General features: G+C 38.9%; 2 long non-coding RNA genes across 2 annotated transcripts; both read left to right on the top strand.

The window, feature by feature from the left end:
• The first annotated feature begins 23,783 nt into the window (after positions 1-23,783).
• On the top strand, positions 23,784-49,443 carry LOC143651671 (uncharacterized). Its single transcript, XR_013160123.1, has 3 exons — positions 23,784-23,882; positions 44,575-44,635; positions 49,088-49,443. It is a non-coding gene; the product is annotated as an uncharacterized LOC143651671 (long non-coding RNA).
• A 1,834-nt stretch (positions 49,444-51,277) lies between these two features.
• Positions 51,278-67,390, top strand: LOC143651670 (uncharacterized). Its single transcript, XR_013160122.1, has 3 exons — positions 51,278-51,608; positions 65,726-65,821; positions 67,252-67,390. It is a non-coding gene; the product is annotated as an uncharacterized LOC143651670 (long non-coding RNA).
• Positions 67,391-72,089: the final 4,699 nt, after the last annotated feature.

The following is a 72,089-nucleotide window of genomic DNA, read 5'->3' as shown; positions in this document are numbered from 1 at the left end:
AAGAGACTGTTCTGTCCCAGGTGAGTTGGCTTGACTGCCTTATCGAAGATCAAATGTCCATAGATGAGAGGGTCTATATCTGAGCACTCTATTCGATTCCATTGGTCGATATATCTATCTTTATGCCAGTACCATGCTGTTTTGATCACTGTGGCTTCATAATATGCCTTAAAGTCTGGCAGCGTGAGACCTCCAGCTTCGTTTTTTTTTCCTCAAGATACTTTTAGCAATTCGGGGTACCCTGCCCTTCCAGATAAATTTGCTTATTGGCTTTTCTGTTTCCGAAAAATAAGTTGTTGGGATTTTGATTGGTATTGTATTGAATCTGTAAATCAATTTAGGTAGGATTGACATCTTAACTATATTTAGTCTTCCAATCCATGAACACGGTATGCCCTTCCATCTATTTAGGTCTTCTGTGATTTCTTTTAACAGTTTTTTGTAGTTTTCTTTGTATAGGTCTTTTGTCTCTTTAGTTAAATTTATTCCTAAGTATTTTATTCTTTTAATTGCAATTGTAAATGGGATTCGTTTCTTGATTTCCCCCTCAGCTTGTTCATTGCTAGTGTATAGAAACACTACAGATTTTTGAATGTTGATCTTGTAACCTGCTACTTTGCTGTACTCATTTATTAGCTCTAGTAGTTTTGTTGTGGATTTTTCCGGGTTTTCGATGTATAGTATCATATCATCTGCAAACAGTGATAGTTTTACTTCTTCCTTTCCAATATTGATGCCTTGTATTTCTTTTTCTTGTCTAATTGCTCTGGCTAGAACCTCCAACACGATGTTGAATAATAGTGGTGATAATGGACATCCTTGTCTTGTTCCTGATCTTAGGGGGAAAGTTTTCAATTTTTCCCCATTGAGGATGATATTAGCTGTGGGTTTTTCATATATTCCCTCTATCATTTTAAGGAGGTTCCCTTGTATTCCTATCTTTTGAAGTGTTTTCAACAGGAAAGGATGTTGAATCTTGTCAAATGCCTTCTCTGCATCAATTGAGATGATCATGTGATTATTCTGCTTTGATTTGTTGATATGGTGTATTACATTAATTGATTTTCTTATGTTGAACCATCCTTGCATACCTGGGATGAATCCTACTTGATCATGATGTATAATTCTTTTAATGTGTTGCTGGATTCGATTTGCTAGAATTTTGTTGAGGATTTTTGCATCTATATTCATTAGAGAGATTGGTCTGTAGTTTTCTTTTTTTGTAATATCTTTGCCTGATTTTGGTATGAGGGTGATGTTGGCTTCATAGAATGAATTAGGTAGCTTTCCCTCCACTTCGATTTTTTTGAAGAGTTTGAGCAGAGTTGGTACTAATTCTTTCTGGAATGTTTGGTAGAATTCACATGTGAAGCCGTCTGGTCCTGGACTTTTCTTTTTAGGAAGCTTTTGAATGACTGATTCAATAACTTTACTTGTGATTGGTTTGTTGAGGTCGTCTGTTTCTTCTTGAGTCAAAGTTGGTTGTTCATGCCTTTCTAGGAACTTGTCCATTTCATCTACATTGTTGTATTTATTAGCGTAAAGTTGTTCATAGTATCCTGTTATTACCTCCTTTATTTCTGTGAGGTCAGTGGTTATGTCTCCTCTTCCATTTCTGATCTTATTTATTTGCATCCTCTCTGTTCTTCTTTTTGTCAATCTTGCTAAGGGCCCATCAATCTTGTTGATTTTCTCATAGAACCAACTTCTGGTCTTATTGATTTTCTCTGTTGTTTTCATGTTCTCAATTTCATTTATTTCTGCTCTAATCTTTGTTATTTCTTTCCTTTTGCTTGCTTTGGGGTTAGTTTGCTGTTCTTTCTCCAGTTCTTCCAAGTGGACAGTTAATTCCCGAATTTTTGCCTTTTCTTCTTTTCTGATATAGGCATTTAGGACAATAAATTTCCCTCTTAGCACTGCCTTTGCTGCGTCCCATAGGTTTTGATATGTTTTGTTTTCATTTTCATTCGCCTCAAGATATTTACTGATTTCTCTTGTAATTTCTTCCTTGACCCACTGGTTGTTTAAGAGTGTGTTGTTGAGCCTCCACGTACTTGTGAATTTTCTGGCACTCTGCCTGTTATTGATTTCCAACTTCATTCCTTTATGATCTGAGAAAGTGTTGTGTATGATTTCAATCTTTTTAAATTTGTTGAGATTTGCTTTGTGACCCAGCATATGGTCTATCTTTGAGAATGATCCATGAGCACTTGAGAAAAAGGTGTATCTTGCTGTTGTAGGGTGTAATGTCCTATAAATGTTTGTTAAGTCTAGCTCATTTATTATAATATTCAAATTCTCTGTTTCTTTATTGATCCTCTGTCTAGATGTTCTGTCCTTTGATGAGAGTGGGGAATTGAAGTCTCCAACTATTATGGTAGATGTGTCTATTTCCCTTTTCAGTAATTGCAGTGTATTCCTCACGTATTTTGGGGCATTCTGATTTGGTGCGTAAATATTTATGATTGTATGTCTTCTTGTTGAATTGTTCCTTTTATTAGTAGATAGTATCCTTCTTTGTCTCTTTTAACTGTTTTACATTTGAAGTCTAATTTGTTGGATATTAGTATAGCCACTCCTGCTCTTTTCTGGTTGTTATTTGCATGAAATATCTTTTCCCAACCTTTCACTTTCAACCTATGTTTATCTTTGGGTTTAAGATGTGTTTCCTGTAGACAGCATATAGAAGGATCCTGTTTTTTAATCCATTCTGCCAGTCTATGTCTTTTGATTGGGGAATCCAGTCCATTAACATTTAGTGTTATTACTGTTTGGGTAATACTTTCCCCTACCATTTTGCCTTTTGTATTATATATATCATATCTGATTTTCCTACTTTCTACACTCTTCTCCATATCTCTCTCTACTGTCTTTTCATATCTGACTCTAGTGCTCCCTTTAGTATTTCTTGCAGAGCTGGTCTCTTGGTCACAAATTCTCTCAGTGACTTTTTGTCTGAAAATGTTTTAATTTCTCCCTTATTTTTTTTTTATTTTTTTTTATTAATTAAAAACATAATTAACAAAACAATTAGAAATCATTCCAATCTACATGTACAATCAGTAATTCTTAATAACATCACATAGTTGCATATTCATCATTTCTTAGTACATTTGCATCGATTTAGAAAAAGAAATAAAAAGACAACAGAATAAGAATTAAAACAATAATAGAAAGAAAAAAAAACAAAAAAAACAAAAACAAAAAACCTATACCTCACATGCAGCTTCATTCAGTGTTTTAACATAATTGCATTACAATTGGGTAGTATTGTGCTGTCCATTTCTGAGTTTTTATATCCAGTCCCGTTGTACAGTCTGTATCCCTTCATCTCCAATTATCCCTTCTCTTTTTTTTTTTTGTAATTAACGGAAAAAAAGAAATTAACCCAACATTTAGAGATCATACCATTCTACACATGCAATCATTAATTCTTAACATCATCACATAGATGCATGATCATCATTTCTTAGTACATTTGCATTGGTTTAGAAGAACTAGCAACATAACTGAAAAAGATATAGAATGTTAATATAGAGAAAAAAATAAAAGTAATAATAGTAAAATCAAAACAAAACAAAACAAAACAAAACAAAAACCTATAGCTCAGATGCAGCTTCATTCAGTGTTTTAACATGATTACTTTACAATTAGGTATTATTGTGCTGTCCATTTTTGAGTTTTTGTATCTAGTCCTGTTGCACAGTCTGTATCCCTTCAGCTTCAATTACCCATTGTCTTACCCTGTTTCTAACTCCTGCTGAACTCTGTTACCAATGACATATTTCAAGTTTATTCTCGAATGTCCGTTCACATCAGTGGGACCATACAGTATTTGTCCTTTAGTTTTTGGCTGGATTCACTCAGCATAATATTCTCTAGGTCCATCCATGTTATTACATGGTTCATAAGTTTATCTTGTCTTAAAGCTGCATAATATTCCATCATATGTATATACCACAGTTTGTTTAGCCACTCTTCTGTTGATGGAGATTTTGGCTGTTTCCATCTCTTTGCAATTGTAAATAATGCTGCTATAAACATTGGTGTGCAAATGTCCGTTTGTGTCTTTGCCCTTAAGTCCTTTGAGTAGATACCTAGCAATGGTATTGCTGGGTCGTATGGCAATTCTGTATTCAGCTTTTTGAGGAACCGCCAAACTGCCTTCCACAGTGGTTGCACCCTTTGACATTCCCACCAACAGTGGATAAGTGTGCCTCTTTCTCCGCATCCTCTCCAGCACTTGTCATTTTCCGTTTTGTTGATAATGGCCATTCTGGTGGGTGTGAGATGATATCTCATTGTGGTTTTGATTTGCATTTCTCTAATGGCCAGGGACATTGAGCATCTCTTCATGTGCCTCTTGGCCATCCGTATTTCCTCTTCTGAGAGGTGTCTGTTCAAGTCTTTTTCCCATTTTGTAATTGGGTTGGCTGTCTTTTTGTTGTTGAGATGAACAATCTCTTTATAAATTCTGGATACTAGACCTTTATCTGATATATCATTTCCAAATATTGTCTCCCATTGTGAAGGCTGTCTTTCTACTTTCTTGATGAAGTTCTTTGATGCACAAAAGTGTTTAATTTTGAGGAGTTCCCATTTATTTATTTCCTTCTTCAGTGTTCTTGCTTTAGGTTTAAGGTCCATAAAACCGCCTCCAGTTGTAAGATCCATAAGATATCTCCCAACATTTTCCTCTAACTGTTTTATGGTCTTAGACCTAATGTTTAGATCTTTGATCCATTTTGAGTTAACTTTTGTATAGGGTGTGAGAGATGGGTCTTCTTTCATTCTTTTGCATATGGATATCCAGTTCTCTTGGCACCATTTATTGAAGAGACTGCTCTGTCCCAGGTGAGTTGGCTTGACTGCCTTATCAAAGATCAAATGTCCATAGATGAGAGGGTCTATATCTGAGCACTCTATTCGATTCCATTGGTCGATATATCTATCTTTATGCCAATACCATGCTGTTTTGACCACTGTGGCTTCATAATATGCCTTAAAGTCAGGCAGCGCGAGACCTCCAGCTTCGTTTTTTTTCCTCAAGATGTTTTTAGCAATTCGGGGCACCCTGCCCTTCCAGATAAATTTGCTTATTGGTTTTTCTATTTCTGAAAAATAAGTTGTTGGGATTTTGATTGGTATTGCATTGAATCTGTAAATCAATTTAGGTAGGATTGACATCTTAACTATATTTAGTCTTCCAATCCATGAACACGGTATGCCCTTCCATCTATTTAGGTCTTCTGTGATTTCTTTTAGCAGTTTTTTGTAGTTTTCTTTATATAGGTTTTTTGTCTCTTTAGTTAAATTTATTCCTAGGTATTTTATTCTTTTAGTTGCAATTGTAAATGGGATTCGTTTCTTGATTTCCCCCTCAGCTTGTTCATTACTAGTGTATAGAAACACTACAGATTTTTGAATGTTGATCTTGTAACCTGCTACTTTGCTGTACTCATTTATTAGCTCTAGTAGTTTTGTTGTGGATTTTTCCGGGTTTTCGACGTATAGTATCATATCGTCTGCAAACAGTGATAGTTTTACTTCTTCCTTTCCAATTTTGATGCCTTGTATTTCTTTTTCTTGTCTAATTGCTCTGGCTAGAACCTCCAACACAATGTTGAATAATAGTGGTGATAGTGGACATCCTTGTCTTGTTCCTGATCTTAGGGGGAAAGTTTTCAATTTTTCCCCATTGAGGATGATATTAGCTGTGGGTTTTTCATATATTCCCTCTATCATTTTAAGGAAGTTCCCTTGTATTCCTATCTTTTGAAGTGTTTTCAACAGGAAAGGATGTTGAATCTTGTCGAATGCCTTCTCTGCATCAATTGAGATGATCATGTGATTTTTCTGCTTTGATTTGTTGATATGGTGTATTACATTAATTGATTTTCTTATGTTGAACCATCCTTGCATACCTGGGATGAATCCTACTTGGTCATGATGTATAATTCTTTTAATGTGTTGTTGGATACGATTTGCTAGAATTTTATTGAGGATTTTTGCATCTGTATTCGTTAGAGAGATTGGTCTGTAGTTTTCTTTTTTTGTAATATCTTTGCCTGATTTTGGTATGAGGGTGATGTTGGCTTCATAGAATGAATTAGGTAGCTTTCCCTCCACTTCGATTTTTTTGAAGAGTTTGAAGAGAATTGGTACTAATTCTTTCTGGAACGTTTGGTAGAATTCACATGTGAAGCCGTCTGGTCCTGGACTTTTCTTTTTAGGAAGCTTTTGAATGACTAATTCAATTTCTTTACTTGTGATTGGTTTGTTGAGGTCATCTATGTCTTCTTGAGTCAAAGTTGGTTGTTCATGTCTTTCCAGGAACCCGTCCATTTCCTCTAAATTGTTGTATTTATTAGCGTAAAGTTGTTCATAGTATCCTGTTATTACCTCCTTTATTTCTGTGAGGTCAGTAGTTATGTCTCCTCTTCCATTTCTGATCTTATTTATTTGCATCCTCTCTCTTCTTCTTTTTGTCAATCTTGCTAAGGGCCCATCAATCTTATTGATTTTCTCATAGAACCAACTTCTGGCCTTATTGATTTTCTCTATTGTTTTCATGTTTTCAATTTCATTTATTTGTGCTCTAATCTTTGTTATTTCTTTCCTTTTGCTTGCTTTGGGGTTAGCTTACTGTTCTTTCTCCAGTTCTTCCAAATGGATAGTTAATTCCTGAATTTTTGCCTTTTCTTCTTTTCTGATATAGGCATTTAGAGCAATAAATTTCCCTCTTAGCACTGCCTTTGCTGCGTCCCATAAGTTTTGATATGTTTTGTTTTCATTTTCATTCGCCTCGAGGTATTTGCTAATTTCTCTTGCAATTTCTTCTTTGACCCAGTCGTTGTTTAGGAGTGTGTTGTTGAGCCTCCACGTATTTGTGAATTTTCTGGCACTCTGCCTATTATTGATTTCCAACATCATTCCTTTATGGTCCGAGAAAGTGTTGTGTAAGATTTCAATCTTTTTAAATTTGTTAAGACTTGCTTTGTGACCCAGCATATGGTCTATCTTTGAGAATGATCCATGAGCACTTGAGAAAAAGGTGTATCCTGCTGTTGTGGGATGTAATGTCCTATAAATGTCTATTAAGTCTAGTTCATTTATAGTAATATTCAGATTCTCTATTTCTTTGTTGATCCTCTGTCTAGATGTTCTGTCCCTTGATGAGAGTGGTGAGTTGAAGTCTCCAACTATTATGGTATATGAGTCTATTTCCCTTTTCAGTGTTTGCAGTATATTCCTCACGTATTTTGGGGCATTCTGATTCGGTGCATAAATATTTATGATTGTTATGTCTTCTTGTTTAATTGTTCCTTTTATTAGTAGATAGTGTCCTTCTTTGTCTCTTTTAACTGTTTTACATTTGAAGTCTAATTTGTTGGATATTAGTATAGCCACTCCTGCTCTTTTCTGGTTGTTATTTGCATGAAATATCTTTTCCCAACCTTTCACTTTCAACCTATGTTTATCTTTGGGTCTAAGATGTGTTTCCTGTAGACAGCATATAGAAGGATCCTGTTTTTTAATCCATTCTGCCAATCTATGTCTTTTGATTGGGGAATTCAGTCCATTGACATTTAGTGTTATTACTGTTTGGATAATATTTTCCTCTAACATTTTGCCTTTTGTATTATATATATCATATCTGATTTTCCTTCTTTCTACACTCTTTTCCATATCTCTCTCTTCTGTCTTTTTGTATCTGACTCTAGTGCTCCCTTTAGTATTTCTTGCAGAGCTGGTCTCTTGGTCACAAATTCTTTCAGTGACTTTTTGTCTGAGAATGTTTTAATTTCTCCCTCATTTATGAAGGATAATTTTGCTGGATATAGGAGTCTTGGTTGGCAGTTTTTCTCTTTTAGTATTTTAAATATATCATCCCACTGTCTTCTAGCTTCCATGGTTTCTGCTGAGAAATCTACACAAAGTCTTATTGGGTTTCCCTTGTATGTAATGGATTGTTTTTCTTTTGCTGCTTTCAAGATCTTCTCTTTCTCTTTGACCTCTGACATTCTAACTAGTAAGTGTCTTGGAGAACGCCTATTTGTGTCTAATCTCTTTGGGGTGTGCTGCACTTCTTGGATCTGTAATTTTAGGTCTTTCATAAGAGTTGGGAAATTTTCAGTGATAATTTCTTCCATTAGTTTTTCTCCTCCTTTTCCCTTCTCTTCTCCTTCTGGGACACCCACAACACGTATATTTGTGCGGTTCATATTGTCCTTGAGTTCCCTGATACCCTGTTCAAATTTTTCCATTCTTTTCCCTATAGTTTCTGTTTCTTTTTGGAATTCAGATGTTCCATCCTCCAAATCACTAATTCTATCTTCTGTCTCTTTAAATCTATCATTGTAGCTATCCATTATTTTTTCTATGTTTGCTACTTTATCCTTCACTTCCATAAGTTCTGCGATTTGTTTTTTCAGTTTTTCTATTTCTTCTTTATGTTCAGCCCATGTCCTCTTCATGTCCTCCCTCAATTTATCGATTTCATTTTTGAAGAGGTTTTCCATTTCTGTTCGTATATTCAGCATTAGTTGTCTCAGCTCTTGTGTCTCATTTGAGCTATTGGTTTGTTCCTTTGACTGAGCCATATTCTCAATCTTTTGAGCGTGGACAGTTATCTTCTGCTGCTGGCGTCTGGGCATTTATTCAGATTTCTCTTGGTGTTGGACCCAGCAAGGTTGTAATATTTTTCTGTGAAATCTCTGGGTTCTGCTTTTCTTATCCTGCCCAGTAGGTGGCGCTCGTGGCACACGTTTGTCTGCGGGTCCCACCAGTAAAAGGTGCTGTGGGACCTTAAACTTTGGAAAACTCTCGCCGTCCTGGGGGTTCGCTATCCGAAGCGGCTTGAGCCGGCCTGGGGTCCGAACGCAGGGAGGGTTGCTGGTCGCCGCAGCCAGGGAAAGAGCCCGTCCGAATTTCCTAGTCGGCCCTGGGCAACAAGCGTGGCGGGAGGGCGCCAGCGGCAGCGGCCCGCCCGAGAGAGTGCACGTTCCCCGGGAGTCACGGGGTCACCGTTCTCCGCGGCCTGGGGGTTTCCGATCCAATTCTCTCAGTTGGTCCGGGGGCTGCGCGTGGTGTGGGCGCCAGTCGCCTTGGTTTCAGGGGACCACCTCTCCAATTCTCCCAGCCGGCCCGGGAAGGGGGAAGGGAGTAACTCCGGCTGCTTGCCACCCCGCCCGGTAAGGCCCGCGCGCCTCGGCGATCTCACCCGAGCTGCTTCTCTCAGCCAGCCAGCCGTTCCAGGATGGGGTACGCTGTCTTTTTTATCTCTGTTGTGGCTTTGGGCGCTTTCTGTATCGTTTCTACTCCCCTAGTAGGTGTCCTGGAGAAGAAACTAAGATCCGCGCGTCTTACTAAGCCGCCATCTTCCAGGAAGTCCCTCCCTTATTTTTGAAAGACAGTTTTGCTGGATATAGTATTCTTGGTTGGCAGTTTTTCTCTTTTAGTAATTTAAATATATCATCCCACTGTCTTCTTGCCTCCATGGTTTCTGCTGAGAAATCTACACATAGTCTTATTGGGTTTCCCTTGTATGTGATGGATTGTTTTTCTCTTGCTGCTTTCAAGATCCTCTCTTTCTCTTTGACCTCTGACATTCTAACTAGTAAGTGTCTTGGGGAACGCCTATTTGGGTCTAATCTCTTTGGGGTGTGCTGCACTTCTTGGATCTGTAATTTTAGGTCTTTCATAAGAGTTGGGAAATTTTCAGTGATAATCTCTTCCATTAGTTTTTCTCCTCCTTTTCCCGTCTCTTCTCCTTCTGGGACACCCACAACATGTATATTTGTGCGCTTCATATTATCATTCAATTCCCTGAGCCCCTGCTCAAATTTTTGCATTCTTTTCCCTATAGTTTCTCTTTCTTTTTGGATTTCAGATGTTCCATCCTCCAGTTCACTAATTCTAACCTCTGTCTCTTGAAATCTACCATTGTAGGTTTCCATTGTTTTTTTCATCTCTTCTACTGTATCTTTCATTCCCATAAGTTCTGTGATTTATTTTTTCAGACTTTCCATTTCTTCTTTTTGTTCATCCCATGCCTTCTTCATGTCCTCCCTCAATTTATTGATTTGGTTTTTTGAAGAGGTTTTCCATTTCTGTTCGTATATTCAGAATTAGTTGTCTCAGCTCCTGTATCTCATTTGAGCTATTGATTTGTTCCTTTGACTGGGCCATATTTTCAATTTTCCTGGTGTGATCTGTTATTTTTTGTTGGCGTCTGGGCATTTAATCAGATTTCCGTGAGTTGAAAGACTTTCCTGTGAAGTCTCTGGGCTCTGTTTTTCTTATCCTGCCCAGTATGTGGTGCTTGTCTGTCTGCGGGTCCCACCAACAAAAGATGTTGTGGCTCCTTTAACTTTGGAGGACTCTCACTGCTGGGTGTGTGGTGGAGACAGAGGAAAGGTTGTAGGTTGGTTTTAATGGCTTCAAATTGTGAAGTCCTGGGATCTGAATTCCTTGAGAGAGGGATTCCACCTGAGTTGCGTTTCACCCCTCCCGCGGGGAGGGTTCAGGTGGTAGAGAGCCCTGAAAGCAGCCTGTTTCTGCGTTCGGGGCAGTTGCAACCTGTGTAATCCCAGCGCTGAGCCCAGAGGCAACCAAGCCTCCGTAGAAACAGCCACAGAAGGCTCTGTTTTGCTCCCTTTCCTCTTTTTCAGTTAGCCCAATAGGCGACTTCCGCCTTGATCAGTTTCGCCTGAGCTGAGGGCCTATTTTTAGTAGTCAGAAGTTGTTCATTAATGCCACTATTGGTGTTAGGTTGGGCTCAGTCTCTACTACTGTTGAAGACTCTTTCCTTTCCCTCCGGGAAGCCATGTGTGTGGAAGGGGCTCTGGTCGCCGGCCACTGCGGCTTGGGGAACCGCCGATCTGAGGCTCCCAGCTGGCCTGGGAAGCTGCACATGGGGGAGGGGCGCCGGCCGCCGCGGCTTGGGGAACCGCCGATTCGAGGCTCCCAGCTGGCCCGGGAAGGAGGGAGGGAGGGGCTCCGGCCACCACCCGCCACCGCCCGGGGAAGCACACGCCTCTTGGGGACCTCACTGCAGCGGAGTCTCTTAGCCGGTCCAGCCGGTCCAGAATGGGGTACACTGTGTGTCTGGTCTCTGTCGTGGCTCCGGGAGCTGTTCTGTACTGTTTCTAGTTCTTTATTAGTTGTTCTGGAGGAGGAACTAAGACCCGCATGCCTTACTAAGCAGCCATCTTCTCCGAAAGTCAGCAAATACTTTCTTAAATGAATAGTTGAATAAATGAATAACAGAAAAAAAAGTAGCTAATTAAGTCATATTTTATTTGGCAAAATAGTTCTCAGTAAATTTAATGGTTTCTGTTTGTGTTATCTAGATGTAATATAGACACATGCACACACATCTGTGCATATACATTATATACATGTATATTATATATGCTTGTTTTTTTCTAGAAAGCATAGTTTAAAAAAAAGTGTTTGCCTTTTAACAAATGTGCCACACTATTGCTAGGTGTTAAAGCTGGGGTTGGGGGATATGGGTATATTTTCTGCATGATTTTTCTGTGAACCTATCACTTCTCTAAGCCAAAAAATTTTCCTGACAGTATGAAAGTGCATGAATTCCATGTGCCTTAAACAGCAGGGGGGACATTGTGGTTTTTCTTTTTTTTTTTTTGACATTGTGATTTTGACTGCCAAACTGGAGATGACTCAAGTTGGATCCCAGGATCAAAGCTTTTATGGAACATTCTCCTTTGACCAATTCCTGGTTGTCTTTTGGGCCCCAGCTTGGTTCCCCTCCCTTGCCCCAATGTGGAGGTGCCTCTCCTGTGTGCCCCGTAGTGGCGGTCACTGCAGAGGGTTTAATGTGCTTGTTTATTTGTCTGAATATGTTAGTGTCTGTGCATTCAGAACTGGGGCTCATCCCCGCATCTCCTAGCGCTGGACCTGGCACACAGTGGGAGCTCAGCGGGAGCTCAGCAGAATGCACTTGGGCACAAGTGATAGCGGGAGGAGGGGTTCCAGGGACCCACGCCTGGGCTCGGACCCTAGTTCCTCAGTTAGTGCCCTGCCACCCTGGGCCGAGCCTCAGTTACCTGATCTGCAAAATAAAGGAGAGCAGTATCTGTCTCTAAGAGCTGTGGGGAAGGTTGCACCAGGAAGTACTTTGTAAAGCTATGTTAGTTTTTAAAATTTTAATTATATTGGTATCCCTTAATATTGTTTCAAAGCAGAACCCTGGCATTCAATTTTATCCCGTAGGGACTCATCAGGAAGCACAGCTGTGCCCATTTTCTGAGTCTGTTGAGCAGTAAGCAGGGCTCTGAACTGGTGCAGATTCCGTGAGCGCCCAGTGCCCTTCCAGATCCATGGTTCTGGGAGACGCAGAGGATGGCATAGCATCTGTGACAAGTAGACAGAGAAACACACGCTGGGCTTTTAGGTCACCTTTCTTCTCTGGTCATTTAACTTTACAACATGCAGAGGGAAGGTGTGAATCTGAATATTAAATGTGGGGGACTGACAGTGGCTTCTTGAATAAACAATTTTCAATCTGATTCTTAATGCCATGGAATTTACCAGTGATGCCTCGTTGCCTGATTGATGAGGTTTTCTCCAAGGCTTTCATTTTTTAGTCTTTGAAATTCTTAGGTTGCTTACAACCTGGGGCTCAGATACAGACAGTTTCTACTCTCTTCTAGGAAATTAGATCTCTCTGAGTGAAATGAATTTGTTTCTGAAGACTCATTTTGATTGTCTTTCTCTAATCCTCTCCTTCCCCCTCTCTCTGTGATTTCTAAGATGAGGCAAGGAGGCTGCAAGAAAATATCTCCCCTACTTCCAATTTGGATGAAAGGAAAATGACATTGCATTCAGAAAATTACATGGCAAAATTCAGGCTGGATGGAATTTAGTATCTGTGGAATAACCAAAAGAATGATCTGCCTGTAAATATTTGAGCAAAGAGTTGGGGACACTGCAAACTTTAACCAAGTGGGAAAAATTGATTTACAATATTGATTCCACTACTGATCACTGGGGTGATCTTGGGCAAATTTCTTAAATTCTCTAAATCTTAGTTTTCATGTTTGTAGATTATGGGTTAAAATATATATACCAGGAAATTTATTGTAATAGTTAAATGACATATTATATCCAAAGCACCTTGGAGAAGTGTCTGGTACACAAGTATTCAGTAAAAGGCTATTATCAGGGCTTTTATCAGGGTTATCAGGGCATAGCTCAGGGAGGTGAGATGTGGTTGCAATTTTGAAAAATAATTGTCAACATTTACATAAGCACTTAAAATAAATAGTCTTCTATATATTATAGACTGGACTAAATGCTGTTCTGTATATAGCTCAGCAATACTGTGAGATAGGTGCATCATTATCACCATTTTATAGATGAGAAAACTAGAGTATGGAGACAAAGTCACACAGTTAAACAGCAGTGGCCATGGAAAGCCAACTCAGGGGATCTAGAGCCAGAGCTTGAACCCTGAGCCACTGACCATGTTTGCCTAATTCCAAGGCAAAAATCCAATCAGTTGTTGGCTCTGTTACTAAGAAAGACTGATGAAGAAAAGGAAATGGTGAACTTAGAGAGTACTTCTCAAATCACCCCTAAAAGTTCAGAAGAAAGGTTTTCATACTGGTTTAGGTGTAGAGGGACAACTGGGAGCCACTCTCTGCAATCAAACATTTTCTTTTTGGCTCAGTGTTTTATCAGAAATATGTGTAGGTGTTTCAGCCCAGCTCTTGAAGAGCTCAGGTTGACACAGCCTTAAGATCAAAGAGCATGCTAGGCAGAGCGTTAGACATGGATTGTATTGGGACTTAGGAACAGGAGAAGAATCTTCCCAGTGGTGGTTGGTTGGGAAATGTAAGTTAATGCTCCACAAAGGGGGATGGGGAGTGCAAGGGCTCATAAGGGTATGAGATAGGGATGTGAGAACAATGTTTCATCAGGATCTCCTGACACAGGAATTTGAAGGTTTGCTATCAACAGTGATGAAGTAGGGGAGCATTAATGCTTTACTTATGATACCATCTGTACCTTCTCTACCATCTCCCCACCCCCTCCTCAAGGAGATGGGATGACCTTTACTTCTGTTCTGGTCATTGCAGGCAGCTACATGCAGTAACTTATTCTCAGGATGGAAGGAGGCCTGGGCCCTGGGTCTCCACAATCCACCTGCAGGTAGCGGGCTACATTGACAATAGGACAGACATTGCATCCATGTTGTGCAATAGCAGTGTAAGAGACTATGGGACACTAGGAGTTCCCCACATAGAGATAACAACCCCACAAAGAGATGCCACCAAGCCCAAGAGTGGAATTCAACCATTTAGACAAGGGATTTAAGAGTCTTTTCCAGATTTTCCAATTCACTGAATTCTGCCAGACCAGCAGGGTATTCTACACAGTCCGATTCTCAGGGGTCACAGTCCAAGGAAGGCTGGTAGTGCCTGAAGATGGCAAGTCCATGCAAATCCAACATTGGATTCAATTGTGGACATGAGTTACCACTGAAGCCCATTTTGTTTACTAGGGCCCTATGAGCAAAAAGAAAGATGTTTACGGGGAACAATATGAGGTCTAACAATGTACATGCTAGAGTTCCATTAGCTGAAAACACGGTACCAGGTAGAGGAACATTAAGGTCGGGGGCGGGGGGTGGGTTAAGTACCAGATATTCCCCTTTGCAAATCTTGAGAACCCTTCACCATGACATCAGCCGTTAGGCTGGGTATAAGAAGGTTCCATATGGTATTGCATAAGGTTCCTGTGGGAAAAGGAGGCCATGGATTGGTGATAAAAATTTTAACAGGCATTTTTTGTGTCAGATTACAATATTTTTTCATGACTCCTGTTCCTCATGGGCCTAAGATTCCCAGCAAGCATGGTTGCCTGGACCAGGACGAAGGCCAGGGGACCCATTTTCCTGTTTGTATGGCCTGAGGCACATGCAACAACAAGTTATTATCATTTCTGCTTTTAAGGCAGTTGGCCCTTTAATTTGTGTTCTCAGAGTCTGCATCAGTCCTTCCATTAGCATTTCAATAGGAGCTGGGGCTGCTGTCCCAGAGTCACATTTAAGTGAGTTAAGGCCCCATAAAGTTTCCTAGTACACTGTTGCAAGGACCTCTTACATCTTTTAGCTGTTGCTTTGACAAACCATTCGTTCTTTCAATAAGGCCTGCACCTGTGGAACTGTAGGGCAGATGGAATGTCCACATGATATCCTGATCCATGGCCTAGGATTGGATTCTTGGCCAGTGAAAGGGTCCCCTGATCACTGTCTATCTGTATAGGCACTCCATGTAGAGTGCTCACTTTCTCAAACATTGGATGGTGGCCCGTTGGTTCACCTTCCCCACTGGGAAATCTCACAACAGCCCTGTAGCTGTATCCATGGTGGTAAGAGCATACCCTACCCACTCTGAGAGCAGAAGGGGACCGATGTGATCTGCTTGCCACTGGGTCACTGGGTTTGTGACCAGCCAATGTGTTTCATCTGGTGTGGTGGTTTATGTGGTTGATGAGTGAACATGAAGGGCACTCTCTGGTGATGTCGACTGACTGATGGTGCATGATTGGCAGCTGGAACTGCTGGGCCAGATGCCACAGGGTTTGATACCCTTGGTGTCTGCATTTCAGATGAAGCCATTTTGCTGCTTCCTTGGTTTCAGCTGTGCTGCTCTGAACCCACGCAAATGCATTTGCTACCACATTCCTGAGTAATGTCTTGGGAGTGTGGGCAGGGACACTATAGTTACTTTTTGTTGTTGGCAGGTGTCCCAGATGTCTTTCCACAATTCTCTCTGCAGAGGGGGTGACCTATGACTGTCCATTGTACCTACTTCCAAGTTCCATCCCCATTGTAAGACCTTTGTAAACAGCCCAGCTGTTGGTACAGATAGTTAGCATGTCTCCTGGTTTATGCACTGTTATTATTCATACTGCTCTTAACTTAGCCACTGACTGCTCCAGTCTCCTACCATATAGTGTCAGTACTGGGCTGTACTGCCATAGCTCACCATGTGGGAGGTTGCCTGCTAATGGATCCTTCAGTGTACCAAGCTCAGGAATGGTATCTGTTCCTTCTACAGTGGGCATTTCAGCAGCTATTTCAGGTGCAGAGACTTTAGCCATTCATTCTTCTAAATAGGACACTGGTCTGAGAATCTTGTGCATTTGTGCTTACAGGGCTGGTATTGAAAATGCTGTGCTGTAGCAGATAGGGTTTCCATTTGGTTAGTGTGCTCAGTTGGGTACTGCCAGAGTATGGTTTAGAAACCAAGTTCGTTATGCACCCCTGAATAGAGATGGCCATTTTCAAGGTGACTGGGATCTTTCTGTCAGTTCCTCTACTTGCAATAAATGCATTATATGCCTAGAGTGTACAATGATAGTGACTAAATGTACAAATTAAAAAATGTTTTTTGCATGAGGAGGAAAAAAAATAAAGGCATTATATGCAACACACAATTTATTTTCCAGGAAATTGTAACTCAGTTCTGTCTCTTTCCATAATTGTGATCAGAAGCCAAGGGCCATTTGTTTAGAATGTTGCCTCTGCCACAGACCCCACCAAAAGCCAAGATCAGTTCCAATTCACATCCAATTCACAGGGAGGTCTGGCTCTATGCCACCCAGTGCTTGTGCCTGTGCTATTGCCCTTTTTGCTTTTTCAAAAGCAGACTGCTGGAGGTCCTCCCATTCCCAAGTACAGCCTTTTCTAATCAGCATATACAAAGCTTTGAACACTTGGGCTAATTGAGGAGCAATGTTTCCAAAACCCAAACCCCAATAAAGCCATTAGTTGTTTTGATGCATGTGGCATAGAAAACACAGTAACTTATCAACTATTGCAGAAGGAATAATTTTAATCTTACCCAACTATACAACACCTAGGAATTTGACAGGGCAGTCAAGACATTGCAGTTTGTCATGATTGCCCATCTCCAACTCTCAAGGTAAGATAATAATGAGCTCGAGGTTTCTTTTAGTTCTGAAATGAGTTACTAGTTAATATCAGTATAGTGAAATAGAGTTATGCTTGCAGGACTCTTCCACTTAGCCAAATCCTTTGCCATGAGATTGTGGCAGATGGTTGGGCTACATAATCAGTCTTGTGGGAGCACAGGTGGAGGCAAAAACAGATTGACTGGCCTTATTTAAGATAATATTAAAGAAAACATTAGTTAGATCTAAAACAAAGTGATAAGAACATAATTAAGTGCTAATTCTTTGTAGTAAAGAGACAACCTTTTGAATCACTGCATACACAGGTGGCATTACTTAATTCTCCTCTAAACAGCATGCAATAGCTTTCACTGCTTGTTCTGCCTTGGTAGTCATCTGAAAGGCTCCTAACAGGGTCCATGCCATGGCTGCTGCTATTTGGCAGTCTCCTTTGTTCTTACTCAAATGTAGTTGTACTTTTGTCCATTGAAAAACAGTTAGCAAGTCATCCAGAATTTTCAGGGTGTCTTCATACTCTCATAAGGGTTCCCATTCATGTAGGAGGGTTCCCCACATAGATGATAGAAGCCAATTTGGAATTTCCCCCATGGATAGTTGTCCTGCTGTCTGCTGCAAAACAGTTGGCAAGCCCATTGAAATTTTCAGGGCATCCCCACCCATACTCTCATGGTGGTCCTAGTTCCTCTAGGAGGGCAGTCACCCCTCCCCACATGGACAATAGAGGCTAGTCTGGTGTTTCCCCCACGGATTCTCCCTTCTCATGCATGACTCATGTGAACTCTGGCATGCTGGTGGCTTTTTGGTCTCCTGATTGGCTCGCCACTTGTTCCAACCCAGCTCTCGAAGAGCTCAGGTCAATGCAGCCTTAAGACCAAAGAAAAATGAGGCAGAGAGTTAGATATGGATTTTATTGGGACTTACAAAAGGAGAGGATTCTTCCCAATGGCAGCCAGTTTGGAAATGTAAGTTAATGCTCCATAAAGGAGGTGGTGGGGTGCAAATCCTTATAAGGATTTGGACATGGGTTTGAGAACAGAGTTTCAGCAGGATCTTGTGACACAGGGGTTTGGAGGTTTCTTAACAACAATGATGAAGGGAGTGGAGTTTTAATGTTTTATTTAATAAACCATCTGTACATTCTCCTCCTTTCTGAGGAGATATGATGAGCTTTGACTTCTGACCTGGTGATTGCAGGCAGCTGCATGCAATAATTATTCTCAGTATGGAAAGGAGGTCCAGGCCTTGGTTTTCACAATAGGATTTTTAATTCATTTTCATAAACAGTTCTGTATTTGTATTTGTATATATAGACACACTATTTTAAAACTATTTGCAATTCACTGCACTTGGTGCTCTGGGAATATGTATTATATTTACAGGCTTTGAGTAATCCTATTTCTTTCTTTGCCAAATATTTATTGTGGGTGTGCTCTGTGCCAGTCACTGTGTTTAAGGAATTCAAATTTGAGAAAAGCATAGGCTTAGAAAATAGTTAAGTTAAATTACTTTTTCAATCTGCAGTCAAGGAGGGTCTAACTTCCCTACTTCCTATGGAGGATGGACTCCGATTTAGATGCTATTCAACATGTGAATCATACATTTAAACATACTGTCCTAGTTTGCTAGTTACCAGAATGCAACATACCAGAAACAGAAGGGCTTTTAAGAAGGGGAATTTAATAAGTTGCTAGTTTACAATTCTAAGACTGAGGAAATGTCCCAATTAAAACAAGTCTGTAGAAGTGTCCAATCAAAGGCACCCAGGGAAAGATACCTTGGTTCAAGAAAGCTGATGAAGTTCAGGGTTTCTCTCTCAAGTGAGAAGGCACATGGCGAACACAGTCAGAGTTACTCTCTCATCTGGAAAGGCACATGGTGAACATGGTCAGGGTTCCTCTCTCATCTGGAAGGGCACATGGCAAACACGGTGTCATCTGCTAGCTTCTTTTCCTGGCTTCCTGTTTCATGAAGCTCCCCGGGAGGCATTTTCCTTCTTCATCTCTGAAGGTCGCTGGCTGATGAACAATGCTTCTCGTGGCTATGTCGTTCTTCTCTGCTCTCTCTGAAGCTCCCATTGTCCAAAATGTTTCCTCTTTTATAGGACTCCAATAAACCAATCAAGACCCACCCAAATGGGTGGAGACATGTCATCACCTAATCTAGTTTAACAACAACTCTTGACTAAATCACATCATCCAGGGAGATGATCTGATAACAGTTTCAAACATATGGTATTGAATTGGGATTATTCTGCCTTTATTATTCTGCTTCTCTGGGGGGCATACTTCCTTTCAAACCAGCACACATACCATTTGTTCTTATTTTACACATACCAAGAAACCATGGTATGCCTACTATTCTGATTCATGGGCCCCACAAACATGAGGCTTTTGGTCAGTGTGGTAGTCATATTACTCATTATAAATTAGTAAACTGACATTCATTCTGAATTCATTCTGAATTACTCACTAGGGTCTGCAAATTGTGCTTGTGTGAGATTACCCCTGAGAAATGGAGACATTCTTTCTCTTTCTTCATACATAAATTCCTTGGCTGAGGGAAAGATCCTGAAACTTGATAAGTTTACTAAAGAAACATCATGGTTTGAGTTATCTTGATGCCTTGTTGATAAGCATGATTTTTCTTTAAAAAATATAGCATAGTCAGATGTCCAGAATTTGAAATTCACAGGGTCAACTTTGGGTAAAGAAAATGAACAATACCATTCTTAGGTTAAAAGTGTCATATTTGAAAGTATTAGCATTAATGGGTCCATTTTCTCAGGACCTGAAGAACAATGGGCACTAAAACTCAGACTTGTTAGTAATGAGTAATAAATGACTCTCATTTGCCAACAAGGGATTGTTGACAACTCTTTCTCAAAAGTGCTATGTTGAGAGAGAAGAATGATAACAAATGGTTTAAAAGTTTTTAAAACTCTTAAACTCAAGCCACAGACATTTATTAAGAACATGCTGGGTGCAATTTATCAGTTGTGTTCTTGGCTACAAGGCTGAAACCCAATTCTAACCTATAAGTAGAAAGGGGGATTGGAAAGAGTGGATGTGGAAATGGCCCCAGTGAAGGTTGAAGCCAGAATCTCTAATACTCTTAGGACTATCTTTTGCTCTCTCTTTGAGTTTTTTTTAAGTCAAACAAGCCCCATGAATACATTTGTATCAGAGCATCCTATAGAATACTGACTCAGAGACTATTCTAAAGAGCTCTAATTCATTGCCTTAACAGGGAAAGCTGTCTTAATTCAATATGGGAATGAGCTAGATGACATATCCACCTGCTAGAAGAATTCTGATAAGCCTTAGGTAAATTCTGAGTTTTTACTTCATTCTCTCAGGGTGGTTTTTCTCACAAGGCTGGAACTATGGCTACAGGCTGTTCTGAGTTTATATACTTGCATCCTTTCCTAAGAGGAAAGAGAACCTTGACAGAACCAACTCGAATAATCTAGAGGAAGAACTCTGGTTTGTCAACCTTGGTTCTCTTGCCCATCTTTGGACAATCACTCTAGTCTGAGATAACAGCTTGGTAATGCCAGGATCATATAATTGGGATGGGGGAGGGCATTTCTTCAAAGGCAGAAGGATGCAATTATCATAGAAAAAAAGAGTTAAGCAGTTGTGTGTGTGTGAGTGTGTGTGTGTGTATGTGTGTGTGTGTGTGTGTGTGTGAGAGAGAGAGAGACAAAAACAATAAATATCCCAAAGCAATAAAATTACAATAGAATATTATTGTTTTTATTGAGTGTTTTCTATTTGCAAGAAACTGTCCTAAAGGATTTTCATATACTGTTTTATATAATCCTTATAATATCTCTCTGATGTAAGTACTATAATTATTCCTATTTTACAGATTAGGAAATTGAGAAATACAGATGTTAAATGATTATTTCCAAGACTACACAGCTTGAAAGTAATAGGGTTGGGATTTAAACTTGTGTGTATCTGCACTCTTTTTTTTTTTTTTCACATGGGCAGGCACCAGGAATCGAACCTGGGTCCTCTGGCATGGCAGGTGAGTGTATCTGCACTCTTAACCATTACACTGCTGCATCTCAATTTGTGCTGTCGGATTACTGATGTTCCTTGGTGGTCTATTAAACAATCTGAATTTTAGTGGGAAAAGTGATGATGAAATTTTGTCTATATGTTTCACAGAATTTCATCATAAAAGCAATTATGATTTTCATAGAAATCCTGAATAATTGTTACATTCTTGTAGATCGCACGTACTCCACAAGGACTCCTGCTCATTTTGTCTCAGCTAACGTTCAGTTGCAGGGTATCTTTTGTTTTAATTCACACTTTCATATCATTTGTATATTATCTTGGTTAGTCAAATTATTGTATTATGTTATTGCACTATTCACAAAATAGGAATCAATGGCTCAGTGTTTTTTTTTAAGTATGATAAAATACATTCAGAAGAGTATATAGATGGATATCTATAAGTTTAGGATAAATAATAAAATGAATAGTGGTAGACCTAACACCAGACTTAAGAACTAGAACTTCACGAGGATTTTATGGACTCCCCCTTCTCCAATGGAACCCTTCTTCCATTTCCATCTGCCACAACCACCTCCCTGACTTTTGTGTTTTTCCTTCTTTCTTTTCATTATAGTTTTAGCACTTGTGTATCACTAAATGGTTTATTGTTTACTTTTGCTTACCTTTGCCTTCTTTATAAATGAAATAATATCTTTTGTATTTTTCTGACTTCCTTCTTTTGCTCAGTATATTTCTGAGATCCGTCCATGTTGTTAGCTATGCATCATTTATTTTCACTGCTGTGTATATTGGTACAATAAAATGAATTTATAACTAGCCTACAATTCATTTTCTATTCTATTGTGAGTGGACATTCTGTTGTTTCCAGTTGTTTTGCTTTTACAAATCGTGCTGCTTGAACATTCTTGTTCATGTTTCCTTGTGTACATGTATATGCAAGTTTCTTTAAGTTTCTAAGTGTGAGACTGCTGTGTCATAGTAGACAATTGTATTCAACTTTACTGGGCAATGCCAGGCTACCTCCAAGTGTTTGTACCAATCTTCATAGGTTTTGAGGGAAAAATTAAAGTAATAAATAAATGCTATAATTCATAATAATGTTGTAAACTTGAGAAGTAAGTTTAAAACATTTTATTTAGCAAATATTGCTTATTGCTTGTGATTTTTAGTGTAATTTTACTGAGATATATTCACATACTATATAAGTATCTAAAGTATACAATCAGTGGTTCACAGTATCATCATATAGTTGTGCACTCATCACATTAAATTTTTGAACATTTTCATTACTCCAAAAAATACATATAAGAATAAGAATAAAAATAAAAATGAAAAGGAACAACCCAAATATCCCATGCCCCTTATTCCCCATTATTTATTTATTTTTATCCTTTTTTTTTTACTCATCTGTCTATCCACTGGATAAACACCGTATCAGCCACAAGGTTTTCATGAACACACGGTCACACTGGAAAAGCTACATAGTTATACAATCATTTTCAAGAATCAAGGCTACTGGAATACAATTCAACAGTTTTAAGTATTTCCCTCTAGCTACTTCAATACAACAAAAACTGAAAAGGGATGTCTATATACTGCATAAGAATAACCTTCAGAATGACCTCTCGACTCTATTTGAAATCTCTTAGCCACTGAAGCTTTATTTTGTTTCATTTCTCTTTCCCCTCTTGGTTAAGAAGGCTTTATCAATTCCTCAATGCTCAGGCCAGGTTTATCCCCAGGAGTCATGTCTTACATTGCCAGGGAAATTTACACCCTGGGGAAGTCATGTCCCACAAAGAGGGGAGGGCAATGAGTTTAGTTACCTAGTTGGCTTCCAGGGAGAGGCCACATCTGAGCAACAAAAGAGATTTTCTGGGGGTGACTCTTAGGCCTAATTATAAGTATGCTTAGCTTCTCTTCTGCAGGAATAAGTTTTGTAAGGGCAAGATCAAGGTCTCGGCCTGTTAAGTTGGTCGTCCACAGTGCTTGTGAGAATATCAGGAATTCCCCATGTGGAAAAGTTTAATATTTCCACATTTTCCCCCAGTCCTTCAAGGAAACTTTGCAAATACTTTTTATTCTCTGCTCAGATTACTCTGGGATGTATCGGGGCATCACACTAACCTGTATAAAGCAACGAGATCTCATGCCCTATTCAAGGTTCCATGTAATTATGGTGTTCGATAAACTGATCATACAAGATAAATTAGATAGTGTGCTACAGAAAATATAAATTTTACAGTAGATCTCATGCCATATTCAAGGTTCCATGTAATTATGGTGTTCAATAAACTGATCATACAAGATAAATTAGATAGTGTGCTACAGAAAATATAAATTTTACAGTGAATAGGTTTGGAAGGTAAAAGTAATGGCTCTCTATAATTTAGGAGAATTGAGTTTGTTAGTTTATTGATTGTGCACAAGTAGCTGAGAAGGATGATTTTGTAAAGGAGGTAGAATAATGAATACCTGAAAACTGAATTTCAATGAACCATTGATCCGTTTGTTTCTAGTCTGGTGCACAGTCTGTTAAGAAATCTTTGCATTGCTACATAAAACCATTCACATTTTTGTATCATCTGCAAGCAAAGCACCGTGATTCCTTGTAAATCAAGTAAGCCACCCAGCAAAGTCCAAGAACAAAAATGCAAAGTGCTTTTTTTAATAAAAAAATTTTTTTAAATGAAATTGATGAATTTTGTCTCTGAAGGTGTCAAAGAGACCCAAACCATAGAGGAATCATTTGGAGAAGCATTCATCAAATGAACAAAAGGGCACACGTAGTATTGCTGAAGAGCCTGTAAAACCATCCTCAGAGTTAACAACAAACATTATGTCCAGCCAGAAGCAGAAAGAGCTGCTGACAGAAGGAAGGTGTGAGCAATCGAATGATATCCACAGGTTACAGGGTGGGAGAGCCATTGCCGTCGCTGGGAGCTATTTACCTTGACATTTATTCAAAACCACTGAGGGCAGAGTGCCATCCACTGCGGCATGGACATGAAGTGTACTTTCTGCTGTTACTGAAATCCCAAGTTGCCAAAGGAAAGATTTAAAAAATTTAGTCAGTGTACTTTGTGAGTCATGGAGTAAACTTAAATAGTATTGATGGACTACGAGCTAATTTACAACAAGAGAGGGCTTTGTCACATATGTCAAACCACCCAGTGCTAACTCCCAGAGAATAATTGGCACTTCACTGTAGGCCTCCTCAGCTTTATTCAGCATTAAAGGAAATGCTGAAAATTGTGATAATGCTCAAATTGTGTCCACTTCATATACATCTTTTCAGCTTGATGACAATAGAAACGGCAGTCCACACTCTGCTTTTCCTTAATGGGGGACAGTGTTTTAGATGGGATGGGGGCATGCTTGCCTTTGAAATAAGGGATGAAATTTTAAAAAATGTCATGTTTATGCCTGAAAAGACAATTTGTATAACTTCAAGGGGTTTGCTTAGGTGGCTCAACTTTAAAATCTTGGTATTTTGAATAGTTTAAAATTGGGCTTAGCAAACTGTGACCTGTGGAGGCAAATCTGACCCCAGTTTTGTAAATAAGGTAAATAAAAGTATTGTTTCATAAATAAAGGTGTCATTTTAACACAGCCATGCTCATTCGTTTACCATCGTCTCTGCCTGCTTTGGGGCTATAATGGCAGAGAGTTGAGTAATTGTGATGGAGTTGGAGTTCTGTCTGATATGCAAATTTAAAAATATTTACTATCTGGGGCCTTGGTGGCTCAGCAGGCACAGTTCTTACTGGCCATGCTGGAGACCTGGGTTCATTTCCCAGTGCCTGCCTGTTCTAGTTTGCTAGCTGCCAGAATGCAATATACCAGAAAGAGAATGACTTTTAAAAAGGAAAATTTAATAAGTTGCTAGTTTACAGTTCTAAAGCCGAGAAAATGTCCCAATTAAAACAAGTCTATAGAAATGTCCAATTTAAGGTATCCGGGGAAAGATACTTTGGTTCAAGAAGGCCAACGATGTTCAACGTTTCTTTCTCAGCTGGAGGGGCATATGGCGAACATGGTGGCGTCTGCTGGCTTTCTCATGGCTCTACCGAAAAAAAGGGACTCTCTCCCAAAATGTTTCCTCTTTTAAAGAATTCCAGTAAGCAACTCCACCCTCAGTGGGTGGAGATACACCTCCATGGAAATCATCTAATCAAAAGTTACCACCCACAATTGGGTGGGTCACATCTTCGTGGAAACAATCAAAATGCTCCCACCCAGCAATATTGAATGAGGATTAAAGGGCATGGCTTTTCTGGGGTCCACCACAGATTCAGACTGGCACACTGCCCGTGCGAAAAAAAAAACAACAAACCATTAAAATATTTACTATCTGGCTCTTTACTGGCCAGAAAGAATGTGCTGGCTCTTGGTTTAAATTCTCACATCAGGGGCAAAATACCTCTATGACAAATACTCAGGAAAGGCTATCAGGACTTTCCTTAGTTGGCTGAACTATAGTGCAGAGGGTCTGATTGCTGGAGTTGCACCTTTTACCATGAGTCAATGATATTCTGTTTTTATTAGAAAAAGACAATAAGGAAAACAGACATTGTGTCGGATATTAAAAAAACAAAAAACAAAAAAACCCACACCTAAGTCCTGCAACAGTACATGAAGCAATACTTTCTAGAGCCAAATTCAATGAAAGAGTGAAAAAGGTCTGCATTCAAACCATTTCCCAAGAGGAAACACTTGTCCTTCTGGCTCTCAGAGGTGACATGTGCGCCCAGCAGGACTGCAGAAGTGCAGTTACATCTCAGGGGCACTGCACTGTGTGCAGTGCTCCCCACAATTAGAAAATCCACATAAAATTGACTGACCCTCCCTTTGTACTAGAGAAGTCTGAATTTTTTCTTTTTCTTTTATGAGGTATTTACAGAACCTTATTGTATTAAAAGATAAATTAGGTTAATTTTATAAAATTCCATACATATATTTCTGAATTTCTAAACTTTTTCTGTGTCGTCTGCTGACCTTTGTGTGTCATCTGCAATTTTCACAAAACTCCCCCCACCCCCCATTTAATTTCTTATGCTGACCTGCGATATGTCAGGACTGCGATGGGGAAAGTCACGATATGGAAAGGGTAACTGAAGTATGCAGTGAGCAAAGCCTGCATGTTCTTTGTGATTTTCCAGATTTGCGTAAAAGTGATAGCAAATGTTTTCTGCCCTTCCTGACAAGCTGAACTCTGAGTTGGGATTTTCTAATTTAGTAAAATTAAAGAGGAAGAAAGGAAACCGACATCACCTATTGTATCAGTTTGTTAAACTGCCGGAATGCACTATACTAGAAATGGAATGGCTTTTAAAAAGGGAATTTAATAAGTTACAAGTTTAAAATTCTAAAGCTGTGAAAATGTCCAAATTAAGGTACCAACAAGAGGTTACCTTCACTCAAGAAAGGCTGATGCTGTCCGGAACAGCTCTGACAGCTGGGAAGACACACGGTAGGCATCTGCTGATTCTTGTTCCTGGTTCCGCTGCTTCCAGCTTCTGATGCCGAAGGTTTCCTCTCTAAGCATCTGTGGACCTTCACTGAGCTCCTGTGGGACACAACTCTGGGTTCTGGCTTACTTAGCTTCTCATGGGAAGGCACATGGAGATGTTGGCTGGGCCCTGCATCTCCAAACGTCTGTCCCTTCTGCTCTCCCAGTGTCTGCATCAGCTCTGAACTTTCTCCAAAATGTCTCCTCTTTTAAAGGACTCCAGTAAACTAATGAAGACTCACACTGAATGGGAGGAGTCAAATCCTCTCTAGCCAAAGTCCACACCTACAAGAGGGAGGGCTACACCTCTGTGGATGTAATCTAATCAAGAGGGTTTCCATCCTATAATATTGGATCAGGATTAAAGGGCATGGCTTTTCTGAGGTACACAGTGCTTTCAATTTGTGCACCTATGCATAGCTTAATCTATATAACACGGAACCTGATAAAGTGACATTTTTGAATGACTGCAGATAGCTTCATTTCCATAGCCAATTAAAGCATTTCTAGTGACCTTAATCTTAAACGTTTTATTTTTTATTTTAAAAATATAATGCTTATCATTTATAATATAAAATTATTAGTGTTAAAATATTTTGTCATTTAAAATTAATCTTATATCTAATGCAATATTATTAACCTTGAGTTTTAATAATAGTTTATTTTTATTGTTTTTAGTAAACATATTTAAAATCCATATTACTTTTATCTGCTTTACCTAAAATCAGTGCTGATTTTGTGCTGAGCAAACTCTAGGCAGTCTGCAGGTGGAAAAATGTGAGAATGCTGTAGAGATGGATCACCCCATCTAGCCCTTCTCCAAGCTTGGCATTGGTGAAGAAAGAGATGAACAAGCACGGTAATCATGATGTTAAGGAATTGAAATCTAACAGGGAGATGAACGTATGCGTACATTATCAGACTAATAAGACAATATATGATTTGCAGTTCTACGAAAAGGATTATATCGCCTCTGATCATTCAAGGAGTTAAGAGCCAAAGCCAGGACAGAGGTCCCTTATTCCAACACAGTAGACTTTTTAAGTTTTAATGTTTACTATAGAAATATTAAACATATACAAAAATGAAGAGAATAGTTTGATAAACACAATTTCTTCATTATATAACTTCCATAATTACTAAACCATGGTCATTCTTCTCTCATCTGTTCTGCCAACTGCTTCTTCCCACCCCATTCCCCAGATTATTTTGAAGACATCCCAGACATCATATTATTTCATTTGTATTATCAGTATGTATCTCTAAAAGATGTGTCCATTTAACAATCATAATTCATAATATTGTTAAATTGTATAAAAAATTAATACTGCTTTTTAGTCTGAAATATCTAATCAGTGTTCAGATTTCCCTGATTTATAAATCTGTGCATTGTTTGTGTGAGTGGATGTGTGTGTGTATGGATGGCTGTTCATACTTGGTCTGCTCAACCAGGATGCCAACTTCATACATCATATTTGGTTGATTTCTCTCTTTTGTATGCTGTGCGGTAGGGTCACATTTCAGTATTTTTCCATGTGTGTATCCCATTATTGTTGCACCACTTGTTGAAGTTTTGCTCGTTTGTTTTTTTGTTTTTTGGGAAGTGCACGGACCGGGAGTTGAACCCTGGTCTCCCGCATGGCAGGCAAGAATTCTGCCACTGAACTACACGTGCACCCCTCTCTTAAAATCTCTTTTAATCGATAGATTCCCTTTTCCTTCTTTCTTATTTTTCTTGGAATTTACTTATTAAAGAAACTGGGTCATTTGCCTTGCAGAATTTCCTACAATCTAGAGTTTCTGTGGTGTCATTTAACATATTTCTTTGACCTTTGTAATTTCCTCTAAATTTATAGTTAAATCAAGAGGCTTGATCAGATTTAGTCCCCTTCCCCCCAAGAATAATTCACAGGAGATATTATCAATTCCCCTTTTATGAGGTTAGCTGAACCAGAGTTTCTCAACCTCAGCACTGTTAGCATTTTGGGGGGTTGTGCCATGCATTTCGGGAAGCTCAGCAGCATCCCCGATCTTTACCCACGAGATGCCAATAGCGACCCCTCAGTTGTGACAACCAAAAATATCTCCAAACATTGCCAAATATTCCCTGGGAGGCAAAAATCACTCTGGTTGAGAACCACTGGCCTAGGACCTTTAATTCATTGGGGAGTGTGAAATGATGCTGTTCAAATTCTACCATTCCTTTCTCATTTATCAGCTGCAATGCTTCTATGTAAAGGGGCTTCTCTTCATAAGTTATTTCTTTGCCCTGCCATGTCATTCATACATAAAAGGGAAGATAAATGCTTGGTATTTTCCCTTATTAACAGTTTTTTTCACATTAAAAACTTACCTTTATTTTTATTGATAAAACAACATACAAACATACAAACATTCCATACATAGTATACAATCAATGGCTCACAATATCATCACATAGTTGTGTATTCATCACTGTGATAATTTTTTGAACATTTGCATCACTGCAGAAAAAGAAATAAAAAAACCCAACTCATACATACTATACTTCTTACCCCTCTCTCTCATTGACCGCTAGTATTTCCATCTACCCAATTTATTTTAACCTTTGTTCCCCCTATTATTTGTTTATTTTTTATCCATATTTTTTACTCATCTGTCCATACCCTAGATAAAAGGAGCGTCATGTGTCCATGCCCTAGATAAAACACAAGGTTTTCACAATCACACAGTCACATTGTAAATGCTATGTCATTATACAATCATCTTCAAGAAACAAGGCTATTGGAACACAGTTCTGTTTCAGGTACTTCCCTCTAGCCACTCCAATATACCATAAAGTGAAAAGGGATATCTATATAATTTGTAGAACAACCTCCAGATAGCCTCTTGACGCTGTTTGAAATCTTTCAGCCACTGATACTTTCTTTTTCTCATTTCTCTCTCTTCCCTCTTTCAGTCAAGAAGGTTTTCTCAATCCCTTGATGCTGTTACTTGTCTCATCCCGGGAGACTGTTCCATTTTGCCAGGGAGATTTACACACCCGGGAGTCATGTCCCATGTACAGGGGGAGAGAAGCGAGTTCACTTGCTATGTTGGATTAGAGAGAGAGGCCACATCTGAGTAACAAAAGAGGTTCTCTGGGGGTGACTCTTAGGCCCATTTTAAGTAGGCTTAGCCTATCCTTTGCAGGAATAAGTTTCAGAGGGGCAAACCCTAAGATTGAGGGCTCAGCCTATTGATTTGGTTGTCCCCACTGCTTGCTAGAATATCAGAAATTCTTCAAATGGGGAAGTTGAATATTTCCCCCTTTCTCCTCATTCTCCCAAGGGGACTTTGCAAATACTTCTTTATTCACTGTCCAAATCACTCTGGAATTTATCGGGGCATAACAGTTTTTAAAACAACGAGTAAGTTCTCTGGCATCCTCCAAATATGATTAACAATTATTTTTTTCTGAATATCAGAATGTTTTTCAATCCAATGCAGTAATTGATAACAATGTGCAAATTTTCTTATTGCTGGCTAGGCAGGAGCCTTTTCAAGTTGACTCAAGACCTTTTACCATACCCCAGAACTCTTAAAGCTTTCTTGTTTTCTGAGATGAAAGATGTTCAAAGTACATCTTATACATTCCCTGTCCCAGAACTGAGTCAGTCATTTCGCCAAGGAATCCTGGTTCCTCTTTATGGGGAATGGTATTTATAAATTGTAATTTGGATACTAGGAATGTTCAGTGTTCCTGAATCAATCATTTTTTAGGTCTTTTCAATAGACAAATCTAGGAAATGTGTATTATTGTTATCGTATTTTTTTGTTGATAAAACATATCATAAGTTCTTATATTTCCAATTGAAATTTGGAATTATGGGGTTTTTACTTCCTTGATTTATGTTTGACATCATAAGTCTTCCTTGATTTATGATGATTTACCATCATGATGATTTAAAATCATTTAGCTAATGATTGTGTTTACTAACAATGTTAATAGGAAATACTTGCTTTTTACATATACAATATCAAATTATACATAGTACTATTGGATTAATAATATCAATATTAACAACTAACATATAATCCTGGAACCTATTTGTTTTTTTGGTACTTCTTTTTTTGACATTATGGTATATTCATTAGAAACATACAGCCAGTTTACTGTTTTAAAGTCATTTGAAATATTTTCTCTCTGTGTAGGTTTGCTCGCAATTTGATATACCTTTAGGTTCATTTGTTTCAATTTGGCTTTTATTTTTAGGGAGTACTTCTTAATAGATATTTTTTAATAATTACATAAAACATTTACATAGTTCCTAAGTCATTTCTATACAATGAAGAGTATTCAAAGATGTATCTACCTTACATCTCTTTCTTTCATCCTGTGTCCCTCCCTTTCTCTATGCAGAATCATTAATTTTTTTGTTTTATCTTTCCATTAAAAATATAAACAAATGCTTGTGCATTTTTTTTTTTTGTATACGCTTTCCTTTCTTAGACCAATGGTAGCATGATCTACATGTTTTTTTACCTTATTTCATTTAACAATATCTCTTGGAGATCACTCCATAGTAGTATATATAGATTGTGTTAGTTTGAAATTGTTATGTACCCCAGAAAAGCCTTGTTCTTCTAATCTTGATTCAATATTGTAGGGTGGGAACCTCTGATTAGACTGCTTCCTTCTAATCTAATTATAATCTAATTATACTGAGGTAAAATCCACTCAGTTGTTGCTATGACCTTTTGGTTAGATGGAGTTGTGACCCTGCCATTTAATGTGGATCTTGATTAGTTTACTGGAGTCCTTTAAAAGGAAAAAATTTTGAAAAAAATCTTTTGGAAAATCATTTTGGAAAAAATCTTCATAACAGACAGAGACAACACAGCTGACACAGACAAGAGACCTTTGGCGATGCAAGAGGGAAATGCCCCAGTGAAGCCATTTGAAATGAGAAGTCAGGAGACAAAGCTAGCAGACATCACCATGTGCCTTTCCAGCTGACAGAGGAATATCATTTGCCCTTTCTTGACTTAAGGTATCTCTATCTGAACGCCTTAGTTTGGGCATTTTTAAAATGGTTTTAGAACTGTAAACTTGCAACTTAATAAATTCCCTTTTAAAAGCCATGCCCTGGGCTGGCCACGGTGGCTCAACAGGCAGAGTTCTCACCTGCCATGCCACAGACCTGGGTTCAATTCCTGGTGCTTGCCCATGCAAAAAACAACAAATAAAAATACAAATAAATAAATAAATAAACCTTATAAAAGCCATGCCTTTTCTGGTATATTGCATTCTGGCAGGTTTAGCAAGCCAAAACAGAGATGTTCCTCATTTTTTTATTTACTTATTTATTTTACAGCTCTTACATACACCATTGTGTGGATAGACCATAGTTTCCTCAACCAGTTCCATGTGCTGAATTGAACTTTTATGTACCCCAGAAAAACCATGCTCTTTTAATCCAATATCGTGGGTGCAGACTTACTGTGGGCAGGATCTTTGGATTAGGTTGTTCCCATGCAGTGTGACCCACCCAATTTTGGGTGGGGCCTTTTGATTAGATTATTCCCATGGAGATGTGGCTCTGCCCATTCAAGGTGCATCTGAATTAGTTTATTGGAGTCCTTAAAAGAGCTCAGGGAGAAAGACAGATTGCTCAGAGTTGACACAGAGTACAGAGAGATGAAACCAAGTGACAGATATTTAGAGATGTGCGGCTAAGAGATGGAACCCAGGGTCTGGCCCAGAGAAGCTAAGACAGGACCCAGAGACACTTAGAGTGAAAGCCAAGGGAAACAGGAGCTGAGAGCCGTTTGAAACCAGAAGCCAGCAGAGAAGGACAGCAGATGTGGCCATGTGCCTTCCCATGTGATAGAGAAACCCTGGATGCCATTGGCCTTTCTTGAGAGTCAAGGTATCTTTCTCTGGATGCCTTAATTTGGATGTTTTCATGGCCTTAGGACTATAAATTTGTACCTTACTAAATCCCCTTTGAAAAAGGCAATCCATTTCTGGTATATTGCATTCCAGCAGCTTTAGCAGACTGGAGCATCCTATTAATGGACAATTTGTGTTTTTTCTAGTATTTTGTTATCACAAGGAGTGCTGCAATGAATAGCCTTGTATGAGCATCTTTTTATATTTTTGTGTGTTTATCTTATGGATAGATTCTTAGAAATGGATGGTGCTGAATCAGTATGCAAAGGGTAAATGCATATGCACTTTTGCTAGCTGTTGCCCCATTTCACTGGATAGGTGTTGTACCATCTTGCATTCCCACCCCAGCAATGTGCAGAAACACCTATATCTCCATAGCCCATCAACAGAAAACAGTGTTAAACTTCTGACTTTTCACCCATCTGATAGGTGAAAATTGGTTTCTCAAGGTGGCTTTAATTTGTATTTCTCTTATTAGGTGTAATAGAGCAAAAAAATGAAAAAGAGCATCTTTTCATATGTATAAGAGTCATTTGCATTTCTTTTTCTTTTCTAAACTTTCCATTTCTCTTGCCCATTTTTTTTTAAGTTATTGGTCCTTTTCTTCTTTATATTTGGCTTTTCTTGATATGTTAGGACTGCTAAACCTACAAGTTATAAAATTTTTCTCAGTTTGTCATTTGTCTTTTTTATTTTTACTTAGCTAATTGTGTTTTTTGCCTGACTATTAGGAAAAAAATTTATGCAGTCAAAGTTATCCACCTTTGACTGACTTCTTACAAATTCTGAGTCTTTAGTTAGGGAAGACTTCCCAAGTCCCAGGTTATAGGTACAGTCACTCATGTTTTCTTCTGTATTATTTCATATTTTACATTTAAATCTCTGATCGATTCAAAATTTAACATAGTGTATGGTGTGAGGAATGGATCTAATTATATGTATTTCCAAATGGCTATTCATTTTACCAACACCATTTATAAAAGTGTATCTTTTCCCCATAGTGCTCTTTTTTATATCCTCATCCTGTCCTTCATGGGAGAAAATTATTTTGATAGTATGGGACAAATACTCTTGTGACATTTTAATGAATGAGGCAATCTGTATGTACTAATTTAGGAAAAAAATCATCATATATTTTCAAAAGAAAAAAATAAGATGTATTATGATCCAAATTTTGTTTAAAAATCATTTTTATATAGAGAAGAAAATATATGGAAGGATATTCTTCAAATTGTAATAATGATTAACGGTGGTTACATCTGATGATGGAATAGAGGATGTTCTAGTTTGCTTGCTGCCAGAATGCGATATACCAGAAATGGAATGGCTTTTATAAAGGGAATTTAATAAGTTGCACGTTTAAAGTTCTAAGGCTGTGAAAATATCCCAATTAAAGCAAGTCTATAAAAACGTCCAATCTAAGGCATCAACAAGAGGTTACCTTCACTCAAGAAAGGCCAATGAAGTTCATAGTTTCTCTCTCAATAATCAAATTTCCAACCTACAGTACCGAATAAGGATTAAAAGAAATGTCTGCCTCCACAAGATGGATCAGGATTAAAACATGACTTTTCTAGGGTACATAATCCTTTCAAACTGGTATAGAAGGGGTAGAGGTTTTTCTTGTTTTGGGTGCATGGTGTGGTCTGGGAATCAAACCCGGGTCTCCTGCACGGAAGGTGACCATGCTACCACTGAACCACCTGTGTACCCGAGAGGGGAAGAATTTTAATGTATTCTTTCTATAATTCAATATAATTTATTTTTTCAATGAACATTTGTATTATTTTGCTATTATGAAAGCATTCAAATGTGAAAAAACAGGACAGTGCCATACCCTGAACTTTATTCAACAACTGTTTACTGAGGTCCTCTGTGTACTAGGTTTACTTAAATGCTCTGTGTCTAAGTATGTTTCCCTCATCCCATATTTTCAAGTCACGCACCTTTTCTGTTCCTCTCTGCAAAAGAAAAGCATCAGAATGAACTCAGGACAGCAATAGGAGACCTGAGTTCTGGCCCCCACATCTAGGCTAGGCCTGTGACCTTGGGTTCGTGCAGTCCTATGACCTTCCAAGTCTACACCCGTTAAACTAGGGCTGGGGTCAGATCCTCTCTGCATTGCATTTTCCACCTCTGGAATTCTGTGATTTGAAAACATTTATGTTGTATTCTGCACGTGTCTTCTGATCAAAACCAGACACTCGGTGAACTCTTTCCATTCTAGCCAAGCTGGTCAATTCTCCAGGAAACTCTTGTGCATCCAGCCTGACTGGGAACTAGTGTTCATTGAGCATTTGTGTTGACCCATTGTGACCATTTGCAGATCAGGATAGTGAAGGCCAAGTTATTTACACTTTTTTTTTTGCATGGGCAGGCACTAGGAATTGAACCCAGGTCTCCAGCATGGCAGACAAGTGGCTCTGTCTGCTGAGCCACTGTGGCCTGCCTTGAAGGCCAAATTATTTAATGTGTCACAGTTGGCAAATGGCAAGGCAATAGTGATGGGAATTAAAAAATAAGTCCCATGAGAAATGTTTTTAATATAGCTCTTTTTCTGATTATGTAAGTTCAGCAGGATTGCATTAAAATGTGATTTGTACATTGATATTCATAGCAGCATTATTCACAATTGCCAAAAGATGGAAGCACGTCATTAACTGATGAACGGATAAATAAAATGTGGTCGATAGAATAACTTTCAGCCCTAAAAACGAATGAAGTCCTGATATACATGACAACATGGATGAATGAACCGTAAAGACATCATGCTGAGTGAAATAAGCCAGATGCAAAGGGTTAAATGTTGTATAATCTCATTGATATGAAATAATTAGAAATGCAAACTCATAGTGTCAGAATCCAGATTATAGGTTATCAGGGGACAGGGTGTGGGGGTGGGGAATAGGGACTTAAGGATTAAACTGTTGCATTTCTACTTAGGTTGATGGTAAAGTTTTGATAATGGGTGGTAGTGATGGTAGCACAACAGTGTGAACATAGCTAAAAGCACCGAATCACACATTTGAAGGTGGATAAAAGAGGTAATTTTAGGTTGTATATATGTTACTAGAATAAAAATCTTAAAAAAAATCCATGGGACAGTCAATATAAATAGTGAACCCTAAGGTAAACCATGGACTATAGTTAAGAGTAGAATTATAAAAATATGCAATCATCATTTTTTATAACAATACTCATGCAAGGAGTTAGTATAGGGTGTTATATGGGAACTTTCAATTTTATACATGATTTTTCTATAAAACCACAACTCTTCTAATTAAAAAAAACATACAATAAAACAATACAAAAGGAAAATAATGCATTTAAACTTAAGTAAATTCAGTTACATACATGCGGTCCTCAATGTGACTGTAGTGTTTAAAGGTGCTTATTTTTCTAGCAGCATGGACTCTAAATTCAGGCTACTTCTCTGGTGCTCAGCTGAAGCTGTTTCAATGATAAAGGAATTACTGGTTGGATTGATCCATGTTTGTCTGAGTACTGTATTTAGTGGCCAATTAAAGGGATTAATTTTTTTTTACTTTTTATTTTGAAATATTTTCAAACTTACAGGACAGTTATAAAAATAATGCAAACCCCATACAGAAACCCTGTCCCCCTGAAAACCCAGATCCACCAATTTTGACATTTTGCCATCTTTGCCTTATCATTCTAACTTTGGTCTGTCTTATCTATTTATCAGTCCCCTTTCTGAACTTTGAATGTAGGTTATATACATCCTGCTCCTTGAACACTTAATACTGCCATGTAAATTTCCTGAGAACAGAATATTAACGTATGTAACCACCTTAATTGCACTGATCACATTCAGTATATTTTAATATTAATATACAGGTTACAACTTGTATTCCAATTTTTCATAAACCCCAATAATTTCCCTTTGGGTTTTTTCCCTCCTCCCTCATTAGATCCCATTCAAGCTCATATATTATATTTAATAGTCTTTGTCTCTTTAGTTGCTATTTCCTTTTCTTTAAAAAAATTCAACATAAACTTTCCCATCTCATCTATTCCTAAATATACCACTCCATGGGGTTATAATTGCATTCACCATATTGTTGTACCCTCACCCCCTTCCATTACTAAAATTTTCCCATCTCCCCAAATAGAAACCCTACACGCATTAAACATTAACTCCCTACTTGCCCTTCTCCCACCCCTTGCAACCTGTACTCTAATTTCTGTCTCTTTGAGCTTGTGTATAATCTGATATTTTCTTTGTAATTACCATGAAATGTAAATTTAGAATCCTAAATCTGTAACAATCTTGTTTGCTTTGATACCAATGTATCTTTACTAGAATACACAAACTATGTTCCTATATCCCTCTGGTTACAAAACACATGTTTATACATATGAGTCCAAAACCTCTGGTTTATTATTACTTTTTATGCATTTGCCTTTTAGAGCTAGTAGGAAGTAAAAAGTGGAATTACAAACCAAAAATAAAATAGTATTGGTATTTATAGTTACCCATATGGTTACCCTTACCAGAGATAATTTTTCTTCACGTGGCTTCAATCTTGTGCCAGTTTGAAAGTATTATGTACCCCAGAAAAGCCAGGTTTTAATCCTAATCCAATCTTGCAGGGCAGAAAGTTTAATTAAATTATCTCCACAAAGATGAGACATACATGCCCAATTGCGGGTGTGACATTTTGATTACATGGAGATGTAACTCCACCCATTTCAAGCGGGTCTTGATTGGCTGGCAGAATTTCTTTAAAAAAGGAAACATTCTGGAGAGACTTAGAAATGACAGAAATGACTGAAGCCTCAGAGCTGACAGAAACTTCACAGCAAAGCTGACACAGATACCGACATGTGGAGAACAGAGACATGAATGTTTCGAGATGTTTGGAGCCCTGCAGACATTGCCACCAGGTGCTAAGCAAGCCAGAACCTGGAGAGAGCCAAGGCAAGTGAAGAGATGAAAGCCAGCTCTGGAGAAGCAAAGGAGGAACCCCTGCAGGAACAGAGGCTGAAAGCAATGGAGCCCAGGAGTAAGGGACCAGCAGATGCCAGCCACGAGACTAGCCAGCTGATAGAGGTGCTCCTGACCCACCGGTCTTTCTTGAGTGAAGGTAACCTCTTGTTGGTGCCTTAATTTGGACATTTTCACTTCCTAGAACTGTAAAATAGTAATTTATTAAATTCCCTTTATAAAAGCCATTCCGGTTTTGGTATATTGCATTCTGGCAGCTTGCAAACTAACACACATCTATTGTGTAATGTCCTTTCCTTTTAACTTGCAGAACTCTCCAGCATCTCCTGTAGGGCTAGTTTAGTGGTGAAGAACTCCCTCAACTTTTGTTTATCTGGGAATATCTTAATCTCTCCCTCACTTTTGAAAGGCAATTTTTCCAGATATGGAATTCTTAGATGGCAATTTTTCGCTTTTGGCACTTTAAATATGTCTTCCTATTGCCTTCTTGCCTCCATGATTTCTGATGAGAAATCAGCACTCAATCTTATTGAAGCTCCTTTGTGTGACATGTTTCAGGCATTATTTCTTTGAATAATCTCTCTGTCCCTTTCTTTCTTCTCTTTTGGGATTCCCACAATGTGTATATTGGTATACTTGGCGGCGTCTCACAGGTTCCGCAGGCTTTGTTTATTTTTTCTTTATTCCTTCTTCTGTCTGCTCCTTAGACTGAAGATTTTAGTGTTCTTATTTTTAAGTTCTCTGATTCTTTCTTTGGTCAGCTCCAATCTGCTGGTGAACTCCTCTAGGGAATTTTTAATTTCTATCTTCAACTCTGCTTAGTTCATTTTCATTTTCATAATTTCCATCTCTATATTGATATTTTCTTTTTGTTCATTTATCATTTTCCTGATTTCCATTAGTTCTTTGTCCACATTTTCCTTTAGCTCTTTGAACATAATTAAGCTATTTTTTTTCTTTTTTGTGAAAAATAACATATACACAAAAGAAACAATAAATTTCAAAGCACATCACAACAATTAGTTGTGGAACAAATTTCAGAGTTTGGTATGGGTTGCAATTCTACAATTTTAGGTTTTTACTTCTAGCTGCTCTGAGGTACTGGAGAGTAAAGAAATATCAATATAATGATACAGCACTCATATTCATTTGTTAAACCTGACCTTCTCTGTTATAACTCCACCATCACCTTTGATCTTTCTCTCACTCTTTAGGGATATTTGGGCTATTCTAACTTTTTCATGTTGGAAAGGGCTGTGGATAATATGGAATAGGGGATGGAACTACTTGACTCCATCACCTTTTAAAGATAACCTTTTGAAAGTTATGTGAGAGTTAAGAGCCTTGAAAGTCATGCTCTGGGAATTGAATATTTTGAAAGGCCATGTTCCCATGTGGGGTAAACACGAAAAGACAAGTGGAACTGATCTCCCCATGTGCCAGAGAAGATAAAGAGTCCCCAGCCTGGGGAAAGGTATAGAGAGACACAAAGCGTTTGCCAACATTAGGGAGAGAGAGAGAGTCTGGTGGAGTCAAGAAGGACTCTGTGGACGCTGATGGATTGAGCACTGAGCTCAGACTTCACCTGGGTGGGCACCATCTGTTGCTGGCAATTGGGAGCCTTGAAGGAGCTGTGTCAGGCCTCCTCTAGGAAGCATTTGTAATACCAGTGCCAAGAAACTAAATCAGCTGTTCCTACACTGCCATTGGGCTAAGAACTCCTGCAGAGGTCAGCCAGTGGGTTTCTGGCATGATCAACTGGAGTAGTGTTACCCATCTGTTCCCTGAGTTTCTGAATTACCTTCTGTGGCCGGTGCCCCTCTTCAACAGTCAAGGACACTGGTGGGCCTGATGCTGACACCTGAGCCTGGGCCCTGGACACCTGGAGGGGCAGTGGGGAGGAGGCAGGGAAAGACAGAGCCCTGGGATTTGGTGGAACTGCGTGGTCAGCCCGCTGGAACACAGACCTACCTCTCAGAGATCTCAAATTAGGATCACACTGTGCAGCCCACTGGAGACCCTGCCTTTCCACCTTATAATCGTCATGCACCATACCCGCCCCCAGGTTAAATATTCCTCCAGAGAGTAATTTTAATGGCCCAGAGTATTCCATCACATACAGCTACCACGGTTTATTTTTAAAATCCCCTCTTCTTGGATATTAAATTTATTTCCAGTATTTTGCTGCTACAAATAATGCAACAATGACCTTCCTTGCTCTCAGTCTTTGTGAACGTCTTTAAGAAAAACGGATTCTTAATAAGGTCAAGCAATCACAAACTAGCTACTATAAGCATCATTGTCTGGGCTTTTGCCTAATGGTCAAGGATTGTCAGCAACCTCTTGAAACAGCAGAGGCTCCTGTTTCATTGCAGATGGGTGGAGTCCGCAGAGACTCACCGTGTACTTTACGACGTTTTTTAACAGGGGAAGAAAGGCAGATACAAGGAATGTGCGATTGCCGTGGCAACATGCTTCCTGGCTAAATATATATCTTGGTATCTGACCCATGTCTCAGAGTCTATGATGACCCGTGTACATGAAATGAGGTCCCACTTTGAAATCAGCAAGTTCAGAGGAGACTCTGCAGTTCCCAGTAGCCTCTGCCTCTCCCTTACGACTCAAGACAGAAAGTCCAGTCTGTGTTGCCCTCATGTATGAACAGGAAATCCATGAAATATTAATGCATGGGCTTTGTTACAGACTCTGTGGCAAACAATTAGAGACCACCAGTCCCTTCCAAATCAATAAGCTCTGAATTATGCATAGGAGTGCCACAAAGTCACACTTGTTGTTGTCCTGTATTCCTCTGGGTGGGAGCACTAAGAGCATAGACCCAGAAGATCCCGATCCGGAAGGCTTGCAATCCCTTTTCTATGCTTTACTATAGAACAAATTCTACCAGTGCCAGAGGGCAGGAGTGTGGTGACTCATCAAACAACTTGATACCTGGAAGCATAGCACTTGAGAAAGCCCCAATCAATTTTGATTTTGCTGGTAGGGAAAGGGATATGGTGGAATTTTAACATATTTTATCTCTATTTACATAGAAGGAATATATACTCATTATATTGAATTTGGAGAATGCAGAAAGATTTAAAAAAATGACTGCAGACATCCCACTAAGACACGGACACTATTAATTATTTTGATGCACTTCCATATATTTGCCTATATATACCTATACTCCATTTGTATGCATAAATATGTGTAATTGCTGTCATAAGAGTTTGATTAAACTGTTTCACAGCGTTACGTTTAGATTTTTCACTTCATTTCCATTTGCATTTTTTCTGACATTAAATCATCTTTTTCACAAGAGTTAACATTCCATCACCTGGATTCCATCTCTGGCTAAGAGATGAAACATGGTAGAAAACTCACCTACAATGTCGAGGAAGGTTGGCAATTAAAAAAGTGTTGCTCATCTATCTGTGAACCTTTAAGATGGCACAAAATTGTATGAGTTTAATTAAAAACGGCAATCAAGTCGTCTGGCCCTGTGGTCTGCATTGAAGAGGCGAGATAAATAGAACATGGACTTCAGCTTGAGGCACGCGCCGAGCTCTGGAAAGGACGGACAGACAATGAGAGAGGCAGGTGGGAGCGCCAGGAGCGCGTGTGCGTGCGCGTGCGGGGAGGAGGGCGGAGAAGCACCGTACCCAGCTGGGGTGGCTTCCGTAAGTGGCAAGAACGGAGCTGAGTTCTGAAAGATGACTGGAATCCAGGCCACTGAAGAACGGGCTCCGCGGGGAAGGGCGAGTGACCTAAATACTGCCACAGAGTATTTTCCTGCGCAAAGACGTGGAGGCGCGGAGCCAGGGATGGGACTGGACGGCAAGTAAAGATGCATGTGCAGCGACGTCGGAAAGGTTGGGAACCAGTTGGTAGGAGGCACCAAATTACTGCTTAGTCATTTCAATCCAGTTTCAAAGTATTGCATTTTTCTTGAAAAGGAAACAGACTGAAAGGTTTAGGAGGCAAAAGGATGAGAAAGAAGGACAGTAGACTGGGAAATTTAAAGCCGGCGGGTTTACTTCTGCGCTGCCGAGCTGAGCTTACCAACCCCATGATGGAGGGAGGTGAGTCAGTGCCTGCGTGATGGCGTGGGCAGTGTTTAAGCAAGGGGGTCAGGTGACCTCCATAAGGGGCGGGTCTCTGGAAGTCAGGTGGTCGGAAGGGGCGGGTCATCAGTTCTGGAAGTCAGGTGTCCGGAAGGGGCGGTCCCAGAAGCCATGTTGGGAGGGGCGACACAGCCTCCACAGCTCCAGTTGCAGTGTCTTTCCCCGTTCCCCCGACCTAACGCAGACACTCACTCAAAGTTATCAATGTATGCAGAGCAGAGTCTACCTCATGCCAACTCTGGGAAAACCAGACTTATCCATGGTATTATGACCAAGAAGTACCGTGTTAAAGGAATGGGACAAGGGTCAGCTTGTGTGGGATTTTAATAAAAATGGTTAAAATTTAAGATGCATGTGCAGGCTCTGGAAATCGAATCCTGGTCTCCTGCATGTCAGGTGAGAATTCTATTACTGAGCGACCCTTGCACTGCCCAAAATGAAAGTTTTTTTTACTTAAAAGGGGTCAAATCCTTTCATCTGAAAAATTCACTTACTTGGTTTTCTTTGAAATATAGCTTGCATTTTTTTTTTAATAGAAAGAACACTTTAAATTTTGTATAGTACCAGAGTATATTTTGTGTGTGTGTGCTGGGGCATCCAAAATTCAAACCACTCAGCATGCCTCTTCCCTCGGGGGATCTAGAACTACAGAATACAGTTTACAAACTGTTCAGTTACAACAGAGAACCTAGACTGTGAGAGATGAAATAACTTAGAGCTGGTCTAATTGAATAGTCCAAATCCCTGATTTTAAAAATAGGAAACCTAAGATTTTTCAAGGCTTTGTAACTTTATTAAATCCATGCAGATAGTGGCAGAATAGGGGCCAGAAGCCAGATTCTCTAAGTCTAGGACTTCCTCTATCACCCTTTGTCAGCCCCCAGCACCCACTGTCTTTAGTAACTGAGACATTGTGTGCTCACAGTGAGGTGTGAGGAAGCCCACACTTTCAGAGTGCCCTTGGATTTTAAAGGGAGAGTTTGTGGTCTCAAATGACTCTCCAAGAATTGGTGAAGGTATTTTTGAAAAAGGTGGTCACCCAGTGGTCTCTCTCCAAGGTTTCCCTCTGCTTCAGAATTCTACTTTGTCTGGAAGAGAGATTAACCAAATCACAACAATTTTGGCTTCACAGTCACGGGGCATTCATATTTTACTTCACACACTTTTCCTTCCAAATTACTTACAAACTCCTTAAGAACCAAGAGTCTTCCTTCAGGGAAAGACTATGTGTTAGAGCTATGAGCTGGAAATATCTGCAAATACCGCTTATGAAATTATTAATATGGGATGTCCAAATTTAGCTCAATTCGTTCCTAAACTACATTCTATCTGTATCTAATTTTCTCTGCAAAAGCTGGTAGAGGGAAATATTAAATGAATCAATGACTCTATTTGAAAATCACTTTTAAAATGTTTTAAACATTACAAATTTCCTTCCATGTACACCTGTGTAACCTTATGCAAACTGGGTTCCATGTGGTCTAGTCTATGTGTGGTTATATATTTAAAGAAGCATGGCCCAGCAATAGGAAGTAACTAAAAGTAATTCCAAGCTTTACTTGCTATTGATTAACATTAAATTTGTTTCAATTCATAACCCACATTTCTTTCAGTCTCTGGCTCTTCCATACTTTCCAGCTGTTCACCAATCAGTTGTCCTCCACAATTCCCATCCAATAGACATTTTTACTTCGTTTTCTCCCCCATTTCCTTTCCTCAATCATTTCCCTCCTCAAATATTTTAGTGAAATGCGTAATAAAAGGGCATGTGGGGCGGTCATGCTGATGGAGCAACACCAGAATTTGGGTGGGGGAAAATAAGGGGATGGGAAAAGGCTCTGAACACCTAACATTTAATAATTTTTGTCTCTCTTGCATGTTTTCGGTGGGAAGACCAAACAGTCGGTACTTCAGAATGTAACCTACCATTCAATTGATCATTCATTATCAGTCATTTACTTAGAGCTCACTCTTTGCCAGGTAGTCTGCTAGGCTTTGGGAACACAATGATGAAAACATTTACAATCTGGTTGGGGGAGAGATGCATGAAAAAAATAACCACATTACTATATAGTCTTAAATAAATACTTTATTAGAAGCACAAACAAAATGTAGAGAATAGCCATGGCTAGGAGTGGGGAGGGATGCCAAAGAATTTGGAATAGCAAGGCTTTCTTCAAGGAGCTTAGAGTCAATTTCTGAGGTTAAGATAGGCTGGTACACTAAAATGTAAGAGAGGCTTCTTGATTCTTCCTCTAGGCTTAAAACCCTTACATTTTTCCCTTACTAAAAAAATAATTTTTTTCTTTGACCCAGTCATTATCTTTTACCTGAAAAGCCACCTTCTTGAAGAATTTAATATCTTTCCCCTTTTATTAATTGCAATGGTTAATGCTAGCTGCTATAACAAACTACCCCTGAATTTTTATAGTGAAATATTAATGTTTATATGTAGGAAAGTGTTAAATTTCAAAGTTCAGCTTAACAAGAGGTTATAGAGCAAATTTCAAAGTATTGTATGGGCTACAGTTCCATAATTTCTGGTATTTCCTTCTACCTGTTCTAATACACTAGAGACTAACAAGAAATATCAATATAGTGATTCAGTAATCACAATCGCTTGTTAAATTGTCTTCTCTGTTGTGACTCTTCACTCTCATTTGATCCTTCTCCTAGTCTTCAGGGATATTTGGGCAAGGGCCAAAGTTCTTCATGTTAAAAAAGGGTGCTGACATAATACAGTAAGGGGTGCAACTAATTGATGTTCTTGGAGAGACTTGTGCCTCTGGGATTCAGGGACTTTTAAGGAATAACATATGAAAGATCTTTTAAAACCTAAGCCAGCACTTCCATTCTCCTCCCCTGATTATTCAGTCGCTTCTTGTCTCTTTTCCTACTAGGCTTAAGCGCTCCTTGATGGCAGGGAATTTTGTCTGTTTGGTCTCCTCGTGTATCTGCAGTGACAACACCAGTGACTGATGCATGAGAAGCATCCAACATTTGTTGACTGGAAATGGATCTAATTCATGAATTTCTTTTTTCTTTTGCCATAGTATTTCTTCTGTCCGGAATGCCCTCTGCAAGAATTGGCATGATTTCAACTTCAGATAAGAGGTAAAAACAGCATGCTTTATTTGATGAACATGGAAAGGCATTTCAGAGTGTGGGCAGCATGATGTCTTTAAGTCTTAGCAGCCAACGAGAAGAACAAACCCTGAATCTTAAGGTGATGGTCTGGCTGCTTTCTTGGTGCTACCAGCCATGTCACAATTCGCAACTTTTTTTGCGTGTGTAGAAGTCTTCTTTTAATTAAAGGGTGATTACAAAGGAGGAAGTGACTTAAACAATGGGGAGATTTATGTGCCCACATTACTGGACGCACAAGGGCAACCAGATTCCAGCAGCTGAATCAGGGCTGGGAGGTACTTTTTATTTCTCTCTCTGACATCTGGTATGGCTCTCTGGACCTCCTGTACCCCACTTCATATCCTTCCTTTAAACCAGCCATTGGTGTGGGGATCAGCTAGGCACAGGTGTATCAGCACCTCACCTCAGCCACACAGCATATTTTTCACTTTCTGATCCAGGGTTTTTGTTGTTCCAGATATGGGACAGTTGTAGGAACGAACTGGGGAACCAGCTGGGCACTTGTGCAACTGAAAACCTGGTTGTGGGAAGAAGTTCACACCCTATGGGTAACTTGACCAATGGGAAGTGGAAACTGGTAGATAAACATTTCACTCTTCCAACTTTCGGGTGAGATATGTGGCGTATTCTACACAGTTCCTCAGTGCTTCCCAGTAGGACCAGTGTTCAGTTGCCAACAGCAGTGACTAGCTTGATAATGTACCCTTGATTGACTTTGTTTCCTCCCCTGTTTCATGCTTCATATTCTTCCCGTCCTTATTCCCTGGCTCATTTCCCAAAATCAACCACCTGCATGTGAACCCTTGCCTCAGCCTTTACTTTCAGGGGTCAACATAGGCTGTGACAGTTGGTACCAGAAAGGGCCCCAGGAACCAGTCCCTCAGGATAGCATCCTGTGCCTGGGCCATGGTTAGATCAGATGGTGATTAGGACCATGTGGTAGTTGGGTTCAGGTGACAACTTGGCCAGGTGGTGGTTGCCCAGCTGTTCTGTAGCTATGGACTTAAGATTACATCTGCAGTTGGCTAAAGGGAGTGCCTTCCGCAATGAGTCACAGTTTAATTTGATCAACTGGAGGTGTAAAAGGAGAGTCAGAAGGAAGAGAAAGAGCCTACCTCAGCTCAGAGCAGTTCAGACCCAGGTATTTGGAGAAGCAGAAAGAACACGCCCTAGGGAAAGCCATTGGAACCCAGAAGCTAGGAGAGAGGGCCAGAGGATGTCGCCATATGCCTTCCCATGTGACAGAGAAACCTAGATGAAAGTAAGCTGCCTTTCCTCTAAGGAACTGAAAATTTGTAACTAAATCCCTTTGGAAAAGCCAGTCCACTTTTGGTGTATTGCATTTTGGCAGCATTTGCAAACCAAAACAGACTCCATTATTGAGGGTAGGTGTGGGTGATGATAATTCCTGGTGTGAAATACCATTTCAGTTACCAAGACTTTCTGTGATGAAGGATTGGGATAAGGAGCAGATGGAAGGTGAAACACTGGTGTGTGTGCGTGTGTTTGGTGTAAGAGTACCTAGGTTAAGACAGTGACCTTAATGTTCATGCTAGTCATCCTCATGGTTGCAGAATGGCTGCTAGTAGCTACCAAGGGTATTTGAATCCCCTTTCATGTTCAGGAGAAAAGAAAGACTGCCTCAAAGAGTCATTCATTCTTCAGTGTGATCAGATCAGCCTTAATCTCATGGATATCCTGAAACCAATTGCCCTTGCAAAGAAATGCTAACAGATTTGGGGTTCTGAACAAATCATGGGGAAAGGGGCTGGAAATGTAGTTGTTAACCTAGGCCAGTCATGGGTCATTCATGGGGTTTGCAATAGGTTTTCAAATCCTGCTGTTGCTGAGGAATGATGGATCAGATGCTGGGGAAACCACCACAGTGCCCGCTGCACCTTCCTTCCCTGAGCTCTTTGATAGACTTTTCTTTTTCCTTCAAGCTTCCATTAAATAATCTCTTGGGGTGCTGTATATGTAGAGCCTGATATCTTCCTGGAACTTTGGCTATTTGTGTGACATCTAAGACTCAGAGTTGGAGTTCTGCAGCTCTGAAAGTCAGCATTGCCACATACAGCAACTATTAAAGAAATAAAAAAATATCAGGATTCAATTAGAGATAAGAACGAAGCTGATCAGGTAGACTAAGGTAAATCAGAATTTGGCAGCAAGGATGACATTGTATTTTAGAACTTCACTTACAGTATGAGACCAGAGGAAGAGAGGTTTAATTTGTCCAGAACCTAAATTTTCTGTATCACACAATCTAACTCAATCTGTTTGGATAGATCACAACCCAAACACATGGAGCCCAAAATGAGAATAAGGGCTTGTAATTTTGTATATCTTAATGTAATACCCAGATACATCCCAGAGTAGGTTGGGAGGATAATTAAAAGGTATTGGAAAAGGCCCTTGAGGGATGGGAGAAAAAACATGGAATTATTGAGCTTTACCACCAGGGAAATTCCTGATATTGTCTTAAACATTAGGGACTCCCAAGGTAATTGGTCAAGCCCTTGATCTTGAGGCTTGCTCTTTTTTTTTTATTAATTAAAAAATAAATTAACTAACAAAACATTTAGAAATCATTTCATTCTACATATACAATCAGTAATTCTTAATATCATCACATAGTTGCATATTCATCATTTCTTAGTACATTTGCATCGATTTAGAAAAAGAAATAAAAAGACAACAGAAAAAGAAATAAAACAATAATAGAGAGAGAAAAAAAAACTATACCTCACATGCAGCTTCATTCAATGTTTTAACATAATTACATTACAATTAGGTAGTATTCTGTCCATTTCTGAGTTTTTGTATCCAGTCCTGTTGCACAGTCTGTATCCCTTCAGCTCCAATTACCCATTATCTTACCCTATTTCTATCTCCTGATGGTCTCTGTTACCAATGACATATTCCAAGTTTATTCACTAATGTCGGTTCATATCAGTGAGACCATACAGTATTTGTCCTTTAGTTTTTGGCTAGTCTCACTCAGCATAATGTTCTCTAGGTCCATCCATGTTATTACATGCTTCATAAGTTTATTCTGTCTTAGAGCTGCATAATATTACATTGTATGTATATACCACAGTTTGTTTAGCCACTCATCTGTTGATGGACATTTTGGCTGTTTCCATCTCTTTGCAATTGTAAATAATGCTGCTATAAACATTGGTGTGCAAATGTCCGTTTGTGTCTTTGCCCTTAAGTCCTTTGAGTAGATACCTAGCAATGGTATTGCTGGGTCGTATGGCAATTCTATATTCAGGTTTTTGAGGAACCGCCAAACTGCCTTCCACAGTGGTTGCACCATTTGACATTCCCACCAACAGTGGATAAATGTGCCTCTTTCTCCACATCCTCTCCAGCACTTGTCATTTTCTGTTTTGTTGATAATGGCCATTCTGGTGGGTGTGAGATGATATCTCATTGTGGTTCTGATTTGCATTTCTCTAATGGCCAGGAACATTGAGCATCTCTTCATGTGCCTTTTGGCCATTTGTATTTCCTCTTCTGAGAAGTGTCTGTTCAAGTGTTTTTCCCATTTTGTAATTGGGTTGGCTGTCTTTTTGTTGTTGAGTTGAACAATCTGTTTATAAATTTTGGATACTAGACCTTTATCTGATATGTCATTTCCAAATATTGTCTCCCATTGTGTAGACTGTCTTTTTACTTTCTTGATGAAGTTCTTTGATGCACAAAAGTGTTTAATTTTGAGGAGCTCCCATTTCTTTCTTTCTTTCTTCAGTGCTCTTGCTTTAGGTTTAAGGTCCATAAAACCACCTCCAGTTATAAGATTCATAAGATAGCTCCCTACATTTTCCTCTAACTGTTTTATGGTCTTAGACCTAATGTTTAGATCTTTGATCCATTTTGAGTTAACTTTTGTATAGGGTGTGAGATACGGGTCCTCTTTCATTCTTTTGCATATGGATATCCAGTTCTCTAGGCACCATTTATTGAAGAGACTGTTCTGTCCCAGGTGAGTTGGCTTGACTGCCTTATCAAAGATCAAATGTCCATAGATGAGAGGGTCTATATCTGAGCACTCTATTCGATTCCACTGGTCGATATATCTATCTTTATGCCAGTACCATGCTGTTGACCACTGTGGCTTCATAATATGCCTTAAAGTCAGACAGCGTGAGACCTCCAGCTTCGTTTTTTTTCCTCAAGATACTTTTAGCAATTTGGGGCACCCTTCCCTTCCAGATAAATTTGCTTATTGGTTTTTCTATTTCTGAAAAATAAGTTGTTGGGATTTTGATTGGTATTGCGTTGAATCTGTACTGAGGCTTGCTCTTATGAAGCTTAATTCTTTAGCAGAGAAACTAAGCCTACTTACAGTTAAGCCTAAGAGAAAACCAGAAAACCTCTTTTATTGCTCAGTTGTGCCTCTTTCTCTTTAAGCCCAACTCTGCAAGGAAAATCATTACTCCCCCTGCCATGTGGGGCATGATGTTCAGGGGCGTGAGTCTCCCTGGCAACGTGGGACATGCCTCCCAGGGATGAGCCTGGCCCTGGCACCATGGGATAAACATGCTTCATGACAAGAATGAGGAAAAGAAATGTAACAAAGGAAGGTATCAGTGGCAAATAGAGTTGAAAGCCTATTCTGGAGGCTTCTCTTATGTAAGTTTCAGTTAAATATTGCTAATTACCATGGTTTGCCAACACCCAACCAAAACCATTCCTGTTAAATCTAAAGAACACCTAGTGTTCAATCTGAGATTCTACAAAAGTTTCACACACTAAGATTACTTTCTAGAAACCTGCAACCTTCATATGGTTCCTGGGCCAGATAAGTCCTGAAACCCAGAGGGGCCAGCCTCTCCATAACATCAACTAGTTCCATCCCCCATTCCTATATTATTGACACCCTTTTCCCACATGAAAATGCTAGAATGGGTATTGCCCAAATACCCTTAAATATTGGATGAAGTATCAAAGGAAGAGGAGTTATAACAGAGAAGATAGCATTTAACAAGTAAGTATGGCTGCTGAATCATTATATTGATATTTCTTTTAGTCTCCAGTTTCTTGGAGCAGCTTGAAGGAAAAACCTGAAATTGTGGAACTGTAACCCATACCAAACTTTGAAATCTGTTCTATAACTACTTGTTATAATGTTCTTTAAAATTTATTGCTTTTTTATATGTTATATTTCACAGTAAAAGTGTTTAAAAAATAATTTTTTCTGAGATGTTTTCTGTGAGGCAAAACTCTCTCCTCTGTGCTACATATGAACATATACGGGATCATGTATTAGAGAGTTTCCCTAATTTCTTATCTGTGTGACCCTGGGAAAGTTATTTAACCTCTCCATGTATCAGTATCCTCAGAAGTAAAAAGGTACTTACTCCACAGAATTGTTGTGAAGATTAAGTTAGAGCATGTAAGTAGTTTAGAACAGTGCCTGGAATATAAGAAGTGTCAATAACGTCAGTTATTGTTAATATTGCTTTTCTAATATATGTGTATTTTAATATATTTAAAATATTTTATCTGCTTATATATGTGCTGTACCATTTCATTCTTATTTGTCTCTGTGTTTCCAGTGCCTGAAGTGAATAAAGATCTGCTGAATAAATGAAGAAATAAATGATAGAGAATAAATAGTACATAAATATCAGAAAGGAAAAATTGCTATAGAGCACTGGGGAAGGTATTATAGTGGTCTGGGCAGGTTTATTGGAGGAGATGGGAACTCAGCACAAACTTGTAGGGTAAATAAGCTTTTTACAGGGTTGAGGAACGGAAACAGTCATGGGGTATGAGGAATTGTGTGCTTACAGTTATAGAAGAGAAGGTTAGTACAAAAATATTTCAGGGACTAGACCCCTTTGACTAGAAAGGAAGATCTGGGAAGTGAAGAGGTGTAAGATAGGAAGGTAGTTTGGAAACAAATTGGGGAAGAGCCAAGAATCTCTATGAATGAAAAGAAAAGTGATTTTGTGGACAGAACCAAGGCCCAGAAATTTTGGAATAGCACCATGATTTGCCTCTTGACCTCACCACTCACTGGTTTTGTGACTTTAGGCAAATCACCTGCCCACCCTAGGCTTTTTTTTTTTATCGTAAAATACCTTATATAGTATAAAATACTGTATACCTTGGAGTACATTTGTGAGATTAGTGAAAATACACATAGAATGACCTTCAAAGGGTAAGTACATGATAAAAGCACCTGTTAGGCTGTTAAGCAGGTGGCGTTAAGTGTTCTTTTATACTGGAGGGTAGTATTTTAACAACAGTTGATTGTGGTGTAATTGTACTTTCAAAATTTATAGAGTGACAAAATCTAGGAAATGAACAGGCAAGTCTACCAGACATTGCCAATGCATGGAAATCATTGAATTCCTTGTTTTACTGGGAAGCAACAGAAGGTAATGGAAAAATTTCATATCCTGTGATTAAGACTTTGTAGTTTTAGAATTCTGCTTTAAAGCAGTCCATAGTTTCCTTTATAGAAGTAACTAGTTTGTCTTTAGTAACAGCCAGTACTTTCCTTCCTCAAAACCAACAATCAAAAGTCTTTCTTAGTAATGTCATATATTGAATTTTATCATGGTTAAATTTCTGTCTGTCAATAAAGGGAGTTGAAGAGATTCTGCATCTTTGCATCTTATTATTTTCTTTTGGTAAAATTTTAGCTAGAAGAATATTTATCATTATCACATCATTATTAACCACATCAAGGGAATATCAGTGCTTTTCAGAATACTGTTTTCCCTCTCATAGCTTTGGTTGTGATTTACCTTTTACAGACATAACCAACAGCTACTTGGCTCTCACCTGATATTGTTTGACCCTTTCCAAAATACAAGTTGATTGTGAATTTTCCCACTTCTGCTGTAATTGACTTAACTTTTGTTTTTCCAGACAAACAGTTTAGGAGGTCACTGGGCTTTCATTCCAAAAATGAAAACAGGTTAGGAGGATGTTTTTCTAAATGCATTTGTAAATGAAGTAAATTAACATAATTAACAATAGTATTGTGCAGGAGGAAGACTCAGAAAATTTGACAGATGTCTCTCATGAGCACTGAAGAAATTAGCTTTTAATTATGGGAGACTTGTCCCTCGGTTTTTGAGGAATGTAAAAAGGTAATTTAATTTTAACAAAAATATTTCCTTAGGAAATGTGCCTCAAATTTAAAACTATTTATTTACATATCTGACTCAAAGCAAATATCAAAAGAATGTTATAAAAATGATCTTCCCTTCAGATTTCCAGTTGGGTACCAGGATTTCCTTACTTCTTAAAAAAAAGAACACTCCCATCCAACAGAGGCAATATATAATGGTGATAATTATAACCTCTGGTTTTAGAATTAGACAGCTTAGGTTCATCTCTCAGCATCATTATTTACTATAATATGATCTCTGGCAAGTTACATAACTTGTCAGAAAATGGTAATTACCTCATAAAAATTTTGTGAAGATTAAAAAGATTTAGTAAATCGACTTCCCAGTAAGATACAATAGGTAGTGGCAAGCCATTACTCTTATATAGTAGCTAGAAAAAGGTGGATAAATTAGAGGAATCATATTTAAAATTAATTGGGGTCGGGCAATGGTGGCACAGTGGCAAAGTCCTTGCCTGCCTTTCTGGAGACCTGGGTTCGATTCCTGGTGCCTGCCCATGTTAAAAAAAAAAAAAAGATACTGGAAGACAGTGGAAACAAAAAGGACTATGTGAACTAACATTCCAAAGAGGGAAAAGCTCTTCCTGGGTGAGTTGGGATTGGTATTTTCTATCTTACAGCGATTTGCTGAGTTTGGGCATGGAATGAGGACCAGGCTTGCTAGAGGCAGATGTATACCAGGGGAAGGAGAAACCAGTATAGATTTTGACCACCATATGGCCTGAAAAGATGGTTTAAAATCTAGAGAAGCCCTAAATAAATGCACAGCCAGTATACCTGGAGGGATATTCATTGAGTGCTGAGTTGGGAGGTATGAGAGGTTGGGTGCTGGAAAGAAAGGGAAGAATGAAATATTCTGCAGTCACACAGTGCTTGGAAGAAAAATTCCCTCTGGAGGAAATGTCCTGCAATAAACACAAGACAGATCTTCTCCCTGAAGCATATGAAAACAAAAGTAGAATGAGTCTATCTAAAGCTGCTCTCCAGATTAATCAGAAGCTTAATTCCTGATTGGTTGAGATGAAAAAAATCCCATCATCTTATATGTCTTACAGAGGGCAAGGTAAATCTTCTCTGGGGAAAAATAACATCTGCTTCAGTGTTCTATGGTTCCTTTGCACATACTGTCTGGCATACAATAAAAAAATCAAGAAACATATGAAGAGGCAGGAAAATATTGTCAAGAATCAAGAGAAAGGCAAGACAATAACATAGATTAAATTATTCAAATATTGAATTTATTAGAAATGGGTTTTATTATACATATGTTAAAGAAAAAAGAAAAAAGTTTGCACAAAATGGACAAAGATATAGGAAATTTTAGCAGTCTATGTAAAATAATTAAATGGACATTTGAAAAATTTAATATCCAGTATTAAAAAAAATTGGATGGCTTGAGCAGCAAACAGGTCACAGCAGGAAGTAAGTTTAATGAATTCAAAGATAGGCCAGTAGAAAATATCCAGATTATGCACAGATGATAAAAAACAATGAAAATAATAGAAACAGAATGTAAGAAACATATAGGACAATATTGAAACAGTTAAATTTTGTATAGTATATGTAATGTCTCTGTCTCTCCCCCATGAGAAAAGAGAAGAGATAACATAGGGCAGAAACAATATTTGAAGAGATAAAGGCTGAAAATTTTCTGAAACTGATAAAATATATTAACCAACAAATTCAAATTGCTGAGAGAGCCACAGTCAGGATAGATAAAAAGAAAACCATACATACAAACATCATATTTAGATTTATGAGGGAAAAGTTAAAGAGAGAAATCTTGAAAGCATCCCCAAACAAGATGTTTGTAAAAAGCAATGACAAGACTAACAGCAGATGTGTCGACTGAAACTATGGAAGCAAGGAGACAATAGAAAGGCATCTTGCAAGTAATGAAAGAAAATTTAAGAATTGTATACACAGTGAAAAATATCCTCCAAAAATAAAGATGAAATAGGGATATTTTAAATCAATCAAAATCTGAGAGAATTAGTCCTTACCAGATGTGCACTATAAGAAATACTAAGAGTCCTTCAGATTGAAGTAAAAGGATCTCAGATGAATGGACTGACTTTTTAAAATAACCATAATAACAATGTATTGTGTGGTTTATAACATATATAGAAGTAAAGTACATGAAAACAGTACCACAAGTGTCAGGATTTGTTAATGGAGTTAAGCTTTTGTAAGGTTTGGAAAGTGGTAAGTACTAATTTAAAGTAACTGCAGTTAGTCAGGGTTGCATTTTAAAATCTCTAGGGTATTCAAATAAAATAAAAATGCAAAACAAAAATTAAAAATGAATAGAGGAGACATACTGGTTTAATTTTAAAATAACTTTATTAATGAGATAGTAGAAAAAAGTATAAAGGAACAATGAATAGGAGGGACAAACAGAAAACTTATAGCATGATGGTAGACTTATCACAAATATATCAGTAATTGTATTTATATGCAATAGGGCTAAACATTACAAATTTAAAGACAAATATTGTCAGACTGGATCTAAAAATCAATATATAACTAGCTATATGATATTTATAACAAAAACCATTTAAATAATTGAAAGAGAAATGACAGAAAAATATATACCATGTGAACACTAAGTACAAGAAAGTTAGTATGGTAAAAAGAAAAACTAGAGAATGGGGAAAAATTGGGGAACCATATGTCTGATAAGGGTTTAGGATCAGAATATATAAAGAAATCCTATAACACAACAGCAAAAAGACAAACAACCCAATTAAAACTGGGCAAAAGACTTGAAGAGACATTTCTCCAAAGAAGATATACAAATGGCTAGTAAGCACATGAAAAATGTTCAACATCATTAGTCATTAGGAAAATGAGAACCAAAACCAAAATGAGATACCATTTTTCACCCAGTACAAGGGCTACAAAAAATGGAAGTTAACAAGTGTTGGAAGGGATGTAGAGAAACAGGAAGACATACATTGTTGGTGAGAATGTAAAGTGGTACAGCCTCTTGGAAAACAGTTTGGTAGTTGCTTAGAAAGTTAAGTATAGAATTATCATGTGACTTGGAAATCCCACTTTCAAGTTTATACCGACAAGAATTTGAAAGCAGGGGCTTGAACAGATATTTGCATACCCATGTTCACAGCAGCATTATTCACAATTGACAAAAGGTGGAATCAACCCAAATATCCATCAATGGAAGAATGGATAAACAAAATGTGGTATTTATATACAGTGGAAGATTATTCAGCTGTAAAATGATTGAAGTTCAGATATGTGCTACAAAATGGATGAATGTTGAAGACATCATGTTAAGTGAAATAAGCCAGACACAAAAGGACAAATACTGTATGATCTCACTTATATGAAATAAGTAAAGTAAGCAAATTCAGAGCCAGAAACTAGAATTCAGGCTATAAAGGGCTGGGGTGGGGATGGTGATTGGGGAGTTAATGCTTATTGGGTGCAGAGTTTCTATTTGGAATGATGGAAGTTATGGTAATGGATGGTGATGATGGTAGCACAACATTATGAATGTAATAACAACACTGAATTGTATATTTGAAAGTGGTTAAATGGAGCACTTTAGATTTTATATATGTTACCAGATAAAAATAAGAATAAAAAACTTGGAACTGTACAACACAGTGAACCCTAATGTAAACTATGGACTATAGTTAATAGTATAATTATAATAACATTGTTTCATCAATTGTAACAAAGTTACTATACTGATGCAAAATGTTAAAAATAGGGAAAAACTGCATGTGTTTGTGGGGAGGGGTGTCTGGGAATTATGTACTTTCTGAATGAATTTTCTGTAAACCTACAACTGCTCTAATGATAAAAAAAGAAAGTGTGACTGTATTAATATTTGGCTAAATATACTTGCAGCAAGAATTATTACTATAAAGGATATATCTTAGTGATAAAAGATCACTAACATAACCTTTATTTGTAATGAGAGGATACTGTGAGGAACTTTATGCTAATACATTAGACAATGCAGATAAAATGGACAACTTCCTAGAAAGGCATGAACAACCAACACTGACTTGAGAAGAAATAGACGACCTCAACAAATCAATCACAAGTAAAGAAACCTAATTAGTCATTAAGAAGCTCCCCCAAAAGAAAAGTCCAGGACCAGATGGCTTCATATGTGAATTCTACCAAACATTCAAGAAAGAATTAGTAACAATCCTGCTCAAACTTTTCAAAAAATTTGAAGAGGAGGGAAGGCTACCTAACTCATTCTATGAAGCCAACATTACCCTCATACGAAAGCCAGACAAAGATATTACAAGAAAACTATAGACCAATCTCTCTAATGAACATAGATGCAGAAATCCTCAACAAAATTCTTGCAGATTGAATCCAGCAACACGTTAAAAGAATTATACACCATGACCAAGTAGGATTCATCCCAGGTATGCAAGGATGGTTCAACATAAGAAAACCAATTAATGTAATATAACATATCAACAAATCAAAGCAGAAAAACCACATGGTCATCTTGATTGATGCAGAAAAGGCATTTGACAAAATTCAACGTCCTTTCTTGTTGATAACACTTCAAAGGATAGGAATAGAAGGGAACTTCCTCAACATGATAAAAGGAATATATGAAAAACCCACAGCTAACATCATCCTCAATGGGGAAAATCTGAAAACTTTCCCCCTAAGATCAGGAACAAGACAAGGATGTCTATTATCACCACTGTTATTCAACATTGTGTTGGAAATTCTAGCCAGAGCAATTAGACAAGAAAAAGAAATAAAAGGCATCAAAATTGGAAAGGAAGAAGTAAAACACTCGCTATTTGCAGATGATATGATACTATATATTGAAAACCCTGAAAAATCCAGAGCAAAACTACTAGAGCTAATAAGTGAGTACAGTAAAGTGACAGGTTTCTATTCATTAATAATGAACAATCTCAGGAGGAAATCAAGAAAAAAATTCCATTTAAAATTGCAGCCAAAAGAATAAAATATTTAGGAATAAATTTAATGAAGGATACAAAAGACCTATACAAAGAAAACTACAAGAAATTGCTAAAAGAAATCACAGAAGACCTATTAAAAAAAAGATCACTAACAAGGGATAACAATACTAAATGTGTATACATCTAATACTATAGCTTCAAAATATGTGAAGCAAAATATTGAAAGAAAAAGAGGAAAAACAGATGAATCCACAACCATAGTTGGAGACTTTGACATACCTCTTTCTGTAATTGATAGAAAAAGAGGATTAAAAAAATCAATAAGGATATAGAATATTTGAACAACCTGACTTGACCAAAAGAATACATATTCAAAAACACTTCACTAAAATAAAACTTCTTTATTTGGCTAAGTACACATGGCACATTTACCAAAAGAGACCCTATTCTGGGTCATAAAACAAGTATCAAGAAATTTTGAAAGGATTGAGATTCATATAGAATATGTTTTTTTTTTTATTAATTAAAAAAAGAATTAACAAAACAATTAGAAATCATTCCAATCTACATGTACAATCAGTAATTCTTAATAACATCACATAGTTGCATATTCATCATTTCTTCGTACATTTGCATCGATTTAGAAAAAGAAATAAAAAGACAACAGAATAAGAATTAAAACAATAATAGAAAGAAAAAAAACAAAAAAAACAAAAACAAAAAACCTATACCTCACATGCAGCTTCATTCAGTGTTTTAACATAATTGCATTACAATTGGGTAGTATTGTGCTGTCCATTTCTGAGTTTTTATATCCAGTCCCGTTGTACAGTCTGTATCCCTTCATCTCCAATTATCCCTTCTCTTTTTTTTTTTTTTAATTAACGGAAAAAAAGAAATTAACCCAACATTTAGAGATCATACCATTCTACACATGCAATCATTAATTCTTAACATCATCACATAGATGCATGATCATCATTTCTTAGTACATTTGCATTGGTTTAGAAGAACTAGCAACATAACCGAAAAAGATATAGAATGTTAATATAGAGAAAAAAATAAAAGTAATAATAGTAAAATCAAAACAAAACAAAACAAAACAAAACAAAAACCTATAGCTCAGATGCAGCTTCATTCAGTGTTTTAACATGATTACTTTACAATTAGGTATTATTGTGCTGTCCATTTTTGAGTTTTTGTATCTAGTCCTGTTGCACAGTCTGTATCCCTTCAGCTTCAATTACCCATTGTCTTACCCTGTTTCTAACTCCTGCTGAACTCTGTTACCAATGACATATTTCAAGTTTATTCTCGAATGTCCGTTCACATCAGTGGGACCATACAGTATTTGTCCTTTAGTTTTTGGCTGGATTCACTCAGCATAATATTCTCTAGGTCCATCCATGTTATTACATGGTTCATAAGTTTATCTTGTCTTAAAGCTGCATAATATTCCATCGTATGTATATACCACAGTTTGTTTAGCCACTCTTCTGTTGATGGAGATTTTGGCTGTTTCCATCTCTTTGCAATTGTAAATAATGCTGCTATAAACATTGGTGTGCAAGTGTCCGTTTGTGTCTTTGCCCTTAAGTCCTTTGAGTAGATACCTAGCAATGGTATTGCTGGGTCGTATGGCAATTCTATATTCAGCTTTTTGAGGAACCGCCAAACTGCCTTCCACAGTGGTTGCACCCTTTGACATTCCCACCAACAGTGGATAAGTGTGCCTCTTTCTCCGCATCCTCTCCAGCACTTGTCATTTTCTGTTTTGTTGATAATGGCCATTCTGGTGGGTGTGAGATGATATCTCATTGTGGTTTTGATTTGCATTTCTCTAATGGCCAGGGACATTGAGCATCTCTTCATGTGCCTCTTGGCCATCCGTATTTCCTCTTCTGAGAGGTGTCTGTTCAAGTCTTTTTCCCATTTTGTAATTGGGTTGGCTGTCTTTTTGTTGTTGAGATGAACAATCTCTTTATAAATTCTGGATACTAGACCTTTATCTGATATATCATTTCCAAATATTGTCTCCCATTGTGAAGGCTGTCTTTCTACTTTCTTGATGAAGTTCTTTGATGCACAAAAGTGTTTAATTTTGAGGAGTTCCCATTTATTTATTTCCTTCTTCAGTGCTCTTGCTTTAGGTTTAAGGTCCATAAAACCGCCTCCAGTTGTAAGATCCATAAGATATCTCCCAACATTTTCCTCTAACTGTTTTATGGTCTTAGACCTAATGTTTAGATCTTTGATCCATTTTGAGTTAACTTTTGTATAGGGTGTGAGATACAGGTCCTCTTTCATTCTTTTGCATATGGATATCCAGTTCTCTAGGCACCATTTATTGAAGAGACTGCTCTGTCCCAGGTGAGTTGGCTTGACTGCCTTATCAAAGATCAAATGTCCATAGATGAGAGGGTCTATATCTGAGCACTCTATTCGATTCCATTGGTCGATATATCTATCTTTATGCCAATACCATGCTGTTTTGACCACTGTGGCTTCATAATATGCCTTAAAGTCAGGCAGCGCGAGACCTCCAGCTTCGTTTTTTTTCCTCAAGATGTTTTTAGCAATTCGGGGCACCCTGCCCTTCCAGATAAATTTGCTTATTGGTTTTTCTATTTCTGAAAAATAAGTTGTTGGGATTTTGATTGGTATTGCATTGAATCTGTAAATCAATTTAGGTAGGATTGACATCTTAACTATATTTAGTCTTCCAATCCATGAACACGGTATGCCCTTCCATCTATTTAGGTCTTCTGTGATTTCTTTTAGCAGTTTTTTGTAGTTTTCTTTATATAGGTTTTTTGTCTCTTTAGTTAAATTTATTCCTAGGTATTTTATTCTTTTAGTTGCAATTGTAAATGGGATTCATTTCTTGATTTCCCCCTCAGCTTGTTCATTACTAGTGTATAGAAATGCTACAGATTTTTGAATGTTGATCTTGTAACCTGCTACTTTGCTGTACTCATTTATTAGCTCTAGTAGTTTTGTTGTGGATTTTTCCGGGTTTTCGACGTATAGTATCATATCGTCTGCAAACAGTGATAGTTTTACTTCTTCCTTTCCAATTTTGATGCCTTGTATTTCTTTTTCTTGTCTAATTGCTCTGGCTAGAACCTCCAACACAATGTTGAATAATAGTGGTGATAGTGGACATCCTTGTCTTGTTCCTGATCTTAGGGGGAAAGTTTTCAATTTTTCCCCATTGAGGATGATATTAGCTGTGGGTTTTTCATATATTCCCTCTATCATTTTAAGGAAGTTCCCTTGTATTCCTATCTTTTGAAGTGTTTTCAACAGGAAAGGATGTTGAATCTTGTCGAATGCCTTCTCTGCATCAATTGAGGTGATCATGTGATTTTTCTGCTTTGATTTGTTGATATGGTGTATTACATTGATTGATTTTCTTATGTTGAACCATCCTTGCATACCTGGGATGAATCCTACTTGGTCATGATGTATAATTCTTTTAATGTGTTGTTGGATACGATTTGCTAGAATTTTATTGAGGATTTTTGCATCTGTATTCATTAGAGAGATTGGTCTGTAGTTTTCTTTTTTTGTAATATCTTTGCCTGGTTTTGGTATGAGGGTGATGTTGGCTTCATAGAATGAATTAGGTAGTTTTCCCTCCACTTCGATTTTTTTGAAGAGTTTGAAGAGAATTGGTACTAATTCTTTCTGGAACGTTTGGTAGAATTCACATGTGAAGCCATCTGGTCCTGGACTTTTCTTTTTAGGAAGCTTTTGAATGACTAATTCAATTTCTTTACTTGTGATTGGTTTGTTGAGGTCATCTATGTCTTCTTGAGTCAAAGTTGGTTGTTCATGTCTTTCCAGGAACCCGTCCATTTCCTCTAAATTGTTGTATTTATTAGCGTAAAGTTGTTCATAGTATCCTGTTATTACCTCCTTTATTTCTGTGAGGTCAGTAGTTATGTCTCCTCTTCCATTTCTGATCTTATTTATTTGCATCCTCTCTCTTCTTCTTTTTGTCAATCTTGCTAAGGGCCCATCAATCTTATTGATTTTCTCGTAGAACCAACTTCTGGCCTTATTGATTTTCTCTATTGTTTTCATGTTTTCAATTTCATTTATTTGTGCTCTAATCTTTGTTATTTCTTTCCTTTTGCTTGCTTTGGGGTTAGCTTGCTGTTCTTTCTCCAGTTCTTCCAAATGGATAGTTAATTCCTGAATTTTTGCCTTTTCTTCTTTTCTGATATAGGCATTTAGAGCAATAAATTTCCCTCTTAGCACTGCCTTTGCTGCGTCCCATAAGTTTTGATATGTCGTGTTTTCATTTTCATTCGCCTCGAGGTATTTGCTAATTTCTCTTGCAATTTCTTCTTTGACCCAGTCGTTGTTTAGGAGTGTGTTGTTGAGCCTCCACGTATTTGTGAATTTTCTGGCACTCTGCCTATTATTGATTTCCAACATCATTCCTTTATGGTCCGAGAAAGTGTTGTGTAAGATTTCAATCTTTTTAAATTTGTTGAGACTTGCTTTGTGACCCAGCATATGGTCTATCTTTGAGAATGATCCATGAGCACTTGAGAAAAAGGTGTATCCTGCTGTTGTGGGATGTAATGTCGTATAAATGTCTATTAAGTCTAGTTCATTTATAGTAATATTCAGATTCTCTATTTCTTTGTTGATCCTCTGTCTAGATGTTCTGTCCCTTGATGAGAGTGGTGAGTTGAAGTCTCCAACTATTATGGTATATGAGTCTATTTCCCTTTTCAGTGTTTGCAGTATATTCCTCACGTATTTTGGGGCATTCTGATTCGGTGCGTAAATATTTATGATTGTTATGTCTTCTTGTTTAATTGTTCCTTTTATTAGTATATAGTGTCCTTCTTTGTCTCTTTTAACTGTTTTACATTTGAAGTCTAATTTGTTGGATATTAGTATAGCCACTCCTGCTCTTTTCTGGTTGTTATTTGCATGAAATATCTTTTCCCAACCTTTCACTTTCAACCTATGTTTATCTTTGGGTCTAAGATGTGTTTCCTGTAGACAGCATATAGAAGGATCCTGTTTTTTAATCCATTCTGCCAATCTATGTCTTTTGATTGGGGAATTCAGTCCATTGACATTTAGTGTTATTACTGTTTGGATAATATTTTCCTCTACCATTTTGCCTTTTGTATTATATATATCATATCTGATTTTCCTTCTTTCTACACTCTTTTCCATATCTCTCTCTTCTGTCTTTTTGTATCTGACTCTAGTGCTCCCTTTAGTATTTCTTGCAGAGCTGGTCTCTTGGTCACAAATTCTTTCAGTGACTTTTTGTCTGAGAATGTTTTAATTTCTCCCTCATTTTTGAAGGATAATTTTGCTGGATATAGGAGTCTTGGTTGGCAGTTTTTCTCTTTTAGTATTTTAAAGATATCATCCCACTGTCTTCTAGCTTCCATGGTTTCTGCTGAGAAATCTACACAAAGTCTTATTGGGTTTCCCTTGTATGTAATGGATTGTTTTTCTCTTGCTGCTTTCAAGATCTTCTCTTTCTCTTTGACCTCTGACATTCTAACTAGTAAGTGTCTTGGAGAACGCCTATTTGGGTCTAATCTCTTTGGGGTGCGCTGCACTTCTTGGATCTGTAATTTTAGGTCTTTCATAAGAGTTGGGAAATTTTCAGTGATAATTTCTTCCATTAGTTTTTCTCCTCCTTTTCCCTTCTCTTCTCCTTCTGGGACACCCACAACACGTATATTTGTGCGGTTCATATTGTCCTTGAGTTCCCTGATACCCTGTTCAAATTTTTCCATTCTTTTCCCTATAGTTTCTGTTTCTTTTTGGAATTCAGATGTTCCATCCTCCAAATCACTAATTCTATCTTCTGTCTCTTTAAATCTATCATTGTAGCTATCCATTATTTTTTCTATGTTTGCTACTTTATCCTTCACTTCCATAAGTTCTGCGATTTGTTTTTTCAGTTTTTCTATTTCTTCTTTATGTTCAGCCCATGTCCTCTTCATGTCCTCCCTCAATTTATCGATTTCATTTTTGAAGAGGTTTTCCATTTCTGTTCGTATATTCAGCATTAGTTGTCTCAGCTCTTGTGTCTCATTTGAGCTATTGGTTTGTTCCTTTGACTGAGCCATATTCTCAATCTTTTGAGCGTGGACAGTTATCTTCTGCTGCTGGCGTCTGGGCATTTATTCAGATTTCTCTTGGTGTTGGACCCAGCAAGGTTGTAATATTTTTCTGTGAAATCTCTGGGTTCTGTTTTTCTTATCCTGCCCAGTAGGTGGCGCTCGTAGCACACGTTTGTCTGCGGGTCCCACCAGTAAAAGGTGCTGTGGGACCTTAAACTTTGGAAAACTCTCGCCGTCCTGGGGGTTCGCTAGCTGAAGCGGCTTGAGCTGGCCCGGTGTCCGAACGCAGGGAGGGTGTCCGAACGCAGGGAGGGTTGCTGGTCGCCACAGCCAAGGAAAGAGCCCGTCCGAATTTCCTAGTCGGCCCGGGGCAACAAGCGTGGCGGGAGGGCGCCAGCGGCAGCGGCCCGCCCGAGAGAGTGCACGTTCCCCGGGAGTCACGGGGTCACTGTTCTCCGCGGCCTGGGGGTTTCCGATCCAATTCTCTCAGTTGGTCCGGGGGCTGCGCGTGGTGTGGGCGCCAGTTGCCTTGGTTTCAGGGGACCGCCTCTCCAATTCTCCCAGCCGGCCCGGGAAGGGGGAAGGGAGTAACTCCGGCCGCTTGCCACCCCGCCCGGTAAGGCCCGCGCGCCTCGGCGATCTCACCCGAGCTGCTTCTCTCAGCCAGCCAGCCGTTCCAGGATGGGGTACGCTGTCTTTTTTATCTCTGTTGTGGCTTTGGGCGCTTTCTGTATCGTTTCTACTCCCCTAGTAGGTGTCCTGGAGAAGAAACTAAGATCCGTGCGTCTTACTAAGCCGCCATCTTCCAGGAAGTCCAGAATATGTTTTATGGCCCCAGCAGAATTTAATTAAAAGCTAATAAAGGAAAAATAATTAGTAACTCTCAAATGTTTGAAAATTAAACAACCTACTTCCAAAATAATTCTATGGGTCAAATAAATCAGAATACATATTAGAAAATAGTTTAAACAAAACAAAAATAGGTATGGAACATATCAAGACTTTTTGGATTTATCTAAAGCAGTTTGTAGAGCGAAAATTTATAGCTTCAGATGCTTCTGAAAATCAATGATTATACATAGCAAGAAGTAAAAGACAAAATTAAATACAATGAAAAGAAGAATAAAATGATAAAAGAAGAAATTAATGAAATAGAAATCAAACATATCACAGAGAAAATCTACAAAATATTTGGTTTTTTTATAAAGGTTGATAAAATTGATAAATCCCAGACAAGACCAATTAAAAAAAAAAAGAGAGAGAAAACACAAATTAGCAAAATCAGGAATGAAAAACAGGGCATCACTAAAGCTAATAAATTTGAAAATTTAAAGGAATGAATGAATTTCTTAAAAAGTAATAGTTTACCAAAGCCAATATAAGAAGAAACAGAAGATCTATAAAAAATAAGAAATGTAAGAAAAATATATAGCTAATAAAATAATTGAGCTTCTAATTAAAAATCTCACAAAATGAAAACTTGAGGCTATAATGATTTCATGGTGAATTATCCTAAACATCTAAGGAAGAAAAATACCAATCTTACACAATTTATTCCAGAAAAGAGAAAAGATAATACTTCTCAATTCGTTTTTCACTTTTTTTTTTTTTTGCATGGGCAGGCACCAGGAATCAAACCCAGGTCTCTGGTATGGTAAGCAAGAACTCTGCCACTGAGCCACCATTGCACCATCCCCAAGTTGTTTTATAAATCACCATAACCCTCATACAAAATCTTGAAGGAGACATTATAAGAACTATTGCAAGCTAACATCTCTCATAAACAAAGACACAAAATATTAGACAAAATATCAAATCACATCCCATAGTATATAAAGAAGATACTCTTATCATATCAAGGGGGGTTATTTGAAGAGTGTAAGTTTGGGTTGACATTCAAAAGTCAACCAGTGTAATTCTGTACATAAACCAAATAAAAGAGAAAAAGCATATAGACAGCTCAAAAGATGCAAAAAAAAAAAAAGCATTTGGCATAATTCAACACACAGTTATTTAATTTTCAGCAGTCTAAAAGTAGAAGAGAACTTACTTCTTTAATCTGATGAGAGTGAAAAAAAGCAAATCCACCCGAGGCTAACATCATCCTTAATGGTAGGAACATTTTCCAGGTGAAGTCAGGAGCAAGCCCAGATTGTATCCTACCACCACTTTTACAGTTAATGTCATGCATAATAGAATGACAACTTTTCCCCTGAATTTGAAAATGAAACACTGCTCTATAGCATCACAACTCTTTTTCAATATTGTATGAGCGTCCTCGCTAGAGCGATAATAAAAAAGTTAGAAAGAAATGAAAGATATATAAATTGGAAAAGAAAAAGTAAAATAGTCTTTAGTCACAAATCATATTACACATGTAGAAAATCTGAAGACTCTATAAATGAATTTAGCAAGGACACTGGGATACAGCATATGAGGGCAATATATAAAAATCAATTTTATTTTGAATGGGATATAAGGTCAACATAAAAACTAATTTTATTTTTGGTATATTAGCAATAAATATTAGGAAGTTGAAGTTAAAATCCCATTTACAAAGAGTCAATAACATCAAGTACTTAAGCACAGCAGTAACAACATAGGTTACTGAGCAAGATCTCCACACTGAAATCTGCAAAACATTAGCGAGAGATGAGAAAGGATAAACAGAGAGACATACAATGTAGAAGATTGAAAGTTTCAATGCTTTTAAGGTGTTATTTTTCACCAAATTTACCTATAGATTTAAGGCAATTCAGATAAAAATCCCAACAGGTTATTTTTTTCCGTGTGTGTGTGTGTGTGTGTGTGTGTGTGTGTGTGTGTGGTAAATTGACAAGTTGATTCTAAAATTCAGGTGGAAAAGTTGAGGACCTAAACAAGCCAAGACAATCTGAATGAAGAACAAAAATTGGTGGGCAATCGTTAGCAGATTTCAAGATTGACAATAAAGGTAAAGTAAGTCAGTTTTGCTGGTAGAAGGAGAAGGACATAGACCAGGGAAATAGAACGGGGAGTCTAAAAATAGATCCACAGAAAGATGGTCACTTGATTTACAACAAAGGCACTATTCCAGGCCAGTGCGTAGAGAATGGTCTTTTCCATATGTGGTTCTGGAACATCTAGATATCTATGGAAAAAAATTAACTTTGAACCTACCTCATATCACACACAAATAGAATATAAAACAAAATGAGAAAGGTAAAACAAAAATGTTTCTAACAGGAAACATGGGAGAATAGGTCCATGACCTTGAGGTAGATGAAGGTTTCTTAAGCAGGTCACAAAAGGGCTAATAAGAAATCAATAAATTATATTTAATTAACATTAAGAGATTAGGAATATAAGCTCCCAACTGGGGGGAAGGTATTAAAACTACATATACCCAACAAAGGACTCATATGTAAAATAAACAAAGTGCCTATAGATCGCTAAGAAAGGGACAAAGAACCTAATAAATTGACTGTGACTATAAATTGACTATTGAAATGGCACTTCACAAAAGGATAGCCAAAGGGCCAATAAAAATATGAAAAGTTGTGCAATATCATGTCAATAAGGAAATGCAAATTAAAACTAACTGAAATAGCACTACACTACCACAAAAATGGTTAAAATCGAAAACACTATCAATGACAAATTATGGCAAAGAAGTAGAGCTGTAAATTACTACAAACACTTTGGAAAACTGTTTCGTTGTCTATTAAAGCAAGACATATGCTCACCCAATGACCCAACAATTTGATTCCTAATTATCCACATATTATAGAGCATACATGTCTGCCAAATGCTCATAGCAGCTTTATTTATAATAGTTAAAGACTGGAAAGAACACAAATATTCATTCACAGGAGAAGGAATAAATAGGGTTATATCAGACAATGGAGTACTATGCAGCAATAAAAAAGAATGACCTACTGATATGTATGATTTGGATGACTCAGACATTCTTTTGAGTAAAAGCTATACATAAAAAAGTACATTTCATTTATGTATAGTTTGAGAATAGATAATATTAATTTGTGAAAGAGGTTAGAATAGTGGTTGTATCTGAGGGGTGGGGCATGGTTAGTGGTTATTGTCTGGAGAGGCGCAAAAAAGGAACTTTTGTATGCTAGAACTTTTCTATATCTTAATCTGGATGGTGGCCATATATACATACTAGTTTATATGTTATATGTATTAGTTGATCTGCGTTGTTCGGATTAGTGTCCTTTACTGAATGCATGCTATACTTCAATAAGAAAGTAAAACCGAGAGAATATAATGACTTAAAATTCTGTCTGTATCATAGTAAGCTCTCAGGAAAAGATACTTTTACTGATATATCTCTTCTCCTCTCCTTCCTTAACACTGATCCCCTTTTCTTTTCTTTCAATGCAGCTTCTGAAATAAAACCTTAGGAACTCTTCCTCTTCTACAAGTCTGAGCACCGAGGTTGCCTTCCCTGAATACCTTCCTTGACTCCCTCCAGTTGTTATGGACTCCCTTTGCAGTGCTCCCAGCATTTAGTAATTAAATATGTATTAAGCAGATACTATGTTCTGTGTGCTATGTACACATACACCAGGCAAGAGAGACCTGCTTTTCTGTGACTCACATTTTAGTGAGGAAGAGAGACATTTGACAACTCACTTTAGGAACATAGGTAGGCTGCTATGATAGAGAAAGTAATGGTGCCTCCAGCCACACGGAGCAGGAAGAACTAACTGATTCTGGGGCTGAGGGAAGGCTTCCTTGAGGAGGTGGTTGCTCAGCTGAGAACCAGTAGGCATTAGGGAGAGGTAAGAGGATTGGGGAAGAAGAGGACATTCCAGGGAGAGGGAACAGTATGTGCAAAGACCTGGAGAGACGTGGCATGTCCAAGGCATTAAAAGTTTGGTATGGCTAGAGGTTAGGGGAAAAGTTGAGGGTGGGGAGGTAAGGCTGTAGGCTTCAGCAGGAACTTAACTCTCCAAGAGCTAAATGAGAAATATTAAAAAGTTTGGGCTTTTCTAAGGACACGAGGAAGCCGATCCATGGTTTTAGGTAGGAAGGAGTCAAGATCAGATTTACGTGTTAAGAAATGACCTTAGGAGGCTGAGTAATTAGGGAGCCCTTGCAGCGGTTCAGGCCAAAGATGGTGAAGGCCAGGGTCAGGGAAGAGCCAGAGCAGCTGGAGAGCAGCACGGATCTACAGATAGTGAGGAGGTGGAACTGAGGGCCATATGACGGCCAGGATGTGCTGGCAGGGAAAGGGAGAAGAAGACAGACTTCCAGGACAGACTTCCATTTCAGCACATTAGGAAAGAAACGCAGGTCCAGATGTAGAGGTAGCCGGACATCAGGAGGCATTTAGGTTTTTGCCTCCGAACTTCCGGTATCATTTCATTTCTCCTCATTTCCTCCTAGAAGGAGGCTTATGCTCTTAAAAAAGCGTGTTATGCACGCCAATGCATCGCGAGCACAGGCAGTTTTATTTGCCCGAACTCAAAGTACAAGGGTATTTCTTTTGTGGGTGAGTGTGGCAGGAGGGTCTGGAGGAGGGAGGCAGCGCCCCGCCCCACTTTTCCTTTCTCCCCTCTCCCCACGCCGTATTTGCGATTTAACTACATCCCTCAACTAAGCTGCTTTGGGGCTGGGATTATCAGAGCACTCCCCATCCCCAGGAATTTGAGTCCTGTCCTCTGAGCTGTCCTGGTTTGGAGTTGGTGAAAGGGGGTGTGGAGTGGACAGCGCCCTCTCGCCCCAGGCAGGGTGGGGAGAGCGAGAAGAAGCGAGAGGAATAAGGAGTTCAGCATCCATTTGTTTGCAACTCTGGAGAGCCTGGGGCCGCGGTGGGCCGCCTTCCCCCCGGGGCTGTCCCGAACACCCCTCCTGGAACCAGAGGCTGGGGTGGGTGGGCGGACGGTTTAGAAGCAAAGAGGCTGCCCGCAGTGAATACCTTTAATGCCGGGCAGGAGTAACGGCGGGTTAGGATCGGATCCCGCCGAGGCGAGGACTCCCGCGCCGCGGTGCTCTGGGCTGGGCGGGGCGGGACGGGGGCGCGCTGCGCGGGGGCGGGGGCGGGGGCGGGCGCCGCGTGGGCACCGTCATCAGGTGTGACGCCCGCGGGCTCCCGGCTCCTGGCTCGGCGGGGGTCGCCCCGCGTGGTGTTTACCGGACCAGCCCGCGGGGCTGCCGGGGCGCGCGCCCGCGGACTGCCCACCCAGGTAGGGAACCGCTTTGCTCTCGGATGCGCGCGGACCTAGCCGGGCACCGGCCGCACGCGCGCGCCCGCGGGCTCCCAGGCTCTCCCGCCAGGGCTGAGGGCCACGCGCGGAAACGGACCGACACACAGAAGCGTAGGTACCGCTGAGTTTTGCTGATGGTCACTGACAAGGAAAGACAGGGGAGATCCTTGGAAAGCGAACGCGGAAAAACAGGGACTTGCTGTCTGCCCGGGGCTGCGCGCTTCTTTGAAGGTGGCATCTCCAAGGGGGTGTTTTTAAAACCCTATTAGAACTGTGAGCGCCATGGAGAGTTTTGCAACTTAGGTTTTGATATTCATAGCTCTGTTTCCATAAGCTTCCTAGCCACAAGTCTATTCCTTTTAGACGGATTTTGTGGTTTGTTGTTGAGCGGATTAGGAACACGGGTAGACCGTGTGGCTCTGCTCCAGCGGCTGGGGTGGGGGGGAAGGTTATGAATGTGTGTTTCTGTGTGTGAAGGGCCCTCTCCGAGGGAGTGGGGACCATTTTTAGGGACACCGGGAGGATTTGCTTAGGGATGGGTTTTAGCGCAAGGAAAAGAACATGATTTGTTCTGCAGGGATGGGGGAGCAGATGCGCTTAGCCAGGGAGGAGCGAGGCGTTGCTGTTTCTTCCGCAGACGGGTGTTACAGATCTCTGCTGTCCAGGGTGCAGCTGGGGTGTTGAAACCCGATCCTGTATCCAGAAATCACAGATGCAAACTAAGCTGCGTTAAAAGGTAACTTAACGTCGATGTCTTTGGCTCTGATAAGCAGCCGGGATGGGGTGGGGTGGGCTGGGGCTCTGGCGCTGTGCCTGCTTGTCTTCTAAGCCTCTTCCGGAGGTGAACGGGGATGGCTTGGGGGTCAGGGAGTGGCAGGTGAGGGAGGAGAGGTGCGTGAGTAAGGGGGAGAGGGGAGCATCATTGGCTGCCCAGCGGTCAGTTCTGGTCTCCATGGTCTCTTCTGTGTGTCTGCTTTCTGCCCTTTCCAGAAGAGATGACCTGTCCAGCTTGCTCCAGTCAATGCAGTAGATACAGCGCAGCCTCCTTATGCATCTTTCTTGAGTCAGCAAATACTCACTGAGTACCTAATATGTGTCAGAGGCAGGATTAATCCTTGGGGATGTAGAGATGAAAACAAAGTCTCTGTTTCTCAGAAGATCACACCTGGTGGGGGAGAAACACCTGTAATAAGGAGGTGTGATAAGTTCAGTGATGGTGGTATGAAAAAAGAGCACTAGAAGCAGAGAGGAGGAAGGAACTGATTGTGGCAGTGACTGTTTTATAAACGAAGCCCTTCCAGATTAGGCATTACATGGATTTCATCAGGACCGGGTCCTTCCTGGGCTACTTGGTCTGTAAGTGGGCATCATTGCCCCCCAGCCCTACCACCATCACTGCCACCAGCTGGGCACAGCTTTACAAGGCAGAATGGGGCTGGTGCTTTCAGTACATGACTGGCCCCCAGTAGACACAGGCTTACACCAGCCCAGGAACATGTCCAATACAGGTCAGGCAATTTTTTTTTTTTTGAAAACGCAATTGTTGTATAGGATGGATTTCCTAAATACCAGGACCATGGGAGTTTGGAAGCAGCACTCCACAAAAGCAGGGACTCTGGCAAATTCCCAGTGTGTTCCAGAGCAGATGAACTTCTGCCTCCTTCCCTCTGGGACCCAAGCCTATCTGAGCTTGTCCTAGTCCAGTTCAGAAAGAAAACTCTGACCTTGATTGTCTCTGAATGGGCAGAAAAAAGTAAAGCTGTTAAGACCAATCTGATCTGGGAGATGAAAATCCAATCTCATGGATGCTTGTTTCTTCCTAGAAATGGCGTGGGTGGGTAATGAAAAATGATGGAATGAGAGCTCATGTGCTATGCATGCTTGCCAGGGATGTGAGTAACATGAACTTTGTAATTTAAACCATTGTCAAGATATTTGCAAAAGAGCTTGCTGCACTGCCAGGAGCTTGGGCTTTGATGCTCAGACAGACCTAGAGAAGAATCTGTCGCAAATTTCTTAGCTTCTCTTTGAGTTTTGGTTTTCTGATCTGTAAAAATGGAAATAACAATAGAGATAATATAATAATTACATAGTGGGTGTTTAATAAGAATTTGTTCACTAATGTGAACTAAATGTTAACTAAATGTCATATATCAATTGCCTGGCACAAAATAGGTGCTCAAGAAATGGCAGTTCATCAACTGATTTATCAAATATTTATTGAGTACCTACCATGTGTCAGGCACTGTTTTAGGGAATACGGAATTGAACAAACTAAAGCTCCTACCTGCCTAGAGCTTAAATTAATGTATGCAAGATAATGAACAAATAAACAAGTAAACACATAATGTATCAGCTAATGATACACTGTAATGGAGAAAAATAAAGCAGGGTAAGAGGAAAGAGGTGTGCTGCCACAGGGCAGGCTAATGATTGGATTTTAATATAGGTTGCTCAGGGAAGGCCTCACAGATAGGTGACAGATGAGCAGAGGCCCTGAGGCAGGAGAGTGGTGTGTCCATAACAAAACCAGAAGGGGGGCCAAGGAGGCTGCAGGTGAGTGAGGGGAACAGTGGTCGGACTTGAGGTCAAAGAGGTAACAGGGCAAGGTCATTAAGGCATTGGCTCTTAAGATTTATACTCCCTACTAAGGTAAATGTCCTGAGCTCCTATTTAGGCAATTGTTTAGGAGAGGGCTGCCTGGTAGGACCAGGTACCTGTTGTCACTCAAAGCGAAACCGTTGCAGCAAGCAGGAGATAAAAATCTTGGCAAGGTAATGGGAAGCATAGAAATTAGGAAGGCAGTACAACACAGTTCTGATTTCTTTTATCCATATCACGTACCCTATTTGAGCTTCTTTTGTACTTTGATATCATGTTTCTTTGTTTCCTTTCCCCCACCATGAAAGAAAGGATCATCTTTAGTGAAGAGTCCAGCAGTATTTTCTTTCTTAGTTATTATCCTTTCTCCTTTGAGAACGTAATAGTTTCTATGGTTATGGGAAGTGG

The sequence above is a fragment of the Tamandua tetradactyla genome, chromosome 12 (assembly GCF_023851605.1).
Source record: "Tamandua tetradactyla isolate mTamTet1 chromosome 12, mTamTet1.pri, whole genome shotgun sequence".
Lineage (NCBI taxonomy): Eukaryota > Metazoa > Chordata > Mammalia > Pilosa > Myrmecophagidae > Tamandua > Tamandua tetradactyla.
The sequence above is the reverse complement of the archived record's forward strand: the minus strand, read 5'-3'. Positions and strand labels throughout refer to the sequence as shown.